Source organism: Agelaius tricolor, unplaced genomic scaffold (genome assembly GCF_023055355.1).
Source record: "Agelaius tricolor isolate 1412-34295 unplaced genomic scaffold, bAgeTri1.0.p SCAF_8, whole genome shotgun sequence".
Taxonomy (NCBI): Eukaryota; Metazoa; Chordata; class Aves; order Passeriformes; family Icteridae; genus Agelaius; species Agelaius tricolor.
Window position 1 is genome coordinate 10,613,753 of NW_027269268.1, and position 60,948 is coordinate 10,674,700.

The 60,948-nt window shown below is 44.0% G+C and overlaps 1 protein-coding gene across 3 annotated transcripts; it reads right to left on the reverse strand.

The window, feature by feature from the left end:
- Window positions 1-25,171: 25,171 nt before the first annotated feature.
- GPRIN3 (GPRIN family member 3) lies at window positions 25,172-59,789 on the reverse strand. 3 transcript variants are annotated; one of them, XM_071431627.1, is made up of 2 exons: window positions 58,790-59,789; window positions 25,172-33,634 (listed from the first exon to the last, which is right to left on the reverse strand). In XM_071431627.1, the coding sequence occupies exon 2, from the start codon at window positions 33,540-33,542 to the stop codon at window positions 31,365-31,367; it is 2,178 nt and encodes a 725-aa protein (XP_071287728.1). In that variant the 5' UTR covers window positions 33,543-33,634; window positions 58,790-59,789; the 3' UTR covers window positions 25,172-31,364. The 3 variants fall into 3 exon arrangements, with proteins under 3 accessions (XP_071287728.1, XP_071287729.1, XP_071287730.1); XM_071431628.1 differs by lacking the exon at window positions 58,790-59,789 and adding an exon at window positions 58,336-58,686; XM_071431629.1 differs by lacking the exon at window positions 58,790-59,789 and adding an exon at window positions 58,037-58,265.
- Between the last annotated feature and the right edge of the window lie 1,159 nt (window positions 59,790-60,948).

Sequence of the window (60,948 nt, forward strand, 5' to 3'; positions counted from 1 at the left end):
TACATGACAGGATTTGGGCATTGGAGACAAACCACTCAAGAGGGAATTTGCACTTAGGTTCTGTGGTGGAAACATAAAATACTTGCAAATCTGACCCTGCTTTAGGAATTTCTGCTCCATGAAGAGTTTGTCATTCCCCACAAGGAGGGCAAAAGTCATCCTGCACGGTGAAGCTCTGAGGCCGTATCGTGTATTGCCCTACAAGTTGGTTTTAATTATACTTTTAATTGATCAGGCCTTTATCAAGAGTGTAAAAGAATCACTTTGACAGTGAATGGCATTTTACAAGTGTATTTACTGCATTCCAGTTGAAGCCAGCTCAAATGGCCTTCAGAGAGCAACCTGTAAAAAACCATTAATTATGTGTTCTGGTTGGAAACTGTGCATCCTGGAGCCAAGAAAAATTCAGTCACTACACATTTTTTGAACCTTATTTTTTCCAGGTTTTACAGGACTACTTCACTGCCTGGAAGGCTTGTGCCAAGGAGAGATCTAGAGCTCACCAGAGTCCCAGCAGGAAAAAAAAAGCTTTCATCAGAAAAACGTTTTTTTTTTTTTTTCAGTAACATGCTAGCACACACCATTTTGGCTGAAAATCTATTCTTTCTAATCTGAAATCGCCCCACCACAACTCATGGACATTCCAGCCAGATGATCCCTGCTCTTACCCATTTCTTTATCTCAAACTCCAGGATCTGTTTTGGCTGCAGCATGATAGTGAGCCCTTATGAAAATCCTAGGATCTTGCAAGTTAACTTGGTGATGTGGTGTGTTTCCAGCTGAATCAAAGAAATATCAGTTGTGCTATTTAAGCTCACTGTGGTCGGTTGTGCTTCATGGAAGGTTAATCTGAATGAAGGCAAGCGCAGAAAAGAAGCAGTAGGATCAAACAGAGAGGAGAAAACTAAGTTGGATATTGGAAAATGAAGACTGGAAACAAATATGGTTTACTGCTACAGTATAATAAACTTCAGGGAGAGGAGAGAGTTGTTTTTTATGGAACAACATTAGCCAAAAGTGAAACTGGCCTATGTGGCTTGTGAATTACTTTAGGATGGAAATAAAAAATTATTTAAAACCTAGCCATGTTCTGGAGTAGCCTTTTGTATGGAGGAATAAAGGCCAGAAACCTAATTAGGCTAAAGATGGATTAGATGATGGGAATTTTGCTGCAGTAGGAAGCAGTTCTGGAGACCCAGTAGATTTTTTTCCCATCTATGGTTCAAGGGGAGGCCTTATAGGGAAGACACATGATATGGCAAATTTGGGTCACACTGTTTTACAGGAACTGCATTTCCAATTTTTTTTTTTTTTTTTTTTTTTTTGAGTTTGGGACTTTCCCTTTTCCAGCAAAAGAAGACTTACTCATGGGAAGCAGACACACTCCACAAACATGCTCATCTGGTCAAGAAGATGTTTCCCACTGAGAAATCATTCATCTGGAAATTTTCAAGTAGCCCCTGCACTAACATCTGCTTGGATTTAAACCCCTTGGGCAATGGCCTCCTCTCCTTGTTTCTTCAGTGTCAAACGCCCTTGGCAAGAGAGATAAAGAATGACTGGGCAAGGGAAGCAGAGAGTCCATCCAGCTCCTGCCACCTCCCCTTTCCATGGGCTGTCTGGGAGAGGGGAGGGCAGGGAGTGACCCTGATGCATTCAGCAGCTGGGTTGGAGCAGGGAATGCTGCAAAGATGTGAACCAGACAATGAACCTGACCATTGAAAACTCAAACATGACTTTGCAATGCACAAGCTCTTAATGAAATAAAGCTGAATGAAAGGGTAAAATAATAAACAGCAATGAATTATTGCTTTTGGTAAACCAGCCAAGGGTAGTGTTGGGTGAAATAAGAAGGCATCTCAGGAACCCAGGCCATACTAAAAATCATGTAATTATTTGAAAAAAAATTCTATTCCAAGAGAAGAAAAAGTAGAACTTAAAAGCTTGGCTTTTTTCAATGATTCCATTACAAAATTGTTCTATTTAAGAAGATTTCAAGTGTTGTCCACTGCAGCTGAACCCTTCTGTCCTACCTGCCTGTTCTCTCATCCTGTGAGGCACAGAACTCTGCATATCTTATGTATGTGGAATAAAAATTATTTTTCCTGGAGAAGATGAATCCTTTGTCAGGTCTTCCACATTTTTGCCACCTACAAGTCTTTAGGGAAATGCTGTTCAACAAGCTTGAGTTAATTCAGAGAATTCAGCAGAGATTTTAGCTCAGTTTTTCACAAAGCTTTTTAAGAGCTTGATTATCAGCAAGATGTGCAGCGAGTGCTCTGCCACATGAATTTCATGATCTCAAACTGCCCAGAGCTCAGGAGTTCTGAGTACTGTGCATAATTTTGGTTTGTACCCCAGCTCCTTTGCAATGTCAGCTAGCCAAAAAAAAAAAAAAAAAAAAAAAAAAAAAAAAAAAAAAAAAAAAAAAGAATCATGCACAGACACACACAGAGTGTTCTTCCTGCTGCAGACAGAAAGGATTCTCCATGCCTGGGAGTTCCTGTGGAGAAACAGTGGAGACAGCAGCTCCTCCAGTGTGTCCTTGCTTGTCACAGCCTGGCCAAACAAAAAAGAACATGCACAGATCTCACTCAGACATGACTGATTGCTCTGATTTACCCTTGTGGGTTTTGTTGCAGTTTAGTTTTTTTGTTTGTTTGGGTTTTGTTTTATGGTTTTGGGTTTTTTCCCACAGCCTTCTTTTTCTGCTGTAGCTGCCAAGTGACCAAGTGATTTAGTGTTTTTGCTGGCTCAGAGGCTGTAAGGTCATTTTTATTGTATCGCTCCCACACAGGGCCTAATGATTTGGAGTCACAGCACCCTTGCCTATAAAAGGGAACATAAAGCAGTGGGAATCACTGCCACTTGCTGGGCCTGTCCTGAGTGGAAACAGGATAGCCTCCATTAACAGATAATTATGTTTACATTTCACAGCCCACAGTGGTATTAAAGGTCATACAGGCACCAGACAAGGTCAATGAAAACAGCATAGTTTGGAGTAAATTAAACAATTATAAAGCCCAGTTTGCTGGAGCAGTTGTATTGACCATGACAAGTGTGGAGCACAATCCCCATTTCCCAGTGAGGGTATAGATGGATCCTGCAGTGCCCTTCTGGCAAGGCGTCCATAAGCTTCTTTTGCAGTTTTTGCTCCCAGAAGTATGAATTCAGGTACCCTGGGAATGCTAAATCAACAGTGAAAAGCCACACAGCACCCAGAGGTACCTAACAGCACAGGATCACAGCATTGATGCACGCTGCTCACTCCTCTGTGAGGACTTCACTGTGCACTCACCTTCTTGGGATCTGTCTTCATGAATCCCCTTAGAGCAGGGTCAGGATTCAGAAGAGGAGAAAGCAGCAACAAGGTGATTTTCATGGCCCTGTCCTGCTGAGAGTACTTGCTCATAATTGCTTTCATTACAGAACACAGCACATGATGGCACATCTCATCTATCCAGCCTCATGGGTTTACCCAATCCATGCTTTATTCTCTCTCTACCCAAACAACTTCTTCCTGTCCCACTGTTCAAAGTGGTGTGCAAAAAAAGGTCACTCCCCACTATCTGCACAGGGGTCTCAGAGAAAATTTACAGGTCACTGCCAATAGACTGAAGACATTTTCATCTGTCAGGAGTACAAAGTAGAGGTTTGGAGTCTGCCTTGGAGAAACTAAGCTGATCTTTGCTGCCAAATGCTTTTTACAGAGGTTGGCAATGGACAGAAACAGGGACCCATCAGGAACTGAAAGCAAACCCTCTGAGGAGGAGAGCAGCACCAGGGCTCTGCCTGCCAGCTCAGGGCCACAGGGAGGAAATCTCCTTTATCAAGCCACCCTGATTCATGGGCAGCCAAATTAATGACAGGAAGGCTAACAGGTCCTGGGATAATTCCAATTGGATGCATTTGTGTTTAGGGACCTCACAAGAAAACAGCAGAGGGACTGGAGAAAGGTACTGAGCTGAAAAATAGGCTGTGTATGCTGGTGGGGATGAAAGGGAGGTGCAACATGGGGAAGCAGGGAAACTGAGGTCTTGCCAAGCCCAGGAGATACTCAATGACAAAATTTCCTCCTGTTGCCTTCAGTGACCATCCAAGTGCTTCAGCAGTGCTGAAACAACTTCACAAGCACTTGTCAGTGGTTTAGACATGTTGAATCATAGGTTAACCATAGGTTAATTAATGAGTACAAGTAGGATCCCTGACCTTCCCAAGGACTAAGGTGCTCGTTCACACCATCCCTGCTGCCCCATCAGACTGTTGCTGCAGTTAAGCCAATAAAAACACTTCAGTTTTTCAGTCAGCTTCATAATTCATATTCAGACATAGTCCTGAGTGTCTTGTAAGCACTACAATTTCCTTCTCCTGTTTCATGGTAAGATATAAAGCTGTCTAATCTTGAAATCCAGACAGAACTGATATGTTCTTCAACTGCTTGATGTTTTAGCTTGGATTTGATTTTTCTTATTTTACTTTTCTGTTTAGCAGATCTTCAAACTGCTGTGACTTGCTGACTTTCCTGTGGCATAAATTTATACAACACCCCCAAATTCTGCAGCAAAAGAACACTCTTTAATCTGCATCACTCAGAACTGAGGAGGAGCTTTAAAGAGGGCTGTCTGTATGGCTTTAACTTGACCCCAAATGCAGATGCATCATTATATAGTCCTTAATGACACAATTACACAGTATTTTTCTTCAGAGAACCCCTTGGCAATTTACCACAAGAGGAGTGTTTTCATCTTTGCTGTTGAGTGTCTCACCCTGAGCCTTGTGCTGGACAATCAGGCTGGCATATTTCCTGCAGAAGATTCAGTCAGAGAAACAAAAGGGACCAACCCCTCTGTTCACCCCACCCCAGCCCTTGCCCTAACCACAGTCACAGCTGAATCCAGCCATTTGTTTCTGCCAGAGTCTAGGGAGCCTGAGAGACATTAGGTTCCTATGATTGTTGGCTGAGGAAGGGAAAGAGGCAATTTTCATGTCCTCCTGCAGGTTTAATAAGCCTGTAGGCTCACACCAGTATCTCCTCCTTAAAATCCATGTCCTTACCCCAGGTGTCCTTGGCTCTCCAGTACTGGAAACAACTGCTTTTTTCCTGGTACTCATTCCCATGTTGATGCTGGCCACTTATAATTATTCTGCTTCCTTGCCTATGATTTTTTTTTTTTTTTAATCTTGCAGTTCCCTTGGGCAGAGCAGTGGCTCTGTGAATGCTGGAGAGCAACTAGGAGCAGTGTGAGAAATTGAATTCCTCGTAAAAAAAAAAAAAAAAAAAAAATTAGATTTCTAAGTGAGACATCCTGTCCTGGAACAACAGAAAAAAAACCAAAAAAAGCCAAACAGAGGAACAAGTAAAGTGTGCTCTTCTTAGCAAGAGGGCAAAGCTGGAGTGCACAATAAGGAGGTTCCTTTCCAAAATCAGGGGTGGGGCTAGAGCATCCAGCGTCCTTCACAACACTCTCTTTGGGATAAAACTCCCTTTTTGTGGACTAGAAAAAGGATTATGACTCTGCAGAGCCAAGAGGTCCAAAGTCTCATGGTATCCTGGGAGGGGAAAAGAAATTAAAGATTGTATAATGTGCAGATTGCCAATAATCTGACCTGTGCAAAGGACAGGGATCTTGTCATCCCCGATAGTTCAAGCAGCTATTCAGACTGTGCACTGTTGTAGTCTCCTATTTAAACATGGAAATTGCATTGTTAATAAAATGCACAAGGGCTTGTATCAGCTCATGATTATAGCCTGGGTTAGCTGATGAAGAGATGAAGTGCTGGAAGAGATCTATGTCTCCTTGTCTGTTTTAGTATCCAGGAGCATCCACTGCTTGTACCTTGGCAATGGGAGAAAGGGAATGCTGTGAAGGTTTTGCAGAGAGGCAGGCACTGTGGGTTGGCAGGGAGGATGAGAAAGTGAAGCTGGCCCCCAAATTGGCTTAAGGTCTAACAAAGGCGCGTGGAAAGGACTCGGCAAAGTGCTGGAAGGAAGAATATTCCTGGTATTTGTTACCAGATCAGATGGGATGTTTTGGTGACACACATCTGAAAAGAGGGCCCCAATAGTTTTGAAACAGATCTGCAGAGCACTGACGAGAGACTGGCCATGCAGGCTCACAGCAGATTGCCTGCCTTCAGAACACAGGTGGATGCAGTGCCTCTCTAGCATTACTGCTGCTAGGAAATGAGGAGAAAAATCTCTTCAGGTGCTCTTTTCTCACTTTACTAGTTACCTCTGCCATTATAATGCAGATCTTGTGTCCTGCTATCCCGAAGGCAGTAGATGGTGCTATTGATAGCACTATTAATGGATATGTTAATCAAGCAAAAGTATCCCTAGCTGAACAATGCTAAATGTTTGTGTTTTCCTCATATTCATCATCTCAAGGAATGTCAAGGCACTTGCCAAAATTTAAAACCTGCACTTTTATGTCAGTTCATGTTCAACCTCAGTGCAGCCACTGTTGTGTGAGCCCACAGGCCCTGCTCCAGAGAGAGGACAGAAGATAGCACACTGATGGTAAATGGCAAAGAGCCTTGCTACTGCAAGTCCCACTGAGCCTTGAAAGACAATTTCAGGAAGAAGGATGCAAAACAAGCGAGGCTGGAATCTGGCAGGGCTAATATAAATCAAACTAATCTCTCAGTTTTACAAGAGAGCCCTTCACAACTTGAGGTCAGGTTGCCATCTCCATTATCTCTTGGGAAGAGCTGTTCTCAAAAGCCAGCACTGATTACCCTGGTAGCACATGGTAGCTACTCTGCTGCTTCTCAGAATGGGGACTTGTGATCTTGGTCCCATTACAATAATTGACAGTTATCAGTCTCAAAGTAACAAATTAGGCAAAAGCCATGGTTCTCCAGGGGAGAAGAGATGGTGCAAAGATACAGCTCTTGCCAGAAACAATTTACAAATGCAACAGCTCCACCCTGAGAAATTAAATTACATCAGCCGTATCACAGAGCTGACAACACTGATTTCTGACTCCAGATCAGTCGTATTTCTAGGAACAAACTGAACTCCTTTTGCACCCTGTACAAAGCTGTCATTACAGTCACAATCCGTGCATCCTAACAGAGATGCTAACAAAGGAACAGGCCAAAATACACAGCAAAGTGTCCCCAAGGATGCTGAACTGGCCAGCTCAGCAAGACACTCAGCAGAGTGCTTTGTGTTACCAGGCTTTGTGGAAAACTGATGCCTCATAAAACCAAGAGTCAAATTTCTATTTTCTGAAAGTGTCAGTGCTCATAGGAAAGACAGCTCCTTCTCTGTGAAAAAGGTGCTCAGGGCCAAGAGGAATTTAAGTTTTTCCGCATATCTTCTGTGTTTTAAAATCGATGTTTCAGGCTGTATACAGCCCTTTTCCAAATGCATCCAAACACATATCCAGCTCTGCAAAACACATGCCAAGCATGAGAACATCAGTCTGGTCCAGCCCTTGCTCCACTTTAAAATCTCCAGTATTTTCTATAATTTTCCTTTTTCAGCAGCAATTCTTTATATTGATCTTTTGGAATGTGTACAATTTTTTGCTCTGAGAAGATTTATATAGCAGCAGATTGGGTTTGAAGCCTTCCACATTGATGGAAATTAAAGGCCCAAAGCTTTTAAATACTTGCTTAACTTTGGGCATATGACCAGTGCTATCCAGCAAAGGGATAGTCATGTGTTTTGCACAACAGCTGGATGACAATACAAATTTGCTCAAGTGACATTAATGAGATCACATTTTCTTAAAAAAATAAAGCTACAAGAGGAATATTACTTGGCAACACATTTTAGGAAGAGAAAGAGGACCTGGTGACAAAGAACACACAATCCTGAGGAACAGAGTGTGTTTTGTCTCACTCTTTACAGGTTAGACCACCCTTAAATAATCCAAGACCCTGAGACTTGGAAAACTGGGAGGGGCCAAGGGTTTGTAAAGCAGCTGTGCAGCAAAGGATGTGGGGATCCTGGTGGACACCAAGCTGACCATAAGTTATCATTGTGCCCTTCCAACAAGGAAGCCCACCAAATTCTCCAAGACAAATTACAAGGAGTATTGCCAGCAGGATGTGATCCTTCCTCTAGCACTGGTGAGACACATATGGAGTGCTGAGTCCAGCCCTGGACTCCCCATACAAGGAACATGTGGATTTACTGGAGTGAAAGCAGGGGATGGGCCAGAAGATGATGAAGGGAATGGATTGTCTGCCATGCAAGGAGGAACTGCGAGCAAGGACTGTACAGCCTCAGAAAGAGACAGCTGAGGGAGGAGCTCATCAATCTGTAAAAACAGCTGATATGGGGGAAAGGATAGAGAAGGTGGAGCCCAACTCTACTCAGTGCTATCCAGTGGCTGGACAGGAGGCAATGGGCAAGAGTGGAAGTACATAAAATCCCATTCAACCATAAAACACAATATTTTCTTTCCCTTCCTGTGAGAGTGGTCAAACACTGGCACAGGTGCCCCAGAGAGGCTGTGACCTCTCCATCATTGCTGGTATTCAAAACCCAGCTGGACATGGCCAGAGCAGAGAAAACTGCTCTGACTGACTTTGCTCTGAGCTTAGGGGTTGTTCTCAGCAGATAGTCCAGCAGCAGCTGCCACAGATCCCATGCTAAATTCAAATTTATGTTAAGATTTTTCATCTTACTTTTCCTGGTGAGTAAAATAAAACTTTTAAAGTATAGCAGTGCGGCTGCCTTATTCAGCTCAACCATGAAATAATGGTCATTAAAATATACTCAAGGTGAAGGCACTAACAGCCAATGATCCTACAAGTGGTGGTTTGTGCAGAGCTAACCTTTTAGTCTTTACTCTGTCTTTTCCAATGCTACTGTGCTTCCATTAGAATCTAAATGGACAGTTGTGGTTCAAGTCTAAAATGTCTAAATGAAAGATACAACCTAGCACAATGGAGTTACATCTGCTTTCTCTTTTTAACTTCTGCCTGCAAGGTTACAGGAACACTAAAAACTCCTGCTCTCCTGCAGAAGTCCTTTCTGTTGCCAGCTAAGTTGTTGCACTAAATAAGGCCTGCTTCATAGTTTACTCTTTTGTCACAAAAGCAGCAAATGCATTTTAAACTTGCAGCATATTCCAGTGAAACTCTTGGAACACTTATGGTTCCTCTAGTGCAGGCTGAGTCATGTTAGCACCAAGATGCTGGGAAACCTGAAACACTCTTAGAATTATTGACTCTGTTGGTGAATCAAAGACTGAGCTATCCAGGTCTGACTAACTGTCAGTCTTCTGCAGACAGTGGAGATTGGCTGACCTCCTTCACCATCCAGGAGAAGTGCTTAAATGATCAAGTAACCCAAAATTGCAGGAAAGAAAAAAAAGGAAGTTTGCTGTGGAAAAGAACTGAGTCTTAGTATTTGACAGGCTTTAATGACTACCACCAAACTCATTTCAGCCATATTCCAGTCATGCCAGTTCAGTTCAGACCTTAATTCTAACATCTTCCTGGTTTTGTGGTGGGCTTGGAACTACTAGGTTTACAGTTGGACTCTATGATCTTAAGGGTCTTTTTCAACTTAAATGACTGTTATCTATAGTATAATAATAAGTGCACACATACACTATTATTGTCAGTGCTAAAGTTTGCAGCAGCAAAAGCATCAAACTAGTATCTGAGCAAGCCCTGCATTAGCAACAAATTACTTCAATCAATGTTTACTTGTCCAAGAATCAAACCCAGGACCATGTACAGACCAAGGGAAAACAAGAAATGTTGGTAATGTGTACAGAAAAGCCAGTCACTAGGGGAACCATACGAGCAGTTTCATTTTCCCATTAGGAACTAACACAGGAGTCATCCACCACTACTTGTTGCAGAGTTGCTCATGATTTTGCTATACTACAGCCACAGAAATCATGCTCCAAACAGCAGCTCTCACTCCTACCCTATGGAGATAACCATTCTACAAGAAGGAGACTTCATTTGGTACCAGCAACTTTGGTTTCTTGTTTGACACCCCAAGCAGTGTTGAGATCAAATCAGTAAAATTGGTTTTCTCAAGCCTTGGAGCTTACAGGCCAAAATTTGAGTTGCTGTTTTAAGCTACCTTACACTTCAGAAAGTATTTATTGTTGTGAACATTGTCCCCCTTTTCCACTTAGTTCAAAAGAGAGGTGAAAATTTGGAAACATTTCTGCCAGGTTTATTTTTCCTTTTTTCCTTCTGCATTCCCAGCGATGGAAATGAACCAGAACAAAAGGAAGGGCCAGGCTGAGCCCCACTCTTGCAATTGGCACACAAACACACTCATTAACCAAATGCATTGTAGCCTGACTGCTGACACAGAGGCAGCAGCTGAATCACAGCTGAGCAGGGCTAGACAGAGCCCGAGTTTGATGTGGGAGACATTTGTGGAGTCAGTCCAGCAGCACAAAGCCTGTTTTCTAACTCTGCATGTCAGGAGTTAACAGTCTGAGAGGAGCAACCTGCCAGGAACTAAATGAGAACACTGCTGAGGTTCACAGTAGGAAACCGGCAAAACTTCTGATCAGTACAAAAATACCATCACTGGGGTTTTTTACTCCTTGTTGATTTGTCTTAGAAAGTTTTTACCTAATTTTCAGATCATTTCTATAGAAAAAATTTCTGTAGAAGTTTCCTATGGTGAATGAAGGAGAATTTAGAGAAGCATTACAGAGCGCACATGTCACCCTTTCACAGAATACAAATAATGATTTGACAGTATTTGAAGTGTTCAAAGTAGCTTTGCTGTTACATATACAGTATTTTATCACATCCTAATTACAAGTTTCTGAATCACTTAGCTAGTTGCAAAAAAATCCTAGAGGAATAAAAGTCAGAAAACAGAGGTAAATAGTTTATCTGTGTTGTCATGAAGATGATGGCATTTTTGGTGATGTTGCAAATATTTCAGATAGGTAGTACTGACACAAATTTACTCAATGGAAAACAAAATAGGAATAGCTCAGATTATTACTTTATATACCCATTGGACACGCTGTCCACTGAACCATGAAGTTAATCTCTTCTTACCAATGCTGATTTATTACCACTTTTGCCTGCAAGAGCAGATGTATAAAACATTAAATCACAGTAATATTTGAATAATATTTGCTCTTTCAACAGCCAAACCAAGGGCCAAAATACGAGGTATGGATAACACTGACCTCCCACAGCTGCTCTCAGGTATTGATGTTATGTGAACAAAAATAACAGAATGAGTGGGGAGTGAGCAGAACCTCTATAACCTTGGAGAGCTTTTGCATCAATCACTTCACAATTTTAAATGCCAAATGTTTAAAAATCAGCAATGAAGGTGTTTACACTCCCAGCCCACTGCAGCCAGTGTCTCTGTGGCACAGTAGGTAGGAAGAAGCTCAACATAAAAGTTCTTGGAATGTGCATGTAAAAAGTGATAGTATTTCATGAAGTTAAAACATTGCTTCAAAATGCTGCTGGAACGGCCCAGCTCTTGTTTCCAGAATTGGAGGGAGTATTGAATTACCACCAGATTGCACTTGCAGAAAATTTTAGCAGTTCTTGATATCTTGTTTGTGTAAGTCATTTACCCATGGCTAGAAAGAAGAGTTCTTAAACACCTGCTAATTGTTTAACATTTTCCTGGACTGACTGGTTTGGTAGCATTCAGTCAAATCATAACTTCTTCCACTAAGAAACCCACCAACTCCTCTCTACTTTGATTTGTGTAAGAGATTCTATTGTTAACACATATGGTCTAGTTCAAATAAAAGTAACAGGACTTTCTAAGTCCTGAAAACCTTGACTATAGAGCTAAATGTGTCTTAAAATCCTTCTTGGACCAGACTTTAAAACCTGTGGAAAGATTTAGGAAAATCATGTTGATGGTAAAACAACCTAAGCCATCAGGAAGGAGTAAAGAGTCTGATTTGGTGATAATGAGAGAAGGTCTGAGCTGTATTTATACTGTTTAACTCTATTGAGTTAAAATCATAAGAGACTTCTAATTTTGCTCTGGGTTCCTCTATAACAGTAAAACATTTTGTGTGGTTTCAAAGGCACTTCAGATACAATAGTGGACAGGCAGTGCTGATAAATGGCTCCTGTGCTATCTATTACAGGACATCTGTCACACACATACCTAGACTGTTTCTCACTGCTGTTTCTTTAAAGATGACAGACATGTTCTCATTCAGAAAGGCTGTCTATTTATATAATCCCCTTAACACAGCTTCCTTCACTGCTCTGTAGAAGCTTTATCCAAACAGGAAGGAGGCCAGTGTAATCTGAAGGATGCTTTGAAATGAAATGATTGAAATGATGAATTCAGGCATGTCTGCTGGGGAAAGCACAGGGGGCACATGGCTAATCCAATCCATGAGTGTTATTCCCAGTTAGTTTAGCCATGCAGTTTTTAGCTGGGGACACACATGCACTTTGCCAGAAACAATGCACTCAAAGTAGCATCTATATACCTAATGGTTTATAAACATGCTCTCAGAAATTAACACTAACAGAGAAAACCTGCTGGGGGCCTGCTGCTGCTGTCCAGGAGACTGCAGTGAAGAAGGAGGATGGAGTGAACAGCAGAGAGCCTTCTTGAGTAAACACTGTCCCAGCAGGAGGAGGTGATGTGTGCTTGACACATCTAAAGACAAGAGTGTCACAGCATGCCCAGTCACCAGAATAACCCCTTATTTGTCAGTCAGGGGTGTTGCCCCACTCTGAGCTTCATGCTGGATGTGGAGGTGTCTGAGGTGTCCTCAGGGACCACAGGGATGGCTGTTTGCTCTGGGTCCCAGATGTTGTCCAGGCTAGCCTGCTGCTGGAGGAATGCATTACCCACTGACGTGTTGCTGCCCACTGGCTCAGCCTGCAAACACAGCAGGACAGACACCTGAAGACTGTCCCTGCAGGATGCTACTTAAAAGGTATCCTGCTTTTTAGCTGGGCCTCAAAGTTGGCATAAATTTGGTTCTGAAGGGTTTTTTTTTTTCTGCTGGGAGTTTAGAGGGAAAGACAACATGCTCCTCAAGGGAATAAAATCTTCTGAAATCAATGTATAAATATAAATACTGAGCAAAATGTTTGGGTCGCCCCTCTTGTATCCATTTGGCCTTTCAAGGCCCTACCTACCAGAAAGAATAACATTACAAATTAATCTACATGCAGTTGTCTGAGACCTCAGTTTCAGCATAGTGAAATGCTGCCTGGTGAAAATGATGGGCTTGCTGTTACTTATGCCCTCCTTCAAATTGCTATTTTCATAGTACAGTTTCACTGCAAGACATATGTTCTTTATAAAGATTTGGCAAATAGGAACAAAACTAGGTATTAAAGCACTGGAATAACTACATTAATTCCCTGCAGGGAATGGTGCAGAGGAGCCCCTCATAGCTTATGCTTTAAATCCAACACTAAAAAGACAGTCTCAGCTTGTCCTTTAAAAAAAATAATAAAAAAGCAAATCCACTGACTTGCCAAGACTCGCTGGACTTCCTTTTGTTCTTCTCCTAAATCCCTGAACCTGGGTACATCTGAGGAGGTAAAGATATACTATTAAAGCCTTAAACTAGCATATGCTCACTCATCTAATTATTTCTACATGTAACATAAGGTGCAGTTAACAGCAAATTTAAGGAGAATTTAAGATACTGCTTAGAGCTAAGGCAGCAGTGCACTTTTTCGTTGTCATTGAAACAAACTGCAAAAAAAGGACACTGATGATGAAGTAATGTTTGATGGTCATGTAAAGCCACTGCAGAGTGGCAGTGTAGTTCAGCCATGAAATACTCTTCCACATATCATCACGGATGACAGCCACTTCCCCTGTAATAAGCCCAGATCTGCTGTAAAAGACAGGAAGCTTCAGAAATCAGAAGAGAGAAACTAGGAGGTACTGAAAAGAGCTGCCAAAGGAATGCTTGACCTTGAAAACAAGGATGACTTCTCCTGATGAGGAGCTCTCTTGCTTCCACATGCACAGTCCTCTAATTGCTTAAACATCCAGACCCTGAGCACTGAGCATCCCCTCAGGGCTTAGCGCTGCTAAATGAGCCCATTACTCCCTGTATCTCAAATCGGGTGTGAAAAATAACCGGGGGACAAACCTGGAGCTTTAGCATCTCCCAGTCATGTTGCATTCACAGAGACAGAAGAGCCACTGATTTAAACTGAGTGTTTGCCCCATTCCTCCACCTGTTTCAAGTGACTATACAGGCAATGCGGGCTCTGCCTCCACAACTGGGCTGTTTCTTATCAGTCCAGATGCCTCAGGCTGTTATTAGCTATTATGCTATTGATCATCATTATCTCTCAGGCACATCTTCAGAGAGAGGCTTGAATTTGCAGATGCTCTCTGCCTCCCAAACCATCTCTGCTTGAACAGACCCATGAAATCTGGAATGCCAAATGCCCATTACCATAGGCTTTCACTACAATTAACCCCCTGATGACACACGTGGTGAAGGGAATGAGCTGCCCTCAAAGCACTGCTGGAGATGTAATGTGCTCACCCAGAGCCGTGAACTGCTAGCTGAAAAATTAACCCAATATACATTCATGGGAATGGGATGAAAAGGTCATTTGATGGTGATTAGCAACACCCCAAGCCTTCTGTTCAGTGTTGTTAGCAACTCCATACATGGTAGCTATGAGGAGTTTCCTGTGCCTTCCTGGTAGAGACCACATGGCTGGACTGGGTTTACACGGAGAAATGCATGTGTTAACCAGGCACAAAACTGCCATCAGGGCTGTGTGTAAGGGTGCAGCCTTTCCCAAAGCACAGGGGAAGCAACAGGACCCCATGGCAGCAGTGTTTTTGGGCCCTGCATGTGCTGAGGAAGGAAACCCCCAAGAGACTCCAGGAACCAGAGGGAGCTCAGAGGACAGGCTCTGGATCTGGCTCTGCCAGCTGGGCTTGTAAAGTCATATCCAGATGTGGAAACAGCTACAGCAAACAAGAAACTCCCCCAGTCACTCCTGAATATAAACACTATGACAAGCAATGACTAACTAAATCAAGGGCACTTCAGGAGAGGGTGGCATGAACAGCTCCGTCAGCTTCTCGTGAGTGACTCTGTGTTCAGGTAACACAGAGTCAAGAAGGTCATTCAGGAGGAAAGAGCCCCTTGGAACCAAGCACTGTACAGCCTGGGGTGATTTCCCTACACCTCTCCAAATCTGCAGTTGCAGGAGGACTGTAGCAAAACAGAACAGTAAAACAAAACAACTTGGGTGAAAAAACAGTCAATAAATTCAGCTCTGTTAACTCTGAACACGGAATTTCTTGCAAAGGCTCAGTTAAATTCAGCCTCAAGATGTAACAGTATCGTATGCCTAACCTCCCCCAAAATGGACAAAGCTCACTCTATCCACAGGACAGCTGTCAAGATTCAGACCTTAGGTACGTGGGGTTTTTCAGATTCAAAGTTAATTCATCAGCAGCTCTAAAGGACTGATGGCATTGTTGGAGTCAATAGTACTATGTTCATTAATTCCAACTGAAAATCTGGCCCTTAGGGTTTGATTCAGACACAAATCTTTAATCAACTAAATGCCAACATGAGAAGCTGCAGATGCATTTGTAGACAGCTCATTGATTAGAACAGGAAGAAAGAGGTGATTTTTCCACATATGTTTAGCAGCTATGCTTTTTTATTGTTTTCAAATCCAACTCAGTCAGACCTAATATGACTCCTCAGAGGAAACTGCATAAACCAGAGTCCCTGCCCTTTAATATAAAAGGACAATGCAGTGCAGCTGAGGAGTATGATGTGAATTATTATTCTCAATGCACTGCAGTCTCATTACATTCCAGGGCAGTCGTCCGAGTCGATTGCAATGTCCAGAGCACTGCCAATTGCAGTCCAGGGGCTGGCTGAACTAAAAGCCAAATAGGATGCTGAAGAATAGGTAAATGCAGATTCCCTCTGCCTTTCAGAAGGGAATTAAAGCTCTTAATTTTGTTTCCTGGTAAGAATCTCCCTGCAGAGCAATGCTGCGGTGCTCTGGTGCCCAAGGTTCTCCTGGAGTGCCCACAGTCCAGGAATTTCTTTAGTATTATCAACCCTTAAGATTAAAGAGTAGAACTAGAGATAAGCTTGCAGAGGGAATTCTAACTGAAAAGGGAAAGTAGAGGTAGGATTAAGCCAAAGGGAATCCATTCTCTACGGCCCGGCCCGCATATGTGATCTGAGGAAGAGTACCACATTAGCATAACATCACACCTGGCCTGGACAGGAGGGAGCTGTGGTTTCTCAGGCAAGGCAAAAATCCCAGGCAGAGCTGGCTGCTGGCCAGCTGCCAGGCTGTGTTCACCTTGCAAAGGGACAGCTTGGCCCTAAGGCCAACATGGAGGCAACAGGACATTTGCTCCAGCAGGCTTCCCCCAACCTTGCCCTCTGTCAAGAAAAGCCATGGCCACCTCCTTTCCTAGTGATGCAGGCAGGAATGTAAGCTGTCATTGAAGAGTAACCAAAGCATGAGCTGCTTGAGGGCAGCCTGGGCTGGCCTCATTCACCCTTCTGCAGAGGACACACTGTGCAGTGTCCCCACACAGCATCAGAGATGGAGAGATGCCACTGGGTGATGCCACTGCAGGTTTGTATGCAAGGTGCTTGGGCAAATTGAAAGACAAGCATTGATTTACACATTCTTCAAAGGAAGCATTGTTATTTAATGCATTTAATCAGCAGAGGTTCCCCATTCATTCATTTTGTCTACTTAGCAAGGGGATGCCAAGGCTGTCAGCCTCCACTCACTGGAGATAAGCCTGGAGGCCTTTGCTCCCTGTTGAGCTCTGTGGAAGCAAGCTCAGCTTCTGGAAGGAATTCTTTTCTGTGAGACTGTGCCCTTTGAGACATGAAAAACCCCACTGAAAAGAAGATCTTCTGGAGGTTTAATCACCAGAAAGCACTGTTCTAGTCACCTGAAAAGATTGTTTGCCTAATAGATGCCAGAAAAACATGTAAACTAATTTCTGCACCCAGCTGACTGAGCTGGAAATAACTGGTCTTGTGTGAAACACTCCCAGGTGATTGAGTTGAATAATTGAATATTCCTGGACTCTGCCACTGACACTATTTGATATCTGACAGCCAGCAATGTCTCATACATTGCACCTTGTCCAGGCCATGAGATGATGAACAGCTGGTGGTTTAAAAAAACCCAAACCTGAGCACTTCCTACATTGAAGAGAATAGGGTTTTAGTGCTTGGGCTCAGCACAAAAGCTATAAAATGTCCTGCAGTGTGACTGCAGCATTTTCTGGCTCCCCTGCTATCATCCCATCTAAGAGAATAATGTTCTCTTAAAACAGAGGAGCAAATGCCTGCACCCTCTGTTACAAGGGACATGGAAGCAAAGACTTTCTCTAAACATGGCAGGTAATTTGAAGATTAGGAACTCTCTCTCTCTCTCAGACATTAAGAGTAAGACTTGGAAGACCCATGCTGGGGTCATAAATCTTGCATAAATCATGAGCTGAAACCTACCTACACAGTAGTCCCCAGGATTCCCTAATGTCCAATGGCTTCGGAATAACAAAAGTGGCATCTAAGCAAGTGAGAGTTAAAATTGCCTTCACAACTGATAGGTTGGCTACTTTGAAGGGAATTCATACAAAGTGACACAGTCCTAAAACTAACCCCTCCATTGCTGGTCAGCAGGCAGAGACAACACTGCTCACTGGAACGAGACATGTGAGAAATAAACCTTGGGCCAACACAGTTGCCCTCTTTACTATAAATTGTAGTGCAATGCAAGGGTCCTGCCAAGATCAGCGGTTTCCTCTAGATTTCTGTCAAGCTTTGACAGCTCATTAAAAGTTAGGAGGAGAAAGGGTTTGATTTGCTTCATTTAGAAGCAAAGCTTGGAGGCTTACCCTTTTGCACAAACAATAAAGAAAAAATGACCTTCACTCTTCCCAGCTTTTCTGTGCTGCACCATAGCTAACAGCAGGGGAGGACCCAGTTCTGTGCACAATTATTGCCAAAAGTCTTTTAGAGCTTTAAAATTGATTCTCCAGTCAGATACTAATTTGCACTGCAAGAAAAGATTTAGAGCTACCTGCAGGTTTAAGGCATACAGCCACATCGATTATGCTGAAAGCACCAATTCAGGCAATCTTTGCAGCTTGGAGAGCTAAACCTCACATTTCTCCCCACCCTGTTAGAATCCCCCCACAGTCTCCTGCAAGGGCAGATCCACTGCAGGCCCTGCATGCCAAAGGGAGATAGAGTTAAATATCCATGTGACAGCATGGCTGGTGCTGCCACTGCCAGGAACTGTCATGGTGTTTGTGTGCACTGTGTTAGTGTGACACTAAAATCAATGTGTGCTCTGTATACCTGCAGGCAGTGCTCAGTCCCTGGTAAACAAGGCAGGCAGGGCTAGGATGAGAGACAGAGGACTCAGGAACTCTGCTCTATTTAAAGAGATCTCATTTAAAATCCATGGCAATTCCATGTATCTTGCCAAGAACACCCAAAATACCAGACCACCTTTTTGTTCTTCTGCTAGAGCTTTAATGCTAAAAAAAGTGCTGACAATACCTTTTTATACAGGAAAAAGCTTTTGTGTCACATTTCTCTAATACTCTAGGAAGTGACCCAATCAATCTACATCTGCCTTTTCTCTTTCTCAAACCTCAGTCACAACATTCTTCTCCCATTAAAACCAATGCAAACAAGCTACCAGGGCTTTCTTACTTCTTTTTACAGCTGTGTCTGATGGCAAGAAAAAGAGAGGGAAACAGTAAACTTTCTGGGGGAAAGCATGGCTTTACAGAGTTTTGTGTGCCTCTCTGGTAAGTCCACACACTTGAGCCACTTTGCACTCCCTGGGCTGGCCTGGCTGGTGGGGGCACAGACACAGCTGCAGCCTTGGCTCTTTGTCCTTCTTTTCTTTGGACTTAACTCTACTTGTTCTTACTCTTGGCTTGCAAAGCAAGAACCATACATTCAGTGAAGCATCTCAAACCACCTTATTCTTATGCTGGGAATCAAAACCTCTCCCTGAAGCTGCACTTTTAAATTACTATGCATTAATAACACCATACACTCCATGGAGCACAATATCCCACACTTGAGTCTCTCCTCTCAACTCAGACTCTCCATCCTCTCCTCTTGACAAAGTTTCACAGCCCTTTGAACCAACCTCAAATAAAGGCATCACATAAGCAAGAATTCCATGTTGTACCTTACCTGCAGCATAGACATCTTGTCTGGAAGCTTCCCCATCTCTCCTGAGGGGGATCTTTAGCCCCACGTTACACATAAGTGTCTGCTACAGCTCACTGCATCTTCATCAAATGCCTTTAGGCTCATGGCTCCTAGCTCCTGCTGCTCACCAAACTCAAGTAATGAAGAGGACTTGTGCCCCTGCTCTCTCCCCACCTGTCAGAGCCTCTACTGCCTCCTGAGCTTAATGCACATCACCAACTCACCTGGTGTTTGCAAAGGTGAGGAAAGATGGGAGCCTCCTTTCTCACTGTCCTTGCAAAGTCCAACCTGCCAAGGCCACTGGTTAGAAACCAATGTTACAGGAAAGCTGCTCAGAGGCTTTTCATTGAAATAGATGTTTTTCTTTTAATGAGCTATAGTTCATTTTCATGCACATTGCAGCATGTTGGAAAACATGTCAATCACTTGATTTTTGAAAGCCAAACAGAACTGTTCTAACAGTGCTGAAATGCCTTTGCAAAAGACAGCTCATCTGCCTGGAAAGGTGTGGAACATCCTAGGAAAAGGAGCATTTAAACCAGCCTATTCCTTTCTCCACAGACTTTTTCTCTTAACTATCCAAGCAAAGCTCTGCTCTGAGGCTTTCTTTCTAATCACATTTGTTTGTTGTACATGCTCCATTCTCAGGCAAGGACATTGAAACCAAGCCTCTTTTTTCCCCTAGAAATGTAGTTTTGGGAGGTTGGTTGGGTAGATGACCTTTCAAGGAAATAGGTCACAGCACTGAAAGATTCAAATAATTTATTCAAGCAAAACTTGCCAAACAAGTTAAAGAAGTATGAAAGCTCTTCTGGGGCTGGTATTGAATGTCTCACAATAATAGAAAAGTGTGTGATCAGAGCAGACTGCCAGGAAAGAGCAGTGTGTACATTGTGCCACTCTATATGTGCTTGGACAAGTAGAAGAGACAAGTGTACCCCAGTAGAGGGAGGATTCAATAAAGGTATTCTTCCATTTTCTATTTGAGCCTACACTGGAGACAGAAAGGACCAGCTGTGCGGAAGCTGGACACAACCTCCATATGTGTAGCTATTAAAAAAAGCTGTATCTATACCACATAGCTCTCCTTTTGTCAGGGGTAGGTTCTACAAAAGCTCCAGCTTCTAGTTCAGCAGAAATTAAGACCATTTAGGGACTGCCTTCAATTTTGGAGGCTCTCTCTATAGTGCCATCAATTAGCCTGCAGTAGTTATTCCAGCCTGTATTGAACCAGGCTGGAAAGAAAATACACAAATGAAATGGCACAGTTTTTCTCCCTGAAAGCAAAGGAATGGACATTATGAGATAGTCACTGCAGCTTTGTGCATTTGGAAAGTGTGCCATCTCAGAGAAATATCCAGTGAAAAAAAAATGGGACTGCTTTGTGCTCCACCTGTGCTAGCAAAAGGGAACAGGCCAGAGAACCTGGCTTTGGCTTTGCAAGGGCAGGGAGATGAGTGACAGATGGGGAAGAGGCTACTTATTCACATCCAGCCCAGGAAGGAAAAGCCAGGTAGCTGCACTTAGTTTAGTGACTTCAGGATATGTCCCCAAAGCACAGGAATGCACATTAGGAAATGCAAGGCAGCTGCCAGTATCACTCATGGCAATGTCCAAAAAGTGAGCAGCAAACGAGAGTGGAAAACCAACCACTTCACTTTTCAGCTGTCCTTCATCATCAACTGAGCCAAGCTGGAAAGGTGGCTGAGTTTGGGAGGGGATAGAGAGACAGCACTGTCAGCTCCCAGGATAATACAGCCCAAGATGAGAATGCAGAGGATAGTGCTTTCAGAGGGCTTCAGCTACAGTGAGTGCATTATTCCTCTCTAATATGAGTGCAGGAAGGAGGTACAGTCTGTCAGTGCATAAGCTGTACAGCAGGAAAATTAGGGTGAATACCAGGAAGGCTTTCCCAGCAGGGAAACATGTAAGCAAGCAGAACCATGTCAGTGAAGGCAAAGAGATAAACCTGTAATAAAGGATATTTCATGTAATGAAGCAAAATTAGAGCATATTTTGCATTTGCCTTATGTCATTTGTAGGACTCATTACAGGGGGCTTACTTAAACTGCTCTATAGATCTTTGCTTTCTTAGCCAGCATTTCTCCTTTAAATAGCTGAAGAAGTCACACCAGGTGCAGGGAGATATTTGGATATGACCTGAGCGAGTGTCAGCCCTATTTATTCTCCATTTTTCCTCTCCTGCAGCCAGAAAAAAAAGGGAAAGCCTTTCAACCAGCCTCTGCCTACAGAGCAGGCACTCACAGTGTCCAAAACCTAAGGGGAGCCCAGGAGTTTGAGTAGGGTGAGTAACCCAAAGCATGGAGACAGTATCTCCCTAGAGGCTTTTCCCTAGCTTAAGACTTATTAAACCTAAGCAATTTGTCTCATTAACTGGCAACTCAGTAGCTGTCCTTGAAAAAGTAAGGGACACAAGAAAGGAAGAAACATGTGGAGCTCCCAAACCCCAGGAGGAGCAGCTTCATGGATGGCCTCACCTCTGCCGGTTCCCAGGCAGACCTGGTCTCTCCTCTTTCTCCCAGCCAGGGTGATACAGTCCAGCAGTTCCTGGCTCAGCCCAGGTGTGGGGGCTTTGCAGAACCCAGCAGACATTCCTGCACACCAGCCATTCTCCACCAGGCACTGAGGGAAAAGGTGGGTGCTCAGTGGTTGTGCTCCAGCTGCCAGGGTGTTTTTCACCAGCCCGTCCTTAACTGCTCAGCTCTGTCTTTCTGATGTTATGTAAGCAGATTGAAAGAAAAAAACACTGCCATGAGCAGGTTTCTAATTAGGAAAAGAAATAAAAAGAATTATGGAATTAAGGCAAAACCTCAGCATGAATGACCCAAATCCCTTCCTTGTGCTGCAATCCACAGCAGGCTATTAGAAAACTTTTTTAAAAAAGAAAATCTATCACTAAGATGGCACAGAAAAGTCAAATTCTTTTGTAGGCTGGCACCTGCTTTCCCAAGCAGCTGATCCTACTTCATTTGTCTATTGTAAGTGTGAAGGATGCTTTAGAAAGAGATGTGCTTTGTGACCCAAGCATTCCTACAAACATTGCTGAAATATGAGTAACAATGGGGCATACCACAGAGTTTTAGAATCATCAAGGTTGGAAGACACCTTTAAGATCATCAAGTCCAACCATCCACCCAACACTACCATGGTAACGCCTAAACCGTCTCCCAGCACCACATCCAGACGCCTCTGGAGCACCTCCAGGGATGGTGGCTCCACCACCTCCCTGGTCAACCCATTCTAGTGCCTGACCACCTAACAGTGCAAAGTATTTTTCTGAGATCTAATCTGAATCTCCTGTGCCTCAGCTGAAAGCCATTTCTTCTGGTCCTCACACTGCAGAAGAGACCAGCACCCACCTCACTGCACCCTCCTGTAGTAAACCCCATAGATTTAGGAAAAGCACCATGGAGGATATGAACAATAGGAATGCTGAAACAGCAAAAGAAAATTCCTGTTTCCCTGTCCTCTGCCCTTAACCTATCTCTGTAACCCTATTAGGCAATGTCATGTTAACCCCTTACCCATTGGTCAAGCTTGGATCCTTTCCAACCCTATAAAAGAAGCATACTGTACCCCATTAGGGGAGAAAGAAGAAGAGCAGAGACCCTTCATGGACCTCCCCAAATAAAGCCATCTCCGTGGAACAGCCTGCGCCTTCTCCTTCTCCTCTCTCTCCATCTGCTGCAGCCTCAAGCCCAGGGCACCACTACCTAGCAAGCAGAGCTGAAATCCTGAGAGCTTGCAATCGCTATAGAGCTGATAATCACCATGCTTGCTAGATGGTAGCCCCGCGGCGTTGGCATGAGTGAGCTAGCCTCGGGCACCCAGTCCCTACTCAGGGACTGAGCTCCTGAGCCCTATTGCTCTGCTTTATAATAACGCCAAATGAGGCTTTATTACCCTCCTTTCATGAAGGGAGTTGCAGAGAAGGATGAAGTACCTCCTGAACCTCCTTTCCTCCTGACAAAACAACAGGAGCTCCCTCAGCTGCTGCTCATAAGATGAGTTCTCCAGACCTTTCACGAGCCTTCTTGCCTTTCTCTGGACATGCTCCAGCACCTCAATGGACATTTTAAAGCGAGGGGCCCGGAATTTAACACAGCGCTAGGGGTGCACTCACTCACCAGCACTGAATTCAGGGCAGTGACCTCTTCCCTAGTCCTGCTAACATCCATCCAATCACCATACCATCACCATTTCCTAATTTGTGCTGGCAACATTCTCTTGGTGGTCTGCAGACTGTCACTGCAACTGAGAGCTGCCTACAATGAGTTACCTACTATCACACTGCATACAGGTGACACATCAACAGTGGCTTGCTTTGTGAACATTTCAAGCATCCACAGGTCTCCATGACCTCACCTTAACAGGAGGTAAGAGCCCCCTACATTTCTCACCACTGAGATCTTATTTCTTTAAATACTCAGTTGCAGATGTAAGCGCCTCAGTTGCAGATTTAAGTGCCTACATTTTAAAACATTGGCTAGCCAAAGTAGTAATTTTATGGCTCTCATAGGATGGAGTAATTTGAAATTTGCTGAGGAAATCTTCTTTTCCCTCACAATCCTGCCTATTTTGAGTGGAATACCTGTCACAGAGTGATTTTGATGGCATTTGAATCCCTAAGGTCATGGTGGTTTCTCTAGCAGATACCCCAGGATGTAGTGCGGCTGTTTGGAAAGTTCACATCCTCAGTAAATCAGTTGGTGTTTGAACAAGAAGCCAGACTTATTCTCTGTTTTTGAAGGCACCATCCCTCTGAAACTGCCATTTTATATGACAAAGTCTGCATCAGCCAGAAAATGTGCACTGGTCATCATTGGTTTGATAGGATGGTAACTTATTTTCTGCACTAGTCCTTTTTCTGCTGGGTCAGTCCCCTCAGGGTGAGGGATCTTTAGGCTTTTTTCCTTACTGCAGCAAAGCTACAAGGATGAAGTACAAAAAGGAGACCTCAGCTTTCCTGCCTACTAAGAGACCTTGACAAATGCAGCACGGAGCTGAATGAACCAAGCTGCCACAGGGAAGGACCCCACTCTGGCAGCTTGGGGACTAATGTTTGGCAGGCACTGGCCTGCAGAAACTTGAACCATATGAGAGGGAATCCAGCAAAGCTCATTAATAAAATACCTTCTGCAATTGCCCAAAGGACTGGGCAATAAGTTGAAGCACCTTGACAACTACAAGGCACAAATAAGGAAACACAAGCAACTATTTTTGGGAATAGACTCCAGTTTAGGATGAGCAGACAGAACATCACTGGTAGCAGAGGCACCATGGAACTGCATTATCTCAGTCTGTTCTGCTCCTGTCCTCTCATCATAGGAAGGTGTGTGCCAAGGTGGGGTCCTCATGCCTTCTAGAAGATAGGTGCATGGATATACCATATCTGTAACAGCACTGAGTCAGAACACTGCTATGATCTGTTGTCTTAGGATCTTTTGTGTTATGACACAAAACTTCCCCTTTTTTTGGGCTGGCAAATAGTTATTGTGATGCTGATGCTCTTGGATTTGTGTGTGGTGTGCAGGCATGCTGGTGGGTGGTGGTGACCATCTGCCACAGCAGTGACACCGCAGGGTTGAAACGCTGCCTTTTCCACCTGGGCTCAGGGCTGGCTGTGCTGGGTGAGCAATGTGTGGTTCTGTGGCAGGGGGCTGCTGAAAGGCTGAGTGAATTGGTGCCAAAGGGGGAGCAGCAGCTGGTGCAGAAGGGCCTGTGCTCATGAGCAGCTGTGCAAAGGCACTGCACTGACACAGAAGGAAGCAGACAGGTCTCTTCTCCAGCAGGGACAGCACATGGAAGCTTCCACCACCACACTGAGCTTTGCAAGGTGCCAGATCTCAGGCCTGAATCCAGAAAGCCCTTCACAGCTGCTCTGACCTACACACACCCATAAGTTCTGGCAGAATGCTCACCCTTAAAAGTCCTTTCTTTTCCCATGTCAGCCTACAAACAGAGACCCAGAATAATTAAGACAGTGCTCATTTTATTGTACTCAGCATGGAAACCAGATGTGAAACAGCAAAACATTAAATTCCTAAGGGACTCAGTCAGGTGGGTAACATTGCTTTAGTATCACTTTAAGACTTTTCACATGCAAACTTTTGTTGGTATGTCTCAAATGAATGCCATGGTACACCTGGTAGCCTAAGACTAGCTTTATTTTGTACAGTACATCACATTCAATCAGTGTAACTATAAAATTAATAAAGCCACAATAATATTAGTTGTCATTAGAAGCCTCCAAGTTGGTTTTCTTCTGATGCTGGCTGACTCATGGCCACAGTTTTTGAAATTAAAAGTTCAGATACACTTCCTACCTTTAATTCTGGGCAGAAACTCCCAGTACTCTCCAGTGTCACTGAGACCTTTACTTCACAACTTAGACTCAGTGATTTTATGTGCCACAAACACACGAACAGTTCTCTCCCATTTTATGGAAATTCCTCAGGGCAGTGTCTAAACTTGCTTCTGATGGACTTAAAACTATTGATTGTGAACTGAGCTAAGGGAAGTGTCATGCAGACCCTCCAGCAGAAGCTGCTGAGAAGTATCTGAGCGATACTCGTATTCTGCAGTAGATAACTGCTGGAGACTTTGCAGGCAGATTTGTCATTTATTTCTACTCCAAGGAGTGTCAGTCTTAGCAGAAAGCTAACAAAAACCTAAGGTCTCACATTTCAAATGGAGATTAGTCGATGTGATTCTGTTCCTAAGGAGATCAGATGATTCCAGTCTGATTTTTAGAGACCCAAGGAAGAGAAGGATTTAAACTTGCCTCAAGGTTGTGGAAAATGCCAAGCCTCCAGCATTCAATCAGAAGGGCAAAGGGAAAAAAATCATATTAGAGCATGAGTGATGCATGAGACCTGCACACATGTACTTGCCTTTTAAACAGGGACACACACATAAGCTTACCTACACCAGAAGTTTTCCTAGAGGAAAAACATATTTCCTCTCTGTGTGATTTGGCTCAGTAATAATGTCACTTTTCTTTAAAGAAGCCTGAATGATGAAAAGTAGGTTTCACTTTGCAAAATCTTCTTTGCTGGGATTTGATGCAAAATCCACACTATAAACCCTAGGAAGGAAGAGCTACTCAGGAAAACACAAAGCAGAAAAAACAATATATCTCAGCATTAAAAAAAAAAGAAAATCAGTTTGGCTCAATTCAGCTGTAATACTTCAGTCTTCCTTTTAAACACCTACGGTGACTCAAAGGGGAGGCCCCTAAAAGAATATTGAAGCCAGTTTGAGTTACAGGACCCGACCTTCAGGTCACACCACAGCATCCAATGGCACCAGAGATATTTCGTAGTATGCAGTATTTGGGTAAGGATCTACCTTCATGTCTTTGGGACACCTGAAAATACTGACCACACATACAGGCATCACAGAGACACCAAAATATAAACCAGCAGAGATTGGTTACTGAAACAGGGAGTTAGGGAAATGACCACAGCCCTTCACTTTTTAAGCCCACAGAGTCTGACAATCAGTTGTCTGTCATTCAGAGCAGCCATTCCCACAAGCTTTGTGCAAAAGTTACTCTGTTGTGGCAGCATTTTGCATTAATTTTTAAAAGGTGTGGAAGGACAGACACAAAACAAGATAATGGAGTTAATAAGTTAATAAAATTTGTACTTTCATACAAACCTTGCATATACTGAGCTAACTAATGAAACACTGGTATGGTACATTCCATGAAGTTTCCAAATTGAAAACCAGTGGCAGCCAATTTGAATTCCTCATCAACACTGATTGTCATTTGGATTTCCACCTCTAACTTTAACACTTCAACGCAGTAATGAAACTTAAGAGAAAAGCTATCTTCAGAGCATATATTCCATTTTTTGAATCCCTTCAATATACTTCTTCAAACAGTGCATTTTACAAGCTCTTATGTTTTAATGGCAGTAACGAACAGGTGGACTGCTTAGAGGTTTTGTTGAATCCTATTTGAATATATCTGTAAATACTAGCAAAATATACAGCCTTTGGAAATATTCATTTTCCTAAAAGACATAGGATGCCAACAAATAGAAAAATACATGAGGTCAGAAAACAAGTGGGCAAAACAGACATAGAAATGGGAATTCATTGTGAAGCACCTACACCAACTTTATTTTACTTCTGTTTTAGTCCTTCCCTCCCCATGTTTCTCAGCAGTTTCTTCTGTATTCAAAAGGATGTTTTCTTCTCCTGAAATGGAGAAGATAGATATTGCCCTACAGGTCCCTTCAGCTCTTTCCCCATTCTTTTCCAAACCAAGTCAGCAGAAATGAGGCAGAACTTCAGCACTCGTGCCCAAACAACACAAAGCTGGCAGATCCCAACCAAGTGCACACAGGTGGCTATCACAGTCTCACATGAAATCCAGGACTATATTGCAAATTGCCTGCAATGAGATGTTCCTTCAGCTCAGGTGTTGTATTGGCAACACTGAAACGTGCTTATTCTCATCTTTGGATCTAGGGGGCATCTAGTGGAAAGCCCCCTGAATGAAATTAGAAGTAAATCTTCCATTCTTATTCACTGCTTTTATTAATGGTTCTTGCTACATTGGCCTTTCTAGAAGATGCAACTGACAGGGAAGGGTTTCCTGACAAAGAGCTTGTTTCCCTAAATCTCTCATCTTGGAACAAAAAAAATTAAAAATTTAAGAGTTATTTCAAGTGGCAAGGTTGCAACACAGGTTTGGGGTTTTTTAAAAATATATATTTGCTCTTGGGAATGACAAAGGATTTTCTGTTCTGAATCCTCTTTTTATTAGGCCAAATGGATTTCCTTGGTTGTCGCCCATCCAACTAATGCAATGTGATTCTGAGTCATTGGGCAGAGAAAAAGAATGGGGTGGTGGCACACGGATCATCTCCACCCACTCTCTGCCATATCACTACTCCAAGTGCATTTTCATTTTTGAGACTGACATGACACCAAGAACAGCCTTTCTTGGCTGCCATAAGCACACTCAAATGCATAATATTTGCTAATTGCTACCCCCAACGTGGTTGTTCTGCTGTTGGTGAAAGATGTGTTGTCAGTGAGGATTCACATTGTCACCTGGACATTGTATGCAGGAGAAAGCACTAATCACCAGTGTCAAACCAGCAGGTTGCCTACAGTCTGCCCTAGCAAGGCACAGTCAAAACTTAAATATTTTCCATGAGATGTGCTGGTGCTTATCGACTCATTTTTATGTGTTGGCTTTTGGCACTTTATTGCTTGGCTTCCAACACATGTCTGCAGGACTTCTGCAACCACCAGACAGTGCCATGGACAATTTGCATCTTTGCACTCACACACATATTTGCCCAGAAGACAGGCTGAGCACATTTTGTTTCAGTCATGCCCATGCAGCTGTTCAGGTGCATCCACTCAGGAACTTGTCCATGGGAGCTTTGCAATACGAATGCACTGGTGAAATTTCCTAGAAGAAAGGTCATTTGGTGTGGGGAAAGGGAGGGTGGACCAGCTACTGAAGACTCACAGCTGAAAGAAGCTGCAAGGAACCAGGGGAGATCTCTCATTCCTTGCAAAGAAGCAGTAAGTCCAGTGCTGGCCCAGCATCCTGCTCATTCATTGCCAAGCCTAGTTTGCTCTCAATAAAGCAACTCATACCTATATCCTAGAAATATTTCGCAGAGCTGGCGCTAAAGGATAAAATTCATGGAAATCAGTGAATGAGTGATAGCTGTTTATTCTCCTCTGGAAGAAAAAAAATATAGGACAATCCATTTGCATATTCAGACTGAGCATATTTGTAAAGGGACAGTTCAGAATAAGCTGGCTCACAGCTACAGCAAGGGGAACGCAGAGGGGGACGAGTTGAGCCAAGGGACACGGCTTCACAGGAAGACAGGCTGGGCAGCAGCTAGCAGGGAAGGGGCAGAAGGGAGGCAAAAGGAGCAGCACAGGGCCTTGGACCTGGACAGGACACAGCAAGAACTGCAGGCAACTCGGGGAACCTTGTGAGGGCTGACACAGACACAATGTGGGAAGAGACACTGAACTTGTCGACTAACCTGACCTAATGATACTGTCAATATTAATCCCACACAGAATTTCACATGAAACTCACATCTCAGACACTGCTAGGAAGGGGTGGGAACAGCAGTACTAACAGAAAAAAGGTTGGAGACTTTCCTCCTGGTAGGCAGAGGTGGGAAGACGCTCTCTAATGTGGTGTTTCAGAATTAAAAACCCAGCACCACAAGTAGGAGAGGACTTGAAATAACATACAGAAATTAAACTAGGACATGACATAAAGCCCCTTGGTATATATATATATCTGAGGAAAACTAGGAGTCAATCCAGTACTATGCTTAGGGACAACACTTTTCATTGCACTGAGTTAAAATGTTGTATCTTACAGTATTTCACTTTTCTGCTGGGGAAAAATTGCCCCCAACCAGCTACTACGAAGGTTTGGCAGTTGATATACTCAAGAAGTCTGGCCTCCTAAATAACTGGGGACCACTTCAGGTTCACTTCACAAAAAAAAAAAAAGATACTAATACTCATTTACATGGTGTAAACCTGTAAGATTTAGAGTCAATTGTAAGAGTAAGATCTACAGAGTAAGTCAGGTGTGTGGTACTAGAGACAGAAATAAATTATCATCATGATTCATGAAAAATCTTTAATGGACTAAAAGTATCTCCTATTTAACTCTAGTACTCTGCAGGATTACAATATCCAAATCATCAGTGCTTTGCAGGATTGATAACTAAATTTTCCACAAACTGCAGGAGTTCCCCAGCCTCCCATAATGAACTCTAGTGGACAAATTACAAAGCTACTGGGAAACACATTTCCCAAGTTGAAAAATATTATTGAGAAATGAGACCAACATATATTTGAGACATTATTGTATATCATACTTCTGGAGAAACAGTCACTAAGCTACCTTTTATTAGCAGTTTCTATAACTAAGTTCAGAAATACAGCAAAGATTGTCTCAAGATTTCAGTACTGCTGCAAATTTTTCAAGTTAACAGTATAATGGTTCATAATATAGAGTGTTAGGTAAAATAAAATAACACATAGGCTAAATAAATGGTATTTGGGTTATGAAAGGCAGCAAGAAAAGCACCAAAATACTGAAAAAAACCCAGTAGAGTTGGCTAAGGACTTAAAAGGGGAAAAAAAAATCATCAGTGTAACACACTAGACATAGAGGCTCATGGACCCCAATGCACAGGAAAGCCTGCTGCTATGGGAAAACATTACTGTGCATCTCTGGAGAGAGAAGAAAGATCCACATCTCTTTAAAGAGTGCCTTAGAACAGAGGTGCTCAGCGCCACAGGAGGCTGGGAGCAGGGGCTGCCCACCCCACCTGAGGAGGCAGAACAGCTCCCTGCTTTCTAAAGACTTGGCAGGAGTAGCAGAGAAAGGGTGGGCACCATCCTGCTGGGTGCAGGTCCGTCTACGATGCGCTCTCCGTGGCTTACACCACAAGAGTGGCCACTGCAGGGGACAAAAAGCATCTCTCACCTCCCCTTCTGGCCATCAACATCGCACAGACTTAGCTCCTCCCAAAGAGAGAATCCTTCAGTCTTGATCCTCATTCTTTGCCTGGTTCTGCATTTCAACAGGAGGGGAAGGACCGGGCTCCCTGGGGCTCACTGAGACCGGCGGCCCACAGTATCAGCAAAGTGAGGCTGCTCAGTGATCAATGTCCATACCCTGTTCATGGACTGCCTCAGCACAGGTAACTTACAAACCAGGAAAGTTGTCTTGTGTTAGGTCTTTACAGCTGTTGAACCTTAATTCCACCTCCCTCAGCTTCCCTCAGTCCACCCCTTTGAGTAAGACCTCATAATGCACATAAATAAATTCCCATAATTCTGACAATCCCTCTGCTTCCTGCTTTATCAGAAGGTGCTGCTCTCCCTGCAGCAGGGTGGTAATTGAAATTTGTGCTTTGCTAAGTGCCTAACTTTTCATCTGAGAGCAGTCAAGGTTGGGGCATAACGTGGAAATACACCAGCTGTGACAATAATAATAATGGCAGGATGGAGCATGTGGCTAGTCAGAAAACAAAGGGAAATCATTTTCCACTGTTGCATCACAACCCCAATTACACAACCAAACAGCAGGACTTGAGGGGAGGGATTCTCTCCACCACCACAGGTATTTAGGCACCCCTGCAAACCATGTCAGTCTAACACAGAAGAGGGAGCAGGTCGGACGCAGCAATTAGGACGCCTAAAATTCTGCAGCATGGACTGGAACACGTTGTGCTGCCTCCCTTTTAGTTTTTTATTTGAGGATGTATCTGAGGAAATGGATTTCCGGGTCTGACTGTTCTGGGCCCGGATCAGTTTCTCGTGTTCCCGTATTTGTCTCTGTAAGTGATTCTGGATGGCAATTCCCAGGGATTCTGGATCGAGGGAAGCACCATAAACCTCCCATGTCATTCCTTGCTCATCCCAAACAACATCCCTGACGTGTTTGGACTGCTTCACCTGTACTTTGGCCTCCATGGCTGGGGTGGAATGCTTTTTGTTCTCCCCCAGGTTTGGCACAGCCTGGGAGGAAGCAGGAATCACTGCATCCTGTGGGCACACCTTTGCACGGACAGCAGCAGGCTGGCTGCCAACATTCAGCCCTCCTTTAGGATCAAGCACCACCAAGTTTTCTTCCTTTGGTTTTACCACAGATTGGTTAGGACTGGCCTGCCCTTGACTCCCACCCTTGCTTTGCACAGGCTTTTGCTCAGAGCTGCCCAGGACCTCCTTCTGCTTGGCTTCACTGTCCTTGCCAGAGAGTAAAGGTGACCGGCTGCTTCCTGCATGAGGGATGAGATCTTGCACATTGTTCTGGGCTCCTGGGACAGCATCAGTGGAAGTGGTGCTTGGCTCACCAGCACCAGTCCCAGACTGTGGTGGAGTTTGATTACTGGAGTCAACTCCAAGCTGCTTAGCTGGGATGGGCTTTGGTGGGACTGGAGCATCCTTTGGCAGCTGAGCAGCATCCTTGACATCACGGGCTGCACTGCTCATTTCAGCATTACCCACAGATGTTCCTTGAGAGGTAACAGCTGCAGGGGAGCAGGGGACAACAGGTTTCGTGTTATCTGCTGATACTGGAGATGCCACGTCAGATGGGACCCCAGGCTGGGTTTGGGCTGAAGCAGTCACAGGCACAACAGTCGATTTTGATGTGATAACAGGAGAACATGGAGACTTTTGTTGTGAGGATAAACTGTCAGCAACTGCAGCCTGGCTCAGCCCCATTCCTCCTTGGTAAATTATGTGCAGTTCTTCCTTCTCCTCTGGAGGAGGATTCTCTTTTAAGAAGGCAGCAAAGATGCTGGGACTGGTGGAAGCTGATTTGCTCTCCACAGTAGCCACTGCCTGAACCTCAGCATCCCGCCATGTCCTGCTTACAGCTTCCTGAGCAAGAGGGCTGCTCTCTGGCTGAGCTGTCATTGTACCTGTTTCTCTGAATTTGGAGAGCTGGGTGGGGTTTGGACTCCCAGGCATGGGGCCCAGGTTGTGTACAAGATGGGGACTCCCGTGGCCAGACTGGGCTGGTGCCTCACTGCTCTGCATCACTTCAGTTTTATCTGGGGGGTGCGACTGCGGCGTGTCTGCAGTCCCACCTTTTGCCTCCAGACTGCTCTGAGAGTCTCTCCCCAGGTCAGCTTCGGTTTGCCCTGCTGCTGAGGCTGACTGACACACAGCAGAACCATTTTTCTCTGCCTCCCTGTCTTTTTCCCCTCTTTGCAGAAGGTTGGCCTGAGAAGAATGACAGAATTGATTAACCCCGACAGGATCACTCGGGGAAGAATAATTTAACACTTCAAGCGCCGGCTGATCATCAGCTCCTTGAGGTTTCAAGGCAGAGTCATCTATCTGTGTCAGGGAGCTCGTTTTGGCCTGGCTGCCTTGCACAAACTGCCGGGAGCTCTGGGGGGCTGGCATCATCTCTGGCCCTTGCCCCGCCAAGAGGGCTCCTGCGGCAGCAAGGGCTGGCACTGCCGGTGCCGGGATGCCCGCTGGCTGGGAACAACCAGCAGGCTTTACATCTGCAGGATGCCCCTCTGCAGCTGTGCTGGCCAGCCTGGGAGAAAAGGCTTCCTGCTGGCTGTCATCATCTGTGTGGCACTGCTCACACCTCTGCGTGCTGGCAGCACCTGTGCAGGTCAGGTCGAAGAAGCAAACCCCAGCTGAGCCGGACGGCGCGCACGGGAAACCATTGCTGGCCCTCTCGGCACTGGGGGCTTGGGGCTGGTGCTTGGCAGGCTGCAGGTCTCCCAGGTGCTCCTCCTCTGCAGAAGTTGAGACCAGGGAAAGCTTGGCAGGTCTCAGAGGGTCTGGTACAGTCCCCATGGACTGTCTTCAAGATGTCGTTTGTCCTCGGCTTCTCCTTGGAGTTTTCTCGCTGGGCAGGCTGTCCACGACAGGCTTCCTGTGAAGCTAATCTGTTAATGAAACAAACACAGCGTTAGCAGCAGTCAGATTCAAGAAAAAGTGCCCAGAACTAATTGATTTTACAGTGTGAGGAGAAATACTTGCAGGCAGCGGGGGAAGTGAAGCACCCAATTCTGCCTGAAAGTCACAAAAAAGACACAGATTTCAAGGACCTCCCACTTCTCAGGTCAGGATGGAGAAAATAATACTAGGGACAAAGCAACAACAGTTCTGTGCTGTCGATACATTAATGAAAACATGGACATGTCAAGAGGAAGGAAAAAAAAAGAAATATGAAATGAAAGAAGAGGTACAGACTTTGCATGGAAGATTGAGTCACAAAATAAAATCCCTGTGATAATCATCTCTAGCAAGCCACCTGTGGAAGGAAATGACTATGTGAAGAACAGATCCCTAGGTTTGAGTGTATTCCACATCTTCAGTGAGCATCAGTTCCCCCTTCTGCTCAAGGACAGCCTTTCTAGCTCCACTACCAACAAGGACAGGGTCACAGGGGGCAGCAGGTCAATTCAGACTAACGTGGATGAATCGAAACCTCACTGGTAAAAGGAACATGGAGGGATCACAACCTGCTGGGTGATGCAGATAGAAACCAAGAGGAGGTACTGCACACTGTTGTGGTGTTGTGAGGGCCCCAGGATAAGGTGAGAGATGAGAATTTGACTCCATGTTCTCAGAAGGCTGATTTATTATTTTATGATATTATATTATTTTAAAAGAAACGATATACTAAAACTATACTGAAGAAAGAGAAGGGATACATCAGAAGGCTAGAAAGGAGTGAATAATAAAAACCCGTGACTGACCAGAGTCCTGACACAGCTGGACTGGGACTGGTCATTAATTAAAGACAATTCACATGCTGGGTAAACAATTCTCCAAATCACATTCCAAAGCAGCAAAACAGGGGGAAGCTGAAGCTTCCCAGCTTCCCAGGAGAAGAAATCCTGGCGAAGGGATTTTTCAGAAGTATCCTGGTGACACTGCACACCAGGGCTGTGCACATACTTACTGCTGTCACACTGAGATCCTTTGAAATCATTACAAGGAAACCAGCTTGATTAACAAATGGGGGCACAGATGACCTAGATATCAACTTACAGGTAAGTGGTATGAAATTGAAAGGGGAACATTGCAGCACTGCAGAACAGGAGGGGTTCATGCCATACCCAGGGAAATGTAATGGGAGGGATTTTAAGCAGGTAGAACAGAGTAATCCAGGCTGGAATCATGCCAGGACTGCAGAGAAATCATCCCTTCAAACTGGAGGTGATCTCCAAATGTGTTTGCTGGCTTTCCAAAGAGCTTAGCCTGGACACTGCTAGAGATCATGGATGGGATCCATACCAGCAGAGTGGTGGTGGCCAGGGATAAAATCCCACCCCACTCTTCTTTTAAGCTTCAGGCTATCTGAGCTTGTTTAAAAAGCTCAGACACTGGCTTATGCTGCCAGCAAAACAGGTATGAGACCTGGGGAGACACTCAAGTTTTGTTAACCTGATGACAAGAACATTGCTGTACCTGTTTGTGTGCCCCTGTCTCTGCAGGCACACAGCAGGATCTCCCTTGCTCCATTACTAGGGAGATGATGCTGAAAGCAGTGGAGCTGTCACTCAGCTGTTCCAGACCCCACCTACCCACCAGCAAAATCAACAAAATTTCTCTCCAGAAAAATCTCTACTCTCCTTTTCTCAGCCTGGATGGCAGTGGTATGACTTCCTTAGTTTCTGTAAAATCAATCCCAAATTTCAGTACCTAAGGATACTTTAAAAGAGCAACAGGAGAAAAATGCTCAATGAAGGAAAATTTTTAAAAACACAGCCAGTTTATTTTTTCTAAGAAAAAGAAAGTGCTGCAACTTATTACTTATTCATTAAGCTTTCTGTCTTCCAGGTATTAAAAATTTATTACTTTTATACTGCCTCTTTGGGCTCTGTCCAACCAGAGAGATACCAGCTCCTGGGTTAAGCCAGCCCTGAGAAACTGTAATCCTAAAGGATCCCAAATTCCTTAGCTGCAGTCTGTGACAGCAGCCTAGCATCACCCCATGATGGCTTTCCAGGAGGGCTAAGGATGGCCAAGCTTTTTGGGAAGTACTGAGTATGTAAACCAGGCTGCAAACCTATGGAAGGTTGTGGCTGCCCACATGTCTTGCCTTCATTTTGTTCTCACTTTAAGGACAGCCAATATAGTCCTGAAGGAAGGACAGACTTTCCATGTTCACTCTGTTGTGCTATAAACATCTAAGGGCTGCGAGGAGAGGAACAGATGGCTTTGGGTATCCACCGGACTAAATTCTGTTACTCTCTTCTTTCCTTTTCCAAATATCTCTGCAAACCAAACCAGTTCATACAACTGGGCAGGTCAGATATCTTTTTCCCTTATGGTTTAGATCGAGAGTTTATTTAAGAAAAATTAAGCAAATAATGGAACAAAATCAATCCCCATTTTTAGGATGAGATGTACTACTCAGCAAACACAGTCAGAATAAATAAAGACTTCAGAGAAAATCTGTTTGGTTCTTCACTATACAAAACCTGGGCAAGGCAATCTGCATGCAGAAGCATTATCTTTTAACTCATACCCACTCAACAGGAGAGTGATTCCTAATTTTTCAATGAAATTAATTAGTTCTGGTTTGAATTCTGCGTGAATTCTCCATATCTGTTTAGTGGCTCTTTCCTAGAATCAGCTGAAACACAGAGTTGAATGTCTGCCTCATATGGTAATTAAAAGAGATTTTGCTACCAGTCCTTGATATACAACATCAACAGAAGAAATTCCCCCCAGAAAACCCACCTGGACCTATTCTCTGATGTGGGACAATTGAGCATAGTACAGACATTTTGCCTGACCCTTGCATATGGGTTGGAGGGTGGATCATTCTTCTGCCTGGAATGACTCTGCATATGAGTTAGTTTATGAGCATAAGGTTTCTATAAAGACTTTTTTGTCAAAGTCATGGGAATTATTTTCTAGACTGTCACTAAACCATCCTAATGACAGAAGCCAAAGGCACTAAAGTAGCCTAAATTAGCATGGTAACTTGAGAAAATATTCTAACTTAAGAATTAATAAAAATAAAGAAAAAGCAAAGTCTTATGAAAGAGAGGAGCAAGGAAGCCCTACAGATTACAGAATTGGAAAGGCATTTGTATAATTGGAATCTCATGTATGATTACTGTCTCATTTTTATTATTTGAGTCCTGTTATAGAGGAATGAAGGACAATGTGGGCAATGCTACTCAACTGCCAAGACATTGAGGATTCAAACAAACAAACAACATTGCCTGCAAGCAAATACTTAGGAAAAACATAAATACAAGACTCAGTAGAAGGCCAAAAAACACGTCAAAACAAATCAAGATTGCTGATGAATTTTGCAAGTCTTGTATGCCAGACGTGGAACAATCATCCAAAATTTTCTTTTAACATGAGGTGAAATTAGTATCTCTACAAAGGTCAAAATCAATTTTTAGTAATAAGAACAGATTTGCTACACCAACAGAGCTCTCATCCTTATTCTTGCAGATCAAATTAGCCTGGCTGACTGTGTCATTCTCATCTCAACAAAGAATTGTTCTGGACCTTTAGCAACAAGAGGTTTCTAACTTTGGCACAGTCTATGTTTGGCTTAAATGGTCTGGGAGGGTCCTTGTGTGGCCAGGAGACCTTCACAGACTCTTATAACTGAGTAGGTCTTTTTCATGTGCTGTTAAAAAGTCCAAAACCCCTCAAATCCCAAGAAGTTTCCAGGCAACTCGATGCTGGCAATGTAAACAAACTCTTATCTATTTCAGTAATAACCAACCCCCAATAGAACAACACTGCAAGTGTTAACAGTATAATGGTTCATAATATGGAGTGATAGATAAAACAAAATAACACACAGGCTAAATAAATGGTATTTGGGTTATGAAAGGCAGCAAGAAAAGCACCACAATACTGAAAAAAACAGTAGATTTTTTTTTTTTTTTACTCTTGCTTCTTATGAGAAAGAAGCTCAATAAAAACAGAAAGTCTGCATGTTTCATAACACAAACCAATAAAATTTCAGGAAATTCCTACATAAGATTCTGCCTTTCATTCCCTCTGGAAGAAATCTGAAAATCTGCAAAAGCACAAATAAGACTTCCAGCATCTCCATCTACCCTCAACCACAAAAACAACTAAAAAGCAGCTCCCAAATGAATCAAGCACCTCATCCCCAATTCCGGATTCTCATCACTTTTCCATTCCTTGAGCCCTGTACTCTTTTAGCCCTCTCTTCAACTTTGTCTCTGCAAATGGAAGAGCTGAACACTTGCTCTTAATAGCTCTAATCTTACAAGATCTCTCAGATCATCACAAAAAATCATTATATAGCCACATCGGTTAAGAACAGAGATAAACATCTGCTGAAGTGGGAATTCACTCTCTGTTCTCATTTTCTGATCTGAAGAAGAAGACAATGGCTCACTTGAACTCGTATCAGACCACTAAATCTAAAGAAAATAAAACACATTTCTTTAAATTTTAAATACACAAACATCCTTCTAATTCTGCAGCCGGTGGGTTTTTTTACCCTCTTTTAAATGTCAAAGGGTGTTTGTTATCCTGGGTTTTGTGAAAAATTTGCTTTATGGGCCATTTTCTCCTAATTATCTGTGGGATCAAAAAGACTGGCACTACAAATGAAAGACAGCACAAAACAAGGACACATTCATTAAAATACCTAAGAGGTTGCCTGAAGAGGTAAGATACAAGGTGCAGAGCTTCCATCTTTCTGTGTGTTTTGGGAGGCTGACAGGAGACAAATAACTCACTGTGATGACAGGGAGGGAAGAGGTGATGGGGGATGCTCACAGACACCTTGCACACCTGCGATTCCCACCAGAGACGAGGCTGGCATTTCAAACAGAGGGTGCTCCAAGTCCCAGTTTCCCTTCTACACCTCAGGAATGCAGATGTTATTGCAGGTCAGACCTGCAGACAAAGCAGGAACCTGTGCCAGAGACAGGCAGAGAGCAGGACAGCAGAAGCAACAAGTTCAGCACACAGGGCTGCAGCACCCTCTGTGCAGACCTTAAGCAAAGTCGTGGAAACCCAGGGCACTGGGAATATTTCTGTGTCTGCCCTGGGGTGCCCTGACCCCCAGGGGAGCACTGACTTGGACCCTCATCCATGGAGAAAGTTTCCTAGACTTCAAGATAGACTAGAATCCACAAAAGTGTGAAATAGATTATAAAGAGTAGTGTAAGTGTATCACTTGGTGAGAAATTGAGGTTTTGGGATTTTTAGTATGTTGTGGATGGAAGCAAGATGGAGGGCACAGGGTGTCATCCTGGGTTTCTTCTTCACACCTCTTCCTTCTTCTTCTTGGGTTTGAGTGGCATTTTGTAATTGGGCAGAAAAGTCCACATTGCGGGCTCTGTGGGATCAGTTATTGGGTTAAAAGGGAAACTAATCCAGGTGTCAGTTCTTCATTGGATAGTTTAATCTTAAAAGGCCTTGTAACAAGAGATTGGTAGCCATTTTGTGCCTTCTAATGAAAAGCTGCCCAACTCACAGTAGTGAGACTGTTTTACTGATAAGAAATAATAAACACTTGAGTCCAAACACGAATTACTGTCTCAAGTGCCTTCAATCCAGACCCAGAAAAACCAGCGACTGGAACCCCCACACAAACTGGGTATGCACACCACAACAGCAAATCAGCTGGAACTACCAACTGAGCCACATGGATAGCCCTGAGGAGAAACCAGATCCAGCCAGGACTCCTCTCCAGACCTCAGAGCTCTTCCTCCTGGATGATGGCACACAACCAGCAATGTCTATCAGGAGGTGTCATGACACAATGAAAAATGGAAACAGCAGAAACAAAAATGGGAAGTATTTCCAAACACAAAAACAGGCTCAGTGCTTGTCCTTGCTATGTAATGGTAGTAAACTGAGGAAAACCATGCGAAAATCAAGGGCAAGATGCACTACTGTTTTCAGCCAAAAAGAGATAGCTGCCAATCAGCCTGACACCTACAGAAGATTTATCTAGTATCATATTTGTACGCACTGAAGAATTGCATTTTTCTGGTTGTTGACTCCTCCCATCTTGCACCTCTCTGCCAGATATAGAGGTTAACTCTGCAGAGTGCAGAGCATGGGAACTCCACTTTGGAGGGACAAAGCTCAGCTTAAACCTGCTGCCCACAACCTACAGATAAGAAAACGTGTAAAGCCAGTCCTACAAATGGTACAATGGCCTCTGGAACTGGAATACAAAGCAAAGCAAACTGCTTTGCACCTTCCTTCATTTCTCTCAGCTTCTGGCAAACCTTAAGTACATCCTGCCAAGAGCCCTGAGCAGGACCTTGCCCCAACATTTCAAAACAGTCCAGGGACACATGAGTACCTCAGCAGTCACTCAGGGACAGATGTGTGAGGATATCTGCAATCAGCTTTTAATAGGCAGGCACAGAGAATAAAAACTGTGTGGTGATCAACCATGATTCAGCTCTACCATCCTGCTGGCAGTTACCCTACAATTATAAAGATGTCCATCTAAAAGGAAATACAGCTCTGCTCCGAGACAGGATGTTCCAGCCTGTGTCCCATCTGTTCCCTGTGGGCAGCACCCATCTTGCCCTGGCCAGGAGACAAGCAGCAACCCCCACATCCAGCTCTGGCACCTGCTGAAGGGGCCCTGGCAGGAGCCCCTGCACTGTTAGCAGTGCTACAGTGCAAGTCAGCCCCAAAAGCTGGGCTGCTCCTGCTGAAAATGTCATTGTCCTCTGGCCATGGCCACAGACAACAGGCTGCTATGTGCTGTGGGTGTGCTGTGAGAGCATCTTGTTTGTGTGGGAGTAAGAATCAAGTGGTTATGGATTTACAGGTGCAACATGGTTTAGCAAAATTCTTCCACATTTCCAGAAGGGAAATGGGTTTGCCTTGCACTCCAACACTTTAAAGCAAGAAAAACCAGTATTTAGAAATGATAGAAAACACAGTATCGAGAAGATTGCTAGAAGACAACATTTGGCAAAAAGATTGAAAATCCTAGTTTAAATTAAGAATTGTGGTATCATCTGCTGCCATCGAAGTTTTGAGCCTTCAAAGTTCACTCCTATCACACTGATTAAAAGCTTTTTCCAGGAGAAGCTGAGATCCTCATGTAATTGCAGCCTCTAGAATCTCTCCAGAGAGCCTCACACATCATCAGAGGAAGGTGGCATGGGAAGGAACCACAGGAGGGCTGGATGGGAGCCTGAACGTCCATCCCCTCCACACTCTTCTCCCATATTATCCTGCCCTCTGCATCCCACTCAGCTCACCCTCCCAAGCATGCTCCCTTGGGCAGCAGCAGGGGCTGCAAGGACAGGGTTTCTCCCTGCACACCCCCTCCCAGGGCTACAGCACACAATAAAAAGGCTTTCTTCAGTCAGGCAAGTTAAGCACGCAAAAGCCCCTGCTGAACACTGGGCTTGCTGCAGAGCAGCGCAAAGAGCCCATCAGTCTTTCTCCTCCAAGGTGAAAGGGAAGGATAAATGGCTTTATGAAAACAGCTAAATCAAACAACAACTACACCAACTGGCAGCCAGCTGCAACAGTTGCATAAGCTACAGTTATATTCCTCGTATCCTGGGCCACCCTGGGTAAAACCCACAAGGATATACCTTTTTTGTTTAATTGCATGTTATTACCTTTAGCCTCATGATTTATCAGCAGTTTTTTCTTACTCCAGTGGCTGACCCTGGAAATAATTTTTAAGGAAATGCAGCCTGACTTGAAGGGTAAGCCATGATTCGGGAGGAAGTCTGCATGCACACTCCTGACACATGCACATGGGAGGAAACCAGCAACCTGCTCTCCACATCAGCCACTCCACATAGCTCACTGCCACTGCTTGTTTTCCTTCAGCTTACTATTGCATGAAAACAAGGTGTGGTTTTTGAGGAATGTGAACAGGAGGGTCGGATGGACCTCTCAAACACCACTTTGGTATTTGGTGTCAAAAGCAATAGAATTTCTAACCACCAATGGGAATTTCGCTCCTTACCTATCCTATCTTTCTGATAAAAGCATGGTGAAATCTAACCCCTCATTAATGCATATTATGCAGCTGACTGCATTTGAATGTTAACAGCTGACACCCAAAAGCCCTTCGTGAGCTTTTTGTGAGAGCAATTTAGCAGTGACCAACAACAAATACATTTTTCCTACCCAGCAATGCCAACATGACTTCAAAAAGCGGAGTGATCATCTTTAGGGATGAAAGCATAATGCTGGCTTGTTGCCCATGCAATTCTTGCAATTCTTCTTTGTTGCCCAGACAACTTGCAACAACAAGGACGATGTGGTTTACACGGACATCGATCCACTGGAAGCTAGACTAACACAAAAATCACATTTCTGTGGTCAGGAAAACATAACCACTGCTGAGTAGGTGTGTCTTGGAAAGGGTGGCTTCTAGGGACAAAGGCTGTTATGTACTTCTAACATGCTTTCAGGCCCTCAAAAGGAAGTTTCCTGAATTTCATTATGACTTCCTTAAGAGCATTCCCTCCAGTGCACTGCATACAAACATTCATCTTGTGGCTGAAGCATCCACAGAAGCAGTTACCACCCTAGATAATCAGGTCTGATTTGTTTCTGAATAACTATATTATCAGAGCCCAGAGAAATGTATTGTAGCAGCACTTATTTTAAAACCAACTTTGCAAGTAAAGAAATTCTGCCTTGGAAGAGGTGACAGCAGGATCAATGTCTTCTGCATAAGGTAAAACCCAAAAATTATAACGTTTAACTCTCATGCACAGTATGAAAAAAATTAGGTTCTCCTCATAGATCACATTATTTTAATGAAGATGCTGGGCTCAGTATTAGAGAGGGGAATAGATCTTTACATAACAGGCACCTGGCAAGGGACGTCTCCATTGTCATTTACAGGCGTTATCCTAATGGAAAAGAACTACTGCAAAAGGCATGTAATTAGAGAAGAAGGATGCAGTGCCTACCCAGTCATTACTGTAACAGAAATGTGCTCTACTGTGTGATTAACCTAAGAAAGGCATGATGATGATCTCACCATGTCTGCTCTTACCTCTTGGCTATCACAAAACACAGCTCATGTGAATAGAGAGGCTGGCAGCTGAAACAGCTATCACCATGTTTTGTTTTGTTTTTTTTTTTTTGTAAAAAAAACCCAACAGTTAAAAATATCTTGCCTTCTTCCTGCTGCCACCTCAGCAGTTGCTTCCTGTTTTTTTTCACATTGTCACTTTGCTCTGCTGCTGGCTGTCATTGACAGTAAGAGCAGCAAAAAGAACAAAATAATCTCCTTAGCAAACTGCCTCCTGCTAAACACCTTCTCAAGAAACCCACGAGAGGAAGTGCCATGTGCTGGGCCACTTTTTGTCTGATGTATTGAGGCTCTGCAGGAAACCAAATGGCTGCAGGTTGGAGGCCTTCGGTGTTCAGGGATAAAATCTGAGCAATTCTGCGGTGTTTTTACAATGCTGGTAAATGCTCTTCTGAGGGCAATGACTCAAACCTATGTGTCCAGCTAAGGACTCTAAGCTGCTCACCTAAGTCACTCAAGCTTATGATGTGACTTTACTGAGACTATTACATGAAAAGCTGCATCTCAGCCTCTTCTTTTTCTTTACTTGAGGCTATATGCTTTATTGGGTTGAACCCTGACCCTAATGGAACCAGAACATACCAGCACCTCATTCATTATTTTTATAGCTGATGAAGAGCTGCATGTGGGATGTGGGGGAACCAACACTTGTCATGCACTGCAGATAAGCAGTGAGACCACTGTTCTTTATATCCAGAAATATCCTAACAGCGTACAAAGCACTGTAGGTGGGTGATGGCTTCCAGTCACCTGACTCTAACGAAGGCCAATGCCAGATGGGAAAGTGGTGGTAAAACATTACAACCATAAACCACTGCAGGTTTTTTTGGTCTCCATCCAGAGCTGACAGAAGGTGTTGAAAGATGCATCTGAGTATTCTCCCAGATGACAGCGACTGCCACTATGGCAGAGCTGATCAGGTAAAGCAGAGAGAAACTGACTGCTCTGGCTCTTGGCTTGAGCAAAAGGCAGTTCTGGCACTGATACCAACTCAAGTCCCAAACCTTGCATCACTAACTTTGGGTCCTGAAATTCACTATTTAGCCAAAGTTCTTTGGGACAAAGAGAGGCTCTCAAGTCCTCTCCATCCTGCCCTTAGATGTGTTTGAACAAAGAGACTGAAATGTTTCCTCCAGGTGAGGCAGCCAACTCAGTCACCAAGTCATTCTCTCAACACCTCCATCTTCCTACAAAAGAAAAGCAAAGAAAAACACCAACAGCTGTGCTGTATGATGGCTTATTTTAGGAACAACTCATTATTTGCAGTCTATCCCACAGGTGTTTGATGGCAACAACTTTTTAAAGTCACCCTTGCAAGGAGCCCAGGGCTGCAAAAATCTCTTATGCTAACAATTGCAGGAACCATCCTCACTTCTATTAGAATTGTTTCCTAACAATGGCTTACACAAAACATGTATTTTTATCCTTAAATTCAATGTGCTTCTATCCTTCTAGACCCAAGAAGGGGGGCTAAGGTATCCCACTGTCTGCCACATTTTATACTGTGATTTAAATATGATTTTCACAGGCTTAAGAATAATTACATTCTCTGCTTCTGAATTCTTAAAAATCTCAGTGCTCTTAAAACAAATCCTTATTTAGTGTCTGACCTGGTAAGTCCCATCTCTGTTGGAAACAAACTAAGCCCAGGACCACTTCCTCAAGACAGACAATATTTAAGATGTAGCAGTGCAAAATCTGGAGACTAGTTCAATAAAACAGGCTAGAAACAGAGACACAGAAGCTGTTGTAAGCCAAAGCTTTGCCCACTGCAGTATGGCACAGCCATATCCATACCATGCTTATGGTCCAGTCCACACCCTGGAACTCTGCAAGGCTTACACCAGGCTAAAGTGACATCCCCACTCCTGCCAAAGGCTGGCATCTTCCAAGTCACAGTTCAAGGTTTACACTAAGCCTGTTGCTGGGCACACCTCTTCTTATTTCTTCTGCATTTAGGACAGAGGGTTCACATTTACATTTATCAGGTGACTGAAGCAATGCATGCAGTGATGAAGGCACTGGTAAAAAACATTGACTTTGCCTTGAATCACTGTCCCTCAGGATGATTGCCAAATTGGTTAATGAGAATAATTAGCATTAATTAGAATGACAGCTCAAAGGAGTTATCTCACATCTGAGTTCAACTGAGTTTCAGGTTTACTGGAGCTGGCTGCCTCAACCACCTGGCCAAGCCCAAAGCAGACATCCCCACGGGCAGTGTGACTGGCACTCACCTGGCAGCTTTCACTCCAGCTCACCTTCCAGCTTCTCACACTACACACTGCAAGTAAATCATGCCCCAGGCATTCAAAAAAAGAAAAAAAAAAAAAAAAAAAAGATGTGGCACCCCCAAGCAATTTCTGAGTTTATCACCCAATGCCCAGCACCTCCCATCAGGGCTGCTCTTAGGAGCAGTTTTAGCTGCCCTTGCTCAAGCTGCCAGCATATTTAACCTGCAGATTTTAGAAGTGATCTAAAGTCAAGCTGTACCTTGCTAGAGCACAGCTGTGAGAGAGCAGGGCTGTGGGATAGCTTTGTCCTTGTTTCTAAGTCAGCTGGAGTGGAAGCTGGCAGGGTGTGAAAAAGGATCATTCATGGCTTAGGGTTTAATTACTGGACTCACATTGAACATCAATGCCCCATGCACAGAGACAAACTTGAAAGAGTGAGAAAACACATAGCAACCTTAGAGCCAGTATACAAGCCAGACAAGATGGTTTATTTCCACATAGGACCTTCTTGAAGATAAGTACTAGATACTGCAACCAGTCATCTGACAGCTGTGAATGCACAGCAGCCTTCCAACCACAATTTATTTTTATTGACATCCTGTTAATGGATACAATTTGAATTACCACAAACTATGGATACTTACATGATTGAAGACAGACATACACAAAAAGTCTGATACATGCTAACAGAGATAGTCATCTAGCCTACTCTGGGTGATTAGAGCTGGGCATTGAAATCAAAGATGCTCAAAAGTGCTGAATAATAAGAAATACCAGTAAAGCCACTAGGATTCAAAAGTTGCTCAATATTTTTGAAAATACAATCTTTTATTCTTATTCAACAAATGCCAGAAGGTTCTAACATACTCTGCCATTTTGCTGGTTGCTACATGTAAGCATAGAGATACTAAGCAGAAAAGATACAGAGCAAAGGTAGGAACCTCTACTTTTTCTGCCTCTTCAATACAATCCAACACAGATGAAGATCACAGAGAAGGCTATGCAACAACCAGTGTCTAATGCCAGTGATTTAAGTACAGAACACCTTTCTTCTACAGCTCATCATCTACTACTAAAAGCTGTGCAATCATGAGCCCAGCAATTTGGGCTTTAGTGATCCACCTCTGCAACATTACAGAAAAAAAAATTCAAATGAGTTCCTTCCCTTCCTAGACTCAAGTCCTGAATCTACAAAGAAGGAAAGAGACTTCTGCTAAACAAAAGGCAGAAAACAAAACAAGTGTACAGAATATGCTGCTGCTAGCATTTGCAAAGGAAAAAACCAAACCTCAGAAAACCACCACCTTAAAGCTGAATAAGCAAAGGATGTTACAGACCCAGGAAAAGTACTTGCACATACTCCACCCAAGAAAAGTACTTGCAACCACTGCAGATGCATAAGTGCTCATACAAGGAGGTAAGCACCTCTGGAAAGGGCTCTCTTACTGCTCTTGCTCTTCAGAAAGCTCAGGCAGGGCGTGGGATCAGATGGGGTATGAACATATGACAGGAAAGAATAGGACATCCAGTGTAAACAGGGCAGCAGTCAATGAGATACACAGCCAGCAACTCAATCTTTTCATCTTCTTACAGATGAGCTGCTTCTCTTGCAGAGAGCAAAGCTGGCAATTTGTTCTGAAACACCTCTGTGGTGGTGTTCACAGGGGTATTAGGATGAAGGAAGAGACGAGAATGTTGACTCCATGTTTCAGAAGGCTTGACTTATTATTTTATGATATATATTATATTAAAACTATACTAAAAGAATAGAAGAAAGGATTTCATCAGAAGGCTAGCTAAGAATAGAAAAAGCATAACAAAGGCTTGTGACTGACCGAGACAGTCCGGACAGCTGGACAGTGATTGGCCATTAATTAGAAACAACCACATGAGACCAATCACAGATCCACCTGTTGCATTCCACAGCAGCAGATAATCATTGTTTAGATTTTGTTCTTGAAGCCTCTCAGCTTCTCAAGAGAAAAAATCCTAAAGAAAGGATTTTTCATAAAACATGCCTGTGAACCACCTCTCCTATAAACCTCTCCTAACAGCCTGGGTGCCAGAGCAAGAGAACTCAGAGCAGACCAAGAACAAATGGAAGTAGTATGTGGACAGAGGCAGATTGTGGCAGAGGACCAAGTAATGCCAGGCTAGAGGGCTGGGAAACTAAGTGTAATTTATCACCTTGGCTGTCACTGAGGTGGGAAGCCTTGTCCTCCATCCCTGCTCAGCTGCTGGTCAGCACAGTCCAGGTAATTACAGTACCTTCATTTTCATTATCTCAGCTCTCTTCGCTCTGGTCCCTCATCTATTTATTAACAATCCTGAGCCACGGGTGTGGGCAGCCACAGGAAAACTGTTAGGTTTGTTTTACTCCAAGTCAAGAGGAGAAAAATATTTTTGCAAATGCAGACTGCCATGTGAGGTGGCTCGAGAGAGACAGATGTCTCATTAGCACTGCAGATGGGCTGAAAAATCCCCCATCACCACTTCAAAATTCTCACCCTTTTCCTTTTCCAGAAGGACCAAAAATGTGTTCTTTTCCCCTTGTGTGGCAGCTTTGCCTTTATTTTAAGGGAGAAATTGCAACACCTAGAAATTCATTAGGGCCCTGGTCTTCTCTTTGGGCAGCAACTAGATGAAATGGCTCAGCTGTTGAATTTCAAGGTTAGCATGCCTCAGTCCTAAGTTTCTCCCACAAAACTAGAGTGTTAATGCTGACCTTGGGGAAGACCAGCCTTCTCCCATATGAATTCAGTGACTTAAGTCCATTTGTGAGGCTGACATACCTCTACAACTGCTGAGTAGGAAGGCAGGGGGAGATAAGGGGAGAAGGGGAGACCTACTCTTTCAGGAAAAAATATGAGGATGTGCAGAGGAAAGTAAGTTGGTTGGTCCCTGTGATAAGAGAAATTCTTTGGCCCTCTGCCTCCTGGACCTAGGCTTGGATGCTCTTCCAGCACTGATTCCCCATCTGTCTCCTACTGTGTGCTCCTTGCCAGACCATTTCACAGCTTCATATTGCCCAAGGCCAGGACACTGTTCATAAATGGTTATTTTAAAATTGTCTTTTGTATCATGGTATGGCATCATTTTTGAAAGACAGTTTTAAGTATTTGTTGAGATGTTGACCATGTTCCTATCTCTTGCTGCCTCATGTTGCATGTTCCAGTTGAATAGTGTAAACATTGCTTTGTCTTTCTAAGCCTCTGATGAGCACTTTTCCCAATTTTCTGGGGTTTTCTAGGTAAAGTATTAGGTCTCTCTTTTAATGGTTGACTAATGTCAAACACAATTCAAAAGACTGTTCTCTAATCATACAGAAAGTATTTTTATGTATATATGGACATAGAAAAAAGAAACCAAAGACAAAAAATCCACACCAAAAACCTTCAGACAAACAAAAAACTCCAAATAAACAAAAAAACCCAATTGTTAATAATTGTTAACAAATCTTAACAAAAAAAAAAATGTGTCTAAACATAAAAGGGAAAAGCCCATTTTCCCAAAGACTGCCCTCTTTTCAGTCACAAACAGAAAATCCTATCTCAAACCAGAATTAGTCATTAAGCATATATAACCAATTAACACAAGTTTCAACAGTGAAGAATTTAAGATCAAGACTAGGTGACCTCAAGATATTTATCCCAGCTAAATTCTGATCCTGGAGGTCAGCTCAGAAGCCCATGAATGAAATTCCCCATGCAACACACAAATGTTGATCCTACATTAATTCAAAGGGCAATGTATATTTTCATGTGCATTTCTTCTGCAAAATGCTCTCCAAATGTAAGCCAGCAGGTTTACCCCAAAACACATTTAACTGTGTCTTTAACTCTACAATGCAAAAGAGTCACCATATGGTCTACTAGAAAACAGACACTTTTCATTCATCTCTACCTCATCTGCCCTACATTCATTATGAATCAGCCATCTAAGACAGGGTGACTGAAAGGATGATGTGGTTTGGCTTCCTGTCAGAAACGGCAACTATGGTATTTGGAACAATTTCATATTAATTTAGTATCTCTGGTTAGGTACCTCTGGTAAAAGGCCAGATTTACCTCCTGTAAACGACAAAGGAATTACAGCCTTTAACTGCAAGGTCAAATTTCACCCATCTAATTAAGTTTCCTGCTCTGGAGAAGCATTTTAGCTACTGACTTTGATATGATTTTTACAATAACAGGTGTGGCTCTGATTGCCAACTAGTTGAACTCGTGTGGTCATTAAAGACTAATTTTGATTGCTGAAGTCAAGATTATAGATCACATGGAAAAAGAAGAAGGGGTTCAACAGACAAATGAGACAAAATGAGACAAACTGAGGCTGAGTAGGTGGCATTCATTAGTCACTAGAAGGCAGGCTCTGCTCCTGGAGGAACCACCACCACATGAATTGTCCTGGAGCATCCACACAGACGGAACTGATGAGTAACAGCAAATAACACTTCTTACAGAGCTCCCTTCTTGGCATCAAAATATTACAGGCATAATGTAATTGAGGCTTGCTTTCCTGGTACATACTTAAGGAAACTATTATTAGCTTTGCTGTCCTTTTACTTAATTTTCCTCTCCTAAGGCTTTTTAAGGAAGGGCTCAGATATTGTGTGGGTTCTCTCCCTGTCATCTTCATGTTTGAGCTGGCTGCTGGTAGGAAGGTCTGCTCATATTCCTGCAGGCATGCCAATCTGGATACAACAAACACATACAAATAGTCTGCCATGTAAGAATCTAGTGGAAAAAAAATAATTGAGAACAAACCAAAACCCAACCCCAAACAAACAACAAAAAAACCACCCCAAAACCCCAGGGTACTATCTCATGAACAGATTCAATCCACTGATCTTCTTTTTAGGGAGCAAGTGTAAATGTGTTTATTGTCCATCTCTTTGGCAAGCATCCTGCTACCTTTGTGTCCCCTCCAGCATGGAAAACTGTAACTCTAAAATAGGTCATTTTATTATGAAAATTTGTTTTCCAAGCAGTATTCCCTTGAGGCCCTACATATTAAGAGCATCTTTTGAACTGGATAAATACTGTTCTCCTATTTCCCAATATCAACTCACATGTTTATGTGATAATGGCCAAGCATGGTCCAGCTGGAAGCAATTCTCGAATAGACCATTTAATAGAAGTATTTCTGAGGGAAAGCTCCCAGGCTTTATGATAGGGTATTATCTGCTTTTATTGCACTGTGGCCGCATGACTTGAGCTTTGAATTGTTCCTTTTTAGTTGATGCATACCCCAAACCTGAGAGGAAGTAAAAACCCTTTTCTCACCAAAGAGAAGACCATCTCTGAATTTCTGTGCCTGCAATATGCAGGAGGAAACTGCTTGTCCCTTCCCCTTCCTAGGCATCAAGCTAATTGAGACTCAAAACAATCAATAAAGGCTGGATTAATTCCTGAGTGCCAAAAGCACAGGCAGCTAAATTAATGAAGCTAATCCTTTTGTAGTACCCATTAGTTAAAACTTCTCTGCAGCTCCCGATGCAGCTTGCTTGACTTCTCAGGAAATGAATGAACCACTATCATTCCTCAGTCATAGTTCACAGTGCATCCTCATGCATTTTTAGCACCACTAGCACATGGCCAAAACCATGGGCTGAATTCAGCTGATGAGTCCTGTGTTCTCAGGCACAGATTCTGCACAGTCCCAACCTGAAGCCACCACATGCAGTGACAGCTTCCAAGTCTAAGCAGCTCTTGGCTGAGGTAGGTGAAAGCACATTTGCAGTTACCAATGCTCTCACCCATGGCACCAACAGCTTTATCTGAAGAATGGGGCAGCAGGCAGGGACCTGAAAGCCTGGTCACTTTATTCTGCCATGCCATGCACTTGAGGTTACTCCCTGAAACACCTCTTACCCTTTCTGTGAAAATGCCTTTGGTGCTGTAACTAAGAATTGTTAAATGTTACCACAGCTGACTTTGTAGATAAGATACTCGTCCCTATGGACAGCTGGAAACTGATGCTATTTTATGGAGTACTGAAACAGCAGGTCTTATAAGGCTGCTGCTTAGCTTGGGCAGAAATCTGGGTCCTCAAACTCATGCAAAGCTTCATAGCCTCTTTTAACAGCTTTTAACAGATATTCCCTAACTATTAACCTCAAGGGCAAGATTAACATTTTTATTTTAATTAACATGGAGAGGCTGTGGTGTGCAGCAGTATTATAAAAAGTTCTGAAAAGCCAGCCTTTTGGAGTGGAATAATTCTGTCATCTTGTTTCCACACAGTTCTTCTCAAGACTATCATCTTTCTGACAAGTATTTTATCACTATTACTTCTACCCCTTACTACACTCCCCAGCATGCTTATTATATTCCATAATTTTCTTAATGAGTCATCTCAACCTTAATCTTTCAATTGTGTGAAGTTTTTCATGAAACTGATACTTCAGAGGAAGGAGAGTGACTGTAAGGAAAGTGACCCTTTAGTTTGTTAAATACTGAAGTGCAATTATCCTTCAGCATTTCCTAGCCAAAGGGCTGGCTAAGACCTCAACAGCCAAAAAACTGCTTCCAGGAGAGCTGAGCTGAGAAGATTTAGGTGACTTTTACACCTCTCCACTTTCTGAAGTTGGGACCTGGTGATATCTGACTCATTCCTCAGTGCCCAAAGGCCCCTGGAAACTGCTCTGAACTACAGCTCCAGTAGTCTAAGAAAAACAGGGACTGGCTAAAATGCAACAGAGCCCTGTCCACATCACCTTCTTTGCTGGAAAATTTCTTACCTGCTTTGTTACACCAACTTCACAGACTTAATCTGTTATTTGACCCTGTTTTTGGCAAAACTCCACAGAGTCCTGGGGCCTATGGAAGGGAAGGGACTGTTCTCTGGGCACTCAGCAGACACACTACTTTCTGGATTACGATGTCACTGGCAATACATTGAAGGTAAACCACTAGTCCCTGCACTTCAAAACATTTTACAGTTTCTTTACTAAGACAAAATGACTGCCCACAAATAGAAAATAACTTTCAGTCAGGTTGGCTCTACGTTAAGGGACTCTGCTCACCCCAGAACTGGCAAACATCACATTTCCCTGACCAGAGAAACCATGTGCCAGCTCTACTTGCTACCAAGAGGAACACTCATCTCTTCCCAAAACCATGTAAAACCAGATTAGTAAGCAGGCTACTGTTCTTTTCCTTCTCTGTTCAACCTAGGAAAGGAAAAATCCATCCATCTGAAAATTATGCCTAACCACATATTTTTTTTCCCCCACATAAATGTTAATGAATTGACTCCTGTTTATGCAAATTTAAGGTAAACATCAGATCCTTTGTTATCCCATACCGGAAATTCCCACTGTTTCCACGATAACAGCTTGACTGATTTTTCTCAGCTTTCTAGTGATTATTTCATGCATGTAAAGAGGGGTCCTGGAGTCACCAGAAAATTCCTGAATTAATTCTTCACTGACTTCACTGTCATCATTTGAGATAAGCCATTGCTTTTTATAGTATCCTTTTCAGATTAGTCATAATGTAGCATGGTATTCATGGCCTCTGTTTCAATCTGTTGGGTTTTTGTGTGAAGAATATTAAAAATAATTGCACATCTTGTTGTTTTATTTTGCCTTTTTTCTTGTTTGACTTCCCTTTTAAAAACTGAACTTTGTTTGTTTGCACATTAGCATCACTGGGAAAAAGATTTTCACCATTAGAATGCAGTCTGGGATTCCAACTGCAGTAGCCAATATTTGTTCAATGTTCTCCAAAAGCAGTAGGAAGGCACATGTGCATATAGAAAGCCATCCTGTTCATCCAGATAAAAATGCCAACTGGTGATAATTGCATGATGATTTTGAAGAGCTGACAGTATTAATTATCATCACTGAACTACAGGAGAATCTCAGGATAGAGGTGTCACTGTGAGAATTCAGGCAAACATTGATTACTTCTCAATATTTTTAGAAACACCTTTCCATTTAGCAAGAAAAAAAAACCCCAACAAACCAAAAGCAAATCAGAAAAAGGGAAAATAAGTTAGAGTTGTCCTTCCAAAGCTGAATGTTTGGTCAGTATGTTCTGCTTATATTTGGTATATTTCTTTTTTCAGAAAGTAAGAGTACTCCTGTTGCAGGCTCTCTAGACAACCTTTCCTGCAGTAGCCACTTCAGTCCTGACCTGTGCTTTAGTTCATAGCTGTAGCTAAGTGGAGCACTAACATGACTCTAGTCAGAACCATCCAGACTGCCAGAGCTCCGGGAACGCTGCTCTTCCCCGGCTTGTGTGTGCATTAATGTACAGGCACACAAATGGGAGGGGTGTGTTATTGCCATGTAACCACAATCAATCCACAGATGATATGAATGCTTTTCAACTTAGCAATGCTGCTGCTTCCTGGATCAGGAGGTCACCAGACCACAGTGAAGATTCCTGTCTAGCAATGTGCTTCCTATCTGTTTTATCATAGTTGAATTTGACTATGAGGGTTGCCTGAGAGGGAGATGATAAATATCTCAGAACACATACTTCTTGTGATCCTCTTCTAAAAAACTTCTCCCCCACTCCCTCAGCATAATATTTCTTCTCCAAAGCTAGACAACAGTGATACAAATGAGATTGGAAAATGAATTGTAACCACTTGCCAAGCGATACCAGCCTTCAGCCTCAGCTCAGAGCTGGTCTCCTCTGTGTTAGCCACAGACACCAGCAGCATGTGGCAATGCTGATAGCAAAGATACTAACAATTTAATAGAGCACTGGGATGTCTGTGACCCCCTTGATTAACTCCTTGCTCTTCTAAAAGAACTACTGTCAGAGGGAGGAAATAAGCAAGCTCAGCTGTTACTACCACGTTATACTAATGTATAATAAGTACAGTAAAACAATCAGCAGGAGTAACACGTGTTGCTAACAACTACAGTCGGAGATATAATAGACACAGACACTTTTTCCTGGATAATTTAATAGATTCTGTATCTTCCTGGATGTCTGGCTGATACTGGCTGTGGTAATAGCTTCCATACCTGCCACCGAGCTTTGTTTCACAGGATCACAGATTTAGAGGCATGGGGGAGATGAGGGGAAAGAACTAAATCTCTGAATCTGTCCTCTGTGAACACACCTATAGCACTCTTTTACCACAATGCATGGTAATATTTGTCATGGTTGGCATTCTTCCCTCCACTTAATTATTCTCATCAAGTGCACCACTTGTGCACTTGTCCACTGCTGACAGAGGACAAATAGGTGCAAAATGCTATTATGATGGTTCCCAGTCATTCCTACTCAAGTGCCCACCTTTTTCTTTGCCTTCTCCCCCCCTGCACAGCCTGCATGGAGTTGCAGGTGTTGGCACTGCATTTTCTTCCCTATTTACTCAGCAGCATGCTGACACCTCAACCCTCTAGGATCTGCTGCCAATCTACAAATGTGAGCTCCTAGCCACAGACTCCCAAGAGACAAATAACTCGATGTTAATAAGTAACTGATCATGTGTGATTAAATTTTTAATCGGCACCAGTCTTTGTTTCTATAGAACTGTTACTGAGTTCAAAGTCCATGTATATAATAAAAGATATATGTATACCTTTTCTATTTTTACTATTTGCAAAAGTAAATTGTATTCACATATACTTTTAAAAACTTTTCCTATAGGACAGGAATTTAATTTCATTCAGAATATGTCCAGAACTTGTCTTCCCCTAGTAAAATTATCCATCTTTTTTTTTGTTCTGACTCTCAGGAAGGTGATGTTTACCTAAATTAGGTAACATCAGGTCTTAATCCAGGATTGCTCCTAAATCCACAAAGGCAGCAGATTCAGCCTGTATCCTAACTCTGCTTTTAGTGTGGGAGTTATAAATTAAGAAGTGATGTGCTGCTAGGAGCATAATTCTCAGTTAGGAAATTTTGTTCTGCCTGTAGCTGTGAGACTACGAGCAGATTGCTGGTACTCCTACAGCAGTGAGGATTTCACAAACTGCAGGCAGGATGTTGCTCCCCTTAGCTTTGGCTGAGTCTGACAGAGGGAGTTTATGGTCTTAAAAATAACAGTGTCAGTAACAGTTTCAGTACCCAAATCTGACAAATTTTACCACTGCCATACTATCTTGCTAGTGAAATCTGTCTAACCTAGTGCTCTCAGTCTTCAGCAAGCCTGAGACTCAAAAATACCATCTTCTGTCTGTTTACAATTAATTAACAGCCTGTAGAATTAATTACCAGCCACTGTTCTTAATGCTGGGCTGACTCTGGATGGGCTTCATAATTCAGAGATGTGTAATTTTTGGAACCAGCCACCCCAAGGAAACACACACATATTCTTCTGATTGCAAAAGGAGTTGGAGAAAAGGTGCAACCATGAGAAAGGAAAGCATAAGTTGAAAAAACTCAGAGATATTAGCCCAGTGTGGAGGACAGAAGGTGAATTTGAATGGGTGAGGGAAAGATACCTCTCAGGTAGTAACATTTCAGAATTTCTTATTGGGGAGATATACAATTGGACAAACACTTGAGAAACAATTCCTAAGATGCTGACACCAGCCTGTAGAAAATTCAGCAGAATTCTGGAGCTCTATTCAATCAGATGTGATATCTGAGCTCTGTGATGATTTTTCAGACTGTTTATATTTAGTGCATCACTGTCTATACTTCATGAAATCTTATGAATAGACATTCCCATTTTACATGGGACTTGTAATAAAAAAAGTCTTCATGAAATTTCAATAACACTCTTTGTCCTGACATTTAAGTCGTTACACAGTCAGAATGTACTGTTCTTAATTTTAACACTTCCAAGACAACTAGGTCATTCTAAAGGCCGAAACCTGCCATCATTATTTGTGCAAACAAACCTTACTCACAGGCATCATCATATCACCTACTCCATGAGATGGTCTGCATGTAAAGACCTTTAATTTCCAGACCTCTTACACCACCCTCCCTCCCTCACTGTGTATTAAGCTCAAAGACAGGGCAAGTCAAGGTGGTTACCAACACACAAACCCCCAAACAAAAAAATAAAAACAACCTCAACCGAAACAAAAAAAATTAGTTAATATCAAAGAACTTTGTTTTGTACCATCTCCCACAGAAGGTGCCTTCAGACTACTCAATCTCATAGTTTTGTTGAGATTCAAGATGCTACCTGCATGCTGCTGGAAAAAATGACAATATTCTGTCAAAGCCACCTAACCTCTGGCCCATAACTCTCAGATATTGTGCTTTCTAGAGAGCTGTAAGTCCAGGCTTAAGCACACTTCAGAGCAAGTAAAACACAACGTTCAGGTTAAAGACTCTCAAAATAATGACACTGTGTATGTCAGCCTAGACACCAGAGCCAGGGGTGGGATTTACAGCTCTTTAAGACAGAAAAGCAATTCTCTCTTTCTCTCACCAACACTTGGAGGCACAGCTGAACAAAAGCAGTTACAAAAGCAATTCACTGCAATGGGCACTCTCAGTTTGCAGTTTATACATTACTCAGTGTAACTTCTTAGTAACTTTTACTCCAAGAGACCTTAAACTTATATGAAATTGGCTGGGGGAGAAGACAGACCTTTAGGAGGGAGATCCTGGGACGAGAAGCCCTTCTGACTTCTAGAGGACACCAGAGGTCTATTGTGATTCCTGAGCTGCAGACTCCACAGAAGTGAAGTGAACTGAGGAGGGAAAAATCTCTAAAATAGGCAGATCCAAAGGTATAAATGTAGAAATATTTAATTCAAATGCTCCTGACAACCAGCTTCTGAGAAAACCTTAGCTTCCAAAGAAGTGCAGAGATCACTGCCTGTAACTAATGGAGCAGAAGTTCCCACCGTGTAGTCGTGGGAAAGAAAAGTTTGTACCACTGGGTGAATAGACAGGGGAATACTGAGCACGAGGTTATTATCTCCACACGTGACATTAACGAGGGCCTTCCTGGAACCCTGCTGCTGTGCAGCACCGGAGGCCGGAGGCCGGCAAGGATGGTGGTGCAGGCTCAGAGAGCAGCAGCCCAGACATTCCTCCTGGGGAGCATCTGCATTCCAGGGAGAGACCAAGGCAGCCAGGTCTATTTATCTCATCAGAGACAATGTTAAGTGGCTATTTAATTACTGCCCTTAAATACTTGAGCAGAGAGAGATGATCTGAAACTAGATAGCTATTTAATCTGACAGGCAAAACATTACAAGATCTAGTAGCTGGGAGATGAAGTCAGAAAAGTTCAAAGGGGAAAAGAGATGCAAACGTTTAACAAAGCGATTAAAAATTGGAGCCAATTATCCAGGAATGTAGTCAATTCCCATCGTTGGAAGTCATTTAATCAAGACTGTTTGAAGAGGCTGGTGGGCCAGACCTTGGAACCACTGGGGAATAGTTTCTGCTTTATATTATGGAAGAGGTTAGGCTATGGGACTATAATAATGTCTTACAACTAAAAAACCCACCACTAGCATTATTATCTTCCTTGACAAAAAAAGGATGAAGAAATAAAGAATTAATGAAGCCAAGGCCTGTATGGGGCACAGAACACAAGCTGAACGTAGACAACACAAGCCACAGACGGGGAGCTGACATCATCAGTAGTTTCATCACCAACTACAGCAAGAGAAAGAAAAGGCCGTGAGGGACTCGTGCCCAGCCCCAACGCCCTGAGCCAGGCAAGGGACATCACCTGGCCAGTCCTCACGGCGCGATGCTCCCTGACCGTGACATCCCAGCCCGCAACCCCCGCGGACCCTGCTGCTCTCATGCCCGAGAGCCGCCACACCACCACGGTCTGGGGAGCCGCGGGCTCCGCCGCCCACCACCCAGGGGCACCGCAGCTCACCCTCACCGCCCAGCTTCGGCCCGGGGGACGCCCCTCGGCCCCGATCCGCACTCCGGGCGGCGGCTGGGGTCACCCCCGCGGCAGCGGCCGCCTCCGGGGCATCCTCCGCGCTGCGGCATCGCGGGCACGTTGCCGTGGCGACCGCGCCGCGCATCCCCCCGGCCCGTCCCGGCGGTGGGGGGCATCTCATCAATATTCCCGCCACCTTCTTTATTTCTTTCCTTAAGTTTTCCGCGCTCCCGGACCACGCCTGAGCCCAAGTCGCTTACAAGTGCCGGCAAAACCGAGCAGAGGATGAGAGAGGCGCCCTCGGGGCCGGCCCGGCCGCTCCCACCCGCTGGTGCCCGCTCGGCGGGGCGGCCGCAGCCCCACTGCCGCGGAGCGGGGCTCGGCTCGGCTCCCCGGGCACGGCTCGCACCCGCGGCCGGCAGGGCGAGGCACGCCCGCCTCGCCCCGGCACCTGCCCGCGCACCCAGCCCGCAGCTCCCGGGCGCCGAACGCCGTGGCCGGGGCGTGTGCGGGCCGTGTCGGTGCCCTGCCGGCCCGCTCCGCTCCCCCCGCCCCTTACCTCCGCGGCGGCGCCGGGGGAGCCGCGGGCACGCCGCCGCCGCGGGCAGGGATGACCTTGCGGAGAAATCCATCATCCGGGCAGGAAAACAAGCCGCTCCTCGGGGCGTGCGGCGGCGGGAGGAGCGCGGCAGGCAGGGAGGGCAGAGGGCTCCGCTTGGGCGGCCCTTCCCGCCGCGGGGGCAGGACGGAGGCGATCCGTGCCGCCACCGACGAGGGGCACGGGCGGCAGCACGGCCGGCCCAGGCTCCGCCGCCGCCCGCGGAGCTGCGCCTCCGACCGCTGCCGGCTGCGGCTCCCGGCCGGCTCGGGAGGCGGGAGCGGCGGGGCTGCGGCGCCGGGCCGGGCTCCCCCGCGGCCGCAGCGGAGCGGGCAGCGCCCGCAGCAGCAGCCCCGGAGCGCTGGCCCCGCAGCCCGCCCCGAGCCCGCCCGAAGCGCAGGGCGCGGACACGTACCTGCTTCCAGGGAGACATTCCCCGCTGACGCCAGCCCCACCCCGCGCCTTTCCTGGCTCTTATAGCGCGGGAGCTGGCGGCTCCTGTCCTCCATCAGGGCTGAGCAAGGGTCCCTGGCAGCCCCCCGAGAGCCCCGGGCTCGCTCGGTATTGCCACCTCTGCCGGCCGGCTTCTCTCCGGCTCCTAACCCAAAACTGGGCGCTGAGCTGCTTCACGGCAGCAGAGCCAGGACCTGACACCTCAAGTCCGCCAGCTCCATCCACCTGTGCCAGCCATGCGTGTGTCCGCGGGGGAGGCGTTCGGGCACAGAGGCAGCTGCACTGAGCCCTCTCTCTGCTCGCGGGGTGGTGGCACAGGTTAGCGCGGGGAAGTGCAGCGCATGCAAATGCGCTCCAGCTCTTGTCACGCTTTCAGTTTGGGTTGTTGTTTTTGATAGGCAGATTTGGCTTCCTGTGTGAAGCACTGCCCTGTTTGCCTGGGGGAAAAAAAATAGTAGAGTCAAGCGAAAAAGAGGTTTTGGTTTGGAAGTCTTAATTATCCGGAAATCTTTGATCTAATTTCGGTTTATTCCCACCACAGTGGAATTTTATCTCTCTCTGCTGCAATCACAGGAAATGGTTCTGCAGTGCCCGGAGACTCAAGTCAAGTACAGGTTTTCAACTGGGAAGGTTTTAACTCTTCTGCAATCCTTTAGGGATGAATAGGAACAGGATTAAAAAAAAATAACAAAAAACAAGCCAAAACTGTAGGACAAGCTGTGAAGAGAGCTCTATTGCTATATGAAAAAAAAAGAACAGGGTATCTAAAAAAATAATTTTTATCCGTAAACATTGTAGGCATCAGTGAATCATATTCCCTTGATCCTTATGAATGGACCCATATTTTATTTACTGCTTTAACAAACACCCTCCGCCTCAGTTATTGACCCTAAATCTCCTTGACTCAAGAGTTAAGTGATCATGAAAAACACCTTATATTTCCTACCATAGCAAATGTAATTTCTTCCCCCACAGCAGCCACTAAGATCAGCTCATATTTGTGTAGTAGCCATTCCTGAATGGGGCTTTCTGACAGTTATTTAAGCATGAAAAATTCAAGATATGTTTTCAACGTTCACCTACAATAACTACTTTTTCTCATATGCCAATGCCAATCCAACAGTGCTCTTAAAAGCCAGAACAGCCCAAGCATCCATCACTGGAAGGAGATTGGAGAGAGCATCACACTTTATCAGTAAAAGATTTACAGCACTAGCACATCCAAGGCTTCCCAGTAGCTCTTCTTTACTTTGTTCTCTTCACAAATTTTGCTACTTTTTTTAGTGCTCTGGAGGGCTGAACAAAGCCTGGTCCTCCCCATGCCCATGTCTGAATCAGGAATACAAGGTCAGCTTGGCAAACTGAGTCAGTGTTCAACTCCTCTTCATTATTCTGCTAAATGAACTATTTTTAAAGAAACATTGCCAAACTTCCTAGAATTAATCCTCCTGCCATTAACATTACTAAAGGGGAACTTCCCTTTTTTTGATAAAGAAGGAAAAAGGCTGGATGATGCAATTTCCTTTTGTCAGCAATTACACTTTTATGAGGAGATAGCTGTCAGCACTTACAGGCCTTGCAGCTGCAAGGACTTTGTGGGACCTCACAGGCTACTCAGCAAGGGAAAATTACAATTAGTCTTGTTTTCATAAACCTTCCTAAGCATGAGACTCCTTATCTGGATTATTGAGAGCCCTTTCTGTTGACAATTCAGCCTTGAAAGTCACAGCAAGAAGAGTTATGTGCACTCATCTGGAAAGACTAGGGAGTTTTCTATGGGCTGTTGTGTCTGAAGCACCTTCAGAGCATGTGGAGGACTCAGTCCCAGAACTGTGGGAAATTGGCATTCTGAGGCCAAAAAGAGAGGAACTGGGAGCTTTTTTTGCTCCAAGTCCCGGTATGCTCCTGCACCTCATAACTAGTGTCCACATATTTTCCTGCTGAGTTCAGATAAACCTTTCTTCTGTGTGTGCAGCATTGCTGAGAATCCTCACCCTGCTCTCAAGCAGTCATATCTGAGCACTGGGGCTACTATTTTCATGTCTGATGGACAAGGAATTCCAAGAGAACAGAAGAAATAATATGACTGAAATACTGCTCAGCTGATAATCTCTTTTCCAT

What these genes read in the sequence shown, in the direction of transcription:
- GPRIN3 (XM_071431627.1), bottom strand. Translation starts at nt 33,542, where the DNA reads ATGGGGACTGTACCAGACCCTCTGAGACCTGCCAAGCTTTCCCTGGTC.